Source organism: Lactuca serriola, chromosome 4 (assembly GCF_051521515.1).
Source record: "Lactuca serriola cultivar US96UC23 chromosome 4, Lser_US96UC23_V15, whole genome shotgun sequence".
NCBI lineage: Eukaryota > Viridiplantae > Streptophyta > Magnoliopsida > Asterales > Asteraceae > Lactuca > Lactuca serriola.
Window position 1 is genome coordinate 73134275 of NC_136411.1, and position 72089 is coordinate 73206363.

At 37.0% G+C, this 72089-nt stretch overlaps 4 protein-coding genes and 1 pseudogene across 6 annotated transcripts; 1 reads left to right on the forward strand and 4 right to left on the reverse strand.

Moving 5' to 3' along the window:
* Positions 1-10255: 10255 nt before the first annotated feature.
* LOC145101893 (zinc finger A20 and AN1 domain-containing stress-associated protein 5 pseudogene) lies at positions 10256-11176 on the reverse strand (annotated as a pseudogene).
* A 3154-nt stretch (positions 11177-14330) lies between these two features.
* Positions 14331-16682, reverse strand: LOC145101894 (zinc ion binding protein). The gene is made up of 5 exons (XM_079039197.1): positions 16554-16682; positions 16351-16426; positions 15668-15868; positions 14725-15603; positions 14331-14628 (listed from the first exon to the last, which is right to left on the reverse strand). The coding sequence occupies exons 3-5, from the start codon at positions 15832-15834 to the stop codon at positions 14526-14528; spliced, it is 1149 nt and encodes a 382-aa protein (XP_078895323.1). The 5' UTR covers positions 15835-15868; positions 16351-16426; positions 16554-16682; the 3' UTR covers positions 14331-14525.
* Positions 16683-17704: 1022 nt separating this feature from the next.
* LOC145098506 (uncharacterized) lies at positions 17705-18536 on the forward strand. Its single transcript, XM_079036141.1, has 2 exons — positions 17705-18097; positions 18207-18536. The coding sequence occupies exons 1-2, from the start codon at positions 17705-17707 to the stop codon at positions 18534-18536; spliced, it is 723 nt and encodes a 240-aa protein (XP_078892267.1).
* A 7974-nt stretch (positions 18537-26510) lies between these two features.
* RUG3 (Regulator of chromosome condensation (RCC1) family protein) lies at positions 26511-28964 on the reverse strand. The gene is made up of 6 exons (XM_079039199.1): positions 28374-28964; positions 27870-28009; positions 27570-27764; positions 27342-27470; positions 27092-27247; positions 26511-26999 (listed from the first exon to the last, which is right to left on the reverse strand). The coding sequence occupies exons 1-6, from the start codon at positions 28847-28849 to the stop codon at positions 26797-26799; spliced, it is 1299 nt and encodes a 432-aa protein (XP_078895325.1). The 5' UTR covers positions 28850-28964; the 3' UTR covers positions 26511-26796.
* Positions 28965-66999: 38035 nt separating this feature from the next.
* Positions 67000-69746, reverse strand: LOC145101896 (ADP/ATP translocase 1, mitochondrial-like). 3 transcript variants are annotated; one of them, XM_079039201.1, is made up of 4 exons: positions 69647-69746; positions 68738-69236; positions 68292-68663; positions 67000-67537 (listed from the first exon to the last, which is right to left on the reverse strand). In XM_079039201.1, exons 2-4 carry the CDS (start codon positions 69227-69229, stop codon positions 67241-67243), a joined length of 1161 nt encoding a protein of 386 aa, XP_078895327.1. In that variant the 5' UTR covers positions 69230-69236; positions 69647-69746; the 3' UTR covers positions 67000-67240. The 3 variants fall into 3 exon arrangements, with proteins under 3 accessions (XP_078895327.1, XP_078895326.1, XP_078895328.1); XM_079039200.1 differs by having other exon boundaries at positions 69579-69662; XM_079039202.1 differs by lacking the exon at positions 69647-69746 and adding an exon at positions 69579-69613 and having other exon boundaries at positions 68738-69231.
* Positions 69747-72089: the final 2343 nt, after the last annotated feature.

Here is a 72089-nt window from a genome sequence, read left to right on the forward strand (position 1 = left end):
ACCGAAAACATAATATCAGGTCTACTTGCAGTTAAGTACAATAAAGACCCAATCATGCTACGATACAGTGTCAGATCAACAGCAGGAGCATCTAACGAAGGAGTTAGTCTTGTTCCTACTGCCATAGGTACTCTGAGCTTTGTGCTATTAAGCATTCCAAACTTTTCAAGCAAGTTCTTCGTATATTTTTCTTGATTGATTAAGATTCCTTCCTTGTTCTGTCTTATATTTAAACCAAGAAAATTATTAATTTTTCCCATCATGCTCATTTCAAACTGACTTTTCATTAAATTTTCAAATTCAATTGACAATGCTGGATCAGTCGAACCAAAGATAATATCATCAACATAAATTTGAACAAGCATGAGATGACACCCAACTTTCTTGCGAAATAATGTGGGGTCAACTGATCCTTGTTTAAATTTAGATTGTTTCAAGAAATTTGTAAGTGTTGCGTACCAGGCCCTTGGTGCTTGTTTTAACCCATATACAGCTTTGTCAAGGACATACACATGATCAGGATGCTCATTGTTTACAAATCCTGGTGGTTGTTCAACATACACTGTTTCTTCGAGTTTTCCATTCAAGAATGCACATTTAACATCCAATTGATAAACATCAAAGTCTTTGTGAGCTGCATAGGCTAAAAATATGCGAACTGCTTCAAGTCTTGCAACAGGTGCAAATGTTTCTTCATAGTCAATGCCTTCTTGTTGCGAATAACCTTTAACCACTAGTCTTGCTTTATTTCGAATAATATTGCCATCTTTGTCGGTTTTGTTTTTAAAAATCCATTTTAATCCAACAATTGAAACATCAGAGGGTTTAGAAACTAATCTCCAAACCTTGTTTCGTTCAAATTCTTGGTTTTCATTCAATACCTCATTTTTCGCACGAATTTGAGCTCTAGTCAACACACCTTCTTGTGGATTACCAATTACCTGTTCTTTTGGATGATTTCGTGTCTATTTGTCGAGTGGTGGAAAATTTGGATCAAATTCTAATGGTGCATCTTCATACATATCTTCATTTTCAGATCCTGCAACAGAAAAGTTATCATTAACTTCATGAAATTCTTCATTTGTATCAAGATTAATTGTCTCTGTTTCATCATGCTCCCCCTCAACATGATCTGTATCTTGATACCCCCCCTCAAAATGATATTCTTGTTGATTCTGCGAATGCTCCCCCTCAACTTGATGTTCTTGTTCCCTACGAACATCTGGTGTGCTTTCACAAGTTATCGTTGATTCATCAGTATGTTTTGAGGATTCTGATGTTTGATTATTAGGAGCATTATTTTTTGCATCAATTGCCCTGTCAGAAATTCCAAAAATTAAGTCATAATCAAAATCATTTATTTCAGAATTATCAATTTGAGTATTTGAATCCACAAGTATTGGTTTATTATCGAATTTACTATCAATTTGTTTAAGATAGTAATCATCAAATGTTAAATTGAAAGTTTCTTCAATTTTTCTTGTTTGTTTATTTAGCACTCTGTATGCAACTGAATTCTGTGAATATCCTAAGAAGATGCCTTCATCAGCTTTAGCTTGAAACTTGGACAAATTATCTTTGAGATTCATGATAAAGCACCTGCAACCAAAAACATGAAAGAATTTTACATTAGGTTTCCGATTATTGATTATTTCATATGGAGTAACATTAAATCTTCGATGAATGTATGATCGATTCTGAGTAAAACATGTTGTGGACACAGCTTCTGCCCAAAGATATTGAGGTAGATTCGCATATGTTAACATGGTTCTGGCAGCTTCGCATAGAGATCGATTTCTTCTTTCAACTACACCATTTTGTTGTGGCGTATATGGTGATGAAAAATTATGCGAAATGCCTTTGCTTGTAAGAAAAATGTCAAGAGTTTGATTTTTAAACTCAGAACCATTATCACTTTTTATTTTTCGTACATTCTTCTTCAGACTAATTTCAATCTTTTTGATAAAATCAATCATCGTCTGAGCAACTTCAGATTTCAACCTGAGAAAAAATACTCACGTGAATCTAGAGAAATCATCTACAACAACTAAAATATACCGCTTTTTGTTTATTGTTGCAACAGTTGATGGTCCACATAGATCAATATGAAGAAGTTCCAATGGATCAACTATTTTTGAATCTATCACAATCGGATGACTCTTTCGATGTTGTTTTCCTTGTTCGCAAGCTGCACACAAAGAATCATTGTCAAATTTTAGTACTGGTAACCCTCGAACTAAATCTTCAGTTACAAGTTTATTTATATTTCGAAAGTTCAAATGTGACAATCTTCTATGCCAAAGCCAGCTGAGATCATTGGATGCTTTTGATAGTAAACACACAGCTGGTTTTCCCACAATCGGTTTGATGTCCAGTGTAAACATATCACCATGTCTTTTGGATTTGAGAAGTATTTCATTCGTCTTTGTATTTGAAATGATACTTCCTTCTTCATTAAATACCACTTGATTTCCAGTACCCATAACAAGTTGTGACACACTTATCAAATTATGTTGAAGTCCTTCAACATAGGCCACTCTGTTTACTGTGAAGTTTCCATTTGTGACTTTCCCATATCCTTTCACTTGACACTTGTGATTATTTCCAAATTTGACTACTCCAACATTTTCCAAGCTTCTGTAATCTCGCAAATTTTCCTTTCTTCCAGTCATATGACGAGAGCAACCACTATCAATGTACCATTTCATATCATATTGCTCGTCACATATCACCTGCATTTATTGGAAAAATTTAGGAACCCAAGACTTTTTGGGTCCATCATTAGTAGAATGAAACAAATTTTTGGAATTTAAAAACCATGTTTTCACTTTGTTTGTAACAGAATCCATTATATCAACATCATCAGTTCTAGATTTTGAAATATAGTCATTCAATAATTTTGGATTTCCATTAATTGTAATCTTATCCTTCACAACATTCGCATTTTTGATAACTGGTTTCCATTTTTGAACTGGAACTTGCGAATTATGAGATGACGCACTAGCAATTGAAGAATTATTTGTGAACTTATCAAATGCACTTTTGAGTTGTTCTTCTGAAAACTTCCCACTTTGATATTTCTTTCCTTTCCCTTCAAACCAATGATTGATTGTACTTACATCAGATTTTCCTTTTGTGTATGAAACTTTTGTTGGTTTTGATATTGAAGGATTTGGAAAATTTGGTTGTTTTGTTGAAAATTTCATTTTGGCTTGAGTTGAGTTCTTCAAACTTGATGAAGCATTCGTGAATTTGCCAACATTTTGAAACTTTTGATTATTTGCAAATTTTTGCGAATTCTCAAATTTTCGATTGTTGTCATATTTGCGAATATATGGAACCTTGTCAACATAGTTTATTTGTTTATGAAAACTTGATGATGTTTTTGAAATTTGTTCTTTTTCATCTCTTGATTTTTCATTAGACACAACTTGCCAGAATATTGATTTTCTTGCTTTTCTTTTTGAAACATTATTTTCTGTTGAATAGTTTCCAACCATCAATTTGAATTCATGAGAATTTAGTTTCACTTCAACCTTTGGGTTTTCAACTTTTTCAAAAATTTTGTTTGATTTTTCACCTTTAACCACCCATTTTTGTGTTGATTTTTGTTTTTGAAACACATAAGGATTTTGGGTTAAATTGTTTTCTTCTGTGTTTTGATTTGCGAAAAAACCTTCAGTCGTGGACTTTTGATTATCTTTTTCAATCATTTTATTAAACTCAGGATGAACTTTCTCAGCATTTCCAGTAGTGACAAAAACTTGATTTGGAAAAATGGTTTTATCAGTACATACAAAATTTGGAAATACCACAGTGTTAGTTTCCAAATAATGTGCGCCTTTATCATTTAAAATTTTGTCAAATTCTTTTGTATCTTCAAACACTTGATCAACCACAACCCTTTGAGGTGTTTCTGTTAAAACTTTGTTTTCTTCTTTATTTACATCTGTGTCATCAGATTTCCAGCTTTCAACTTCCACATTATCAAATTTACAATGTTGCGAAGTTGAAGGTTTATCAATTTTATCCTCTACTATTGAATCAACTATTATTTCTTTACCTTTGATCTTAGATGTGATATTAATGATTGACAATTGAGAACAATCAATCTCTTCTTCCTCTTCTATCTCACTGATTTCACTCACATTATCAGAATTTTCATCAATATCAACATAATTGAATTTTGAGGCAAGAGTTGAATTTTCAGTTTTCTTTATGATTTTCACTTGTTCACTCTTTGTCAAACTTTCATTGACAATGTTAACCAACTCATCAGCATTCAGAAATTCATCAATTTTGACAATACCATAAGTATATCTATCATCAGGTATTTTGTCAAATTGAGCAGTTGTGCTTTCGCAATCATAAGAAACAACATCAACTTTTTCACGTTCATACTCAAGAAAAGGTAAAAGTTTCATATGTTGTTCTTTGCTAATATCAGAAGAATGATGTAAAGCTGTTAATTTTGCATACAGTCGTTTTGCAGAATTACAATATATGTTTCTTTGTGCTAGTAATAACCTAACATCGTTAGTAAGATTATTCCTATCACAATCTATATTTTTGACTTGCATTTCCAATTTTTCAACTCTGCTCTTCTTTATTTCTAAATCTCTTCGTGTCTCACTAAGTTGCACATTTAATTTCTTAGCTTCATTACTAGCAGACACAATAACAGAATCAAAATAAGCCACAGTATCATCAAATGAAACAATTTCAGCATCATAAGCAGATAAAAGAATATTAAAAGATTCAAGAATTGCACGTACCTTGGTTGTCATGGGTGACTTGTCAGTGGATTTAGACACAAAACATCTCCCTGAAATGTTCTCTTCGCAATCCTCAAAACTTGCGAACATTGCTCCATGTGTGGGATGCCTCATTTCCTCATCATCAGATCCTGAAGACCAGATCTGATAAGTTCCACTTTCTTCTTCAGCAGCTTCTCCTTTAGCAACTAATGACACTCCTTTGGTCTTAGCACGTAATTCTTCAATCTTCTCGGAGTAGTATGCTTCATCTTTGACTTTTTCTTTCTTCTCTTCTTTCTTTCGCAACATGCAGTCAACTGCGAAATGATTCGCACCATTGCAATAATGACAATAAATTCCTGAATCACCTTTCAACTTTTTCTCTTCATTCGCATTTTTCTGTTTTTCATCAATTTTCTCCATTTTCTCCCTCTCTTCCCCTCCAGTCCTTGTGACAACATTTTTCGCATCATTCATCTTTCCTTTTGGATTAAAAGGCTTTTTGAAAAAAAAATTTAACTCTGTTGTTTGAATAGAATGCTACAGCTTCATCATCGGAGTTCATCAAAAATCCTTCTTCATCTGAACCATCTTTTTCATCAGTTTCTGATACCTTTGAAACAAGAGCCAAAGGACCACCAATAGCTAGTTTTGATTCTTCATACATTTCTGAGACCTCACATTCATGTGTTTTCAGTTGATTATAGAGATCATTCAATTTAGTTGTATCAAAACTTTGTTGATTCTTAATCATCATACTCACACTTCGCCATTCCTTGCGAAGACCCATAATGAAAGTTAAATTGAATTCCATGATAGATCTTGTGATACTATACCTATTGCATCGAAACATAAGCTCATTCAGACGATCATAGTAACTTTCGAGAGTTTCTGCATCCTTTTGTCTGAATTCCTTCAGTTCAACCAAACATTGCTTCACAGAATTGATCTTCGTCTTTTCGCTACCTTGATACTTTTCTTTTAAAGTATTCCAGATGTCTTTGGCCGTTTTACAACTACGAATGTAATTGTAAACTACAGGAGGTAGAGCACCTCTTAGTTCCCTCATGCACCTCTTTTCATTATTCTTCAGTCGTTTTCGTTGTTCTTCAACATCAGGAGATGCAGTGGATGATCCAAGTTGTTGAACATTAGCAGGAGCTTGTACTGTTCCATCGATACAATTCCAAAGTTCTTCATCAATTCCATTTAAGTAATCTTCCATTCTATCAGCCCACTGATCATAGTATTCTGGAATCAACATCGGAATTTTGGTTGAGGAACCAAGCAAGTGAGAGAAAGAAGTCATTGTATTCATGTTGAAGTTCGCCATTGATGAACACAGAAAATATCTGAAAACTTGAAAACTTGATGAATTTCAGAATTCGATCAAATGAATTGATCAAAAATCATTAATCGATTACTCGACTTAACAATTCAAATACAGAATCGATTCAAATCTGAAGATCAAAAGTGATTTTCAAAACAAAAAATGCGCGGAAAATTTTGAGTAAATTTTGCAACTCAAAAAGCAAATGATTCTTATACGAAAATCAGATCTAAGCAGTTTGAATCCTGCTCTGATACCAATTGAATTGTAACGTTTAGAATTGGACTTGGGCTCAAATAAGTCGGATAATGATTTTGAGTGAAACACCGATTTTCACAAAAGGATTATGGATAGTGGATTGGGCTATTGAAGTAAAGATGAACAGTAATCATTTTGGGCTCAAATCAAACGTGAATAGTAACAGATAAGAAATTTGGATCAATTTTGTTTGGACTTGAAGTTAACAATAAAAGGCTTACAAATTGTTTTGAGATTTGGGTTTTGATCTAAGAAAAAATATTGTTGGATCACCAATGGTGTTGAAACGAATTTGATCCAACGAGACAAATCGATCAAAAACGAAAAACGAAAAATACGAATCGAAATCATGGACGTTTTGGAATCCATTTGAGAATTTGTGATACCTTTTTGACGAATCGAGTTCCGTTTTCAACGAACGAATCAAATTTGGAAGATCTTGGTTCTTTTGTCGGAATGAGAAAATCTCCAAATCGAACATTGTACCACCCACCATGCGAGATGTACAACTCGTTCTTCGTGTTCTTCATCAAACCAAGAACATCTTCAAAAGAACCACCAACACATTTGTGTTTTGACTTCAAATTCAATGCAACCTTTTGAGATTGTTGCTTTGGAACCCAAATTTGCTTCACGGATTTTGGCTTCACAACATATGACGATTTTTGTGAGTAAACCCGCTTGTTCTTTCGATTCATCTTCTTCTTCTTTTTCTTTATCATCTTTTTACATCTTGAAGACTTGACTTCATGAACAAACCCACTTTCAACAACATGAACATTTTGAGTTTGAATCAAATCTTTTGGAGTTTGATACTTGTGATTTTCTTGGATCATCGGCTTCCGATAAGGAATCATTCCTTCAAATGAATCACAAGAACACAAAATATCATCGGTTTGAACTCCAATTGAGCAAAAAACTTTTTCATCTTGAGAATCAACTTGAACTCCTTTTTCTTGAACATCAAGAACATCACATTGAACTCCATTATCAAGAACTTCAACAAACTTAAGAGCACGCAGATCATTTGGGTTTTCAATTAGAGAAATGTATTTCTTATTGAACAAATCTCTTTCTTCTCCTTCTTTTTGATTTCTACTACGAACTAATATGGACAAGGCAATTTTATTCAACCATGTAATCTTACAAATTGGTTGAGATACCAAGCTTCCATGATCATCCTTCAAACCTCCATAAGAAACCATATTCCCCCATGAAATCAATTTGCTTAACACCAACCCATAAAATTGATCTTCATTGACTTTGTATTTCACATCTTTAACGATCACAATCCAAGAATCATATGGCAAACCCACCATGATCACAAAAACTTGAAAAATTCTAGAGAGAGAAAGTGATTTTGAATGGGTTTTCTAGAAAGATAAAGTGATACAAACAAGTATTCTAGAGAGAGAAAGTCGAATTATGGATCAAATCAAAGAAAAATTCGACTTCTAGAATACAAAAACACTCTCTAAACAAGAAGATCAATGAACAAAAAGAATCACCAAATCAAAATAGCCATCAAGGATTAATTCTTGATGAGATTCAAGAACACCCGCTCTGATACCAATTGAAGAGAACTGTTATCGAGAATTTAGAAAAGAAAAGATAGATTTGAACAATGAAAGATGATGAACACGAAAAGTAAATATTAATCAGATCTCATTTTCATTAAGACTGATTACAGAATAAGCTGAAGAGAGATTTCGTGTTTTGCTTTCTTATCTCTACTTCAAGCCTAAGTCCCTATTTATAGGGAACATACAAAAAATATACTAAGTCTATTCATTTACACTTCGCATACTACACTTCGCATACTACACTTCGCATACAAAATTGACTTAGTAAAATAACATACAAATGCGAAACATTACAATACACACTATTCGACTTTTACAACATACATCTACATGTTTTGGTTAGTAAAAGAACCAACATTTTTCAACATATTGAGGATTGGCACTTTCATCCATATAAAGCATCAGATGGTTTGGCCTTTATATTAATGTAATAACTATCGTTGTAGGAAAACTCAATCAACTGATATTGTGCAGTCACATCGGGCCCTTCCCTTTAGAATCGGTAGTACCTGAAACCTTAAACATAAATTGTAAGCACAAAACTTAGTGAGTTTCCCAAAATACCACAGACCATACATATCATTGGGCCTAGCCCGTACCTGAAAAATTCTCTCTCTGTCTCTCTCTCTCTCTCTCATTATGTATTGTATGATTAAGAAACTTACTCTTCTATAATTCACCAAAGTCTGGATGGCCATACTAGTGGTAAACCTCACCCCCACTAACTTTCCCCACTACACACATGGGAGATAAATCGTGGAAAACTAGTAATATTTTGGGTGTGCCAGTGTTTGAAATTTAGACATCCTGTATGGAATTCCACTCATAAACCAGTTGGCTCTCATTATGGGTGCTATACGTTTTTTGAACAACTGTATGTATTAAACTAAAAAAACTAGCAACAGGCTAGCAATAAAAAACAAATAGTTCATGAGGGGATTTAGCATTCACTAATTCCAATTCCTCATAGCTTTACAATTTCTATTAGAATACTAATTGAACGGAAAAAAAAAAGTTAAATCAAACAAAAACTATTTCTTGTACTTCATAGTTCCGAAAAGAAGCGCATTCCGATACGTCTAAAGCACCCAAATTAGGGTAAATCAAACGGACTCCGTAATGACCCTATGTAACTGAGCAGTCCTAAGGCCATCGATCTACTGCATTAAATTAGAAATAGAAGAAAAAACTAGAATCTTCTAATCATCCACCCAAGACGCCAATTTTAGTGTGGTGAGTGGTAACTCTAAGATACATTTAAGGAGGTTCGTCGAACACCCTCCTCACGACACATACACACACATACTAATAGATTTTTTATCGATGCTGCTACTTAGTTTAAACTCATCGTCCTCAAAGCCCTTTACGATGAATACCAAACTTCATGCAAGAATCCTCATTACAAGTTTAGAAACCATCTTGAGTAAATTCAACAATTCGATACACGACAACTGCACGTACAATACAAAACAATGTATTTCCTATATATGAGTTTTGAAAATTCATGTCTCGTGTTTATTTGCGTCGCCATGAATTTTAAATCCGTGTTTCATGTTTTACAAGGACCATACACAAATTATCTTTTAATCACATATAAGACACATAATTTTCTCATGACATGCATTCCATATATACACATGAACATTCATACGTACAAATTGTTATTAGAATTTTAAATCCCTCCATTTGATTCAAACTTAATATGCTTATTCTAAGTATGTGCTTCGTGTCTTACTGCATCGCCTGAAGGGCTTGGGCTTTTGTAGAACTAGATGTTGTGGGGTACAATTCTTTTAATGTCTTTCCATTCAACAACATGAAAACATAGGAGTAGAAAAACATGTGATGCGGTTTATTATTTCTTAAATATATTATAATGTTGTCGCTGAGCAAGTTTCAACTCTCAGCTTCTATTACGTCCCCAGCTAAGGTCATGTATATGAAAGAACCATCAGCCCATCAATGGATTAACAATGTTGGATGTATAATTATATGTTAAAAATCAATTTGAGAAAGAATTCATTTGCCGCAGATTGGATTTATAGATTCAGCTAGAAAAACTATCAACCCGATCAAAACCGCGTGTTTTATGCAAATTCCAAAATTGCATTCCATCCCTTGTTTACAAACTTCAGCAGCCACCTAATTTAATTATTTTCTAGAAACTACCAAATAACATATTATGCATTTTAAAATCAACAAATATCACATTTGATAAGGGTGGTCGGAGTGGAATCGGTTTGGCTTCCGGCAATGGCTGGGCCACCACTCACACATTCATTGTACCGGAAAAAGGTGTTTTTGGACGGGTTATTTGCGACGAATAATTCCAAACAAAAGTTTCAATCTTTTTTATTTTATTTTATTTTATTTCAACATCAACCACCAACAGACAATCTATAATTCAATCTCTAATCTCTAATAATTCAAATCCGTTCATCAATCTCCATCCTAATCACCACCGAAAGGAATTTTCTCAGATTAATTAATTTCCAAAAAACGACGATCGACTGTTCTTTTCGGAGCTTTACAATTTTTTCCAATCAGAAATTTTGATTTTACGAAAAACATTTTTTTTTTGTGTTTTTATTTGTGTTCGATTCATATTCTAACGATCTTTGCCGCTTTGACCACCGGATTATCCCTAGCGATCGCCTCACGGCCAGCGGTCTTGTAATCGTAGCTGCAATCGTGGCGGTCTGAGTACCGGTGCTCGGCGCAGAACAAATCTCCACACCGGCACCGGAAACCGGTCAAACCTACCCTCTTCCGGCATCCAGAGCATCGACTCACCTCCTTCTTCACCACCACCGTCTCTGTCTTCTCCGCCTCCTTTAACTCATCATTTAACACCACAACCGCCCGATCTACCACGAGATCAACCGATACAGCGCGTGGAGACGTTGACCTGAAGGAGCTAGATCTGCTACGAATACGATGCGACGTCGTAGAGCTAGCGGTCGTGGTGGAATTGAAGCACTTTTGACACATATTATTGGTCGCCGGGTTCCCAACGACGCCGCAGTTATTAACGCACATAGTCAGCGTCTCCGGCACCGCCTTGAATTCCGTCTCTTCTTTCTCCGTTCTCTGTGCCATTTCCTCTGATCAAAGATCAAATTCAGAACTGAAATCAAAAACACAACTCGACGATTGAAGAAAAGATCTTGAGAATTATGGGATTGATCAATAAGCTTTAAGCGTGAGAAAAATGAAAATTTCGGATTGAATGAATGAATGAATTTTGGGGCGTGCGAGGTTTTTTTAAGGGGAAGGAGGTCGGTCAAGCGCGTTATCATCATGCGTTGGTGACCTCTGTGTAATTACAAAAATGACATCGGAGTTGGGGGTATTCCTGTAATTTCAAAACAGCGTATATTAATATATTATCCTTTCGGACTTTCGGTAAACAAAAGTAGGAAAGCCAAATTGCCTTGTACTCTACGCAATCTTTATTGTACACCACATGGTATATATATATAATCCAAAAGTTTTGGTTAAAAAATCTCACGGCTGACGAAAAAGCAATGCTATGGACTTGAATATAATATGATTTTCACCAAGTAGATTAATAATATATATATATATATATATATATATATATATATATATATATATATATATATATGATTGTATTGAAGCACGTTAGAAAAATGTATTCACAAATTATATATATATTTCCTGTAATTTGAAGGTATTAGGCTTTCTGGTGTCAGACGAATATAGTTTTAATTGTTGATTTTTAATAACAAAATTGTTATGTTTGAAAAAAAAAAGCATAGAAATTGCTGTAAATAACCGATATTTTAAAAAATAAATACGAAATTACATGATTATTGTTAGTATTAATTATTATTTATTACATCTATTCCTTTTGATTTTAAAAAAGCGAAATAATTATTGAAAATACGTATTTAAGATTTAAGTTTTAACCACGTTTAACTCTCGTTTGTGGATTTGTGATATAACCAACATTTGAGACAAGATTTCCACAATCACTAAAAATTGCTTGTATATATGCATTATAAAGAAAGGATTGATGATAAGTTGATGAGACAAATGATAGTGTGCTTGAATATTTCAAAGTTTTATAAATATTTTAAGGCCATTTAATCTGTTTAGGATAATGTATTTTATATTTTGCTTCATCAACAAAAGATTCTTCAAAGTTTGGTTAAATTGTCTGTTAGTTTTCATAAAAAAATAAATTGTTAACTCATTTCGATATATTGTTCGGTATGTATGAATAGACATTTGAAATAGATTAAATTGATAAATATAAATAAATTAAAACTCAGTTCAGACGTGCTATTAATTAATTTGCTTTTATAATATTAGGTGTTAAGTTTTTATATATGTTAAATACGTAATTAGCAGGCAAACAACTATAATATATTGTGTTAAAGCCTTTTTGAGCTTTATTTGTATAAGGACAAAGGACAAATGATAAGTATTTCTTTATTTTGTTTCAAGAATAAGTCATGGACTCATGGATTGCATCAACTTTCTCTACTTGATGATTTTATTTCTGGATCAAGATTCAACACCAAGGGGGTGTTTGGGAAAAGAAAACTATTTAAGGTTAAAAGTCTTTTTTGGGAAAAGAAAACTTTTTAAGGTTAAAAATCTTTTTTGTAAAAGGAATTTTTGGCTAGTGATTTTTTTTAAAAAAAATCTTTAAAAAGTGTTTGTATTTACTTTTAGGATAAAAGTTAAATTTTCAGGTTAAAAAGTCTCAAAAATCACAAAAAGATAGGATTTTGTGATTTTTAAAACATCATATTTTCCTTCTATACAAAAAATCATTTTAGAAAATCTTTTTCAATACCCGAATATTTTTTGGATCTTTTTTAACTTTTTGGAAAAGTTAAAAACCAAAAGTTATTATAAAAACACCCTCCAAAACCAAATGTCACTACACTTGAACACGACTATGCGTGTTTGTTCATTTTCAAAATATAAACATCTTTGCAAAAAGAGGGATAAATCCCTTTAACAAATTACAACTCCCCCAGATACATCTCTTTGCACCTAACAATACCCCTCCCCTTTATGGCCACCCTTAATATTAGGGATGACATTAAGATATGTTAAAGGGAATTGTCTTAATGCATCACAATGTAGTCGGTCAAAACCTACTTTATCCATGGAGAGTATTTCAACAACGAATATTGTCCAACACTTCCTTTTAGCCAAGGTTGTAAAAATCGTTCGACGTTCGCTAATCGGTGGACTGGGGTCAAGGGATTAATCGGCTAGGCGGAGATTAATCGGGGGATTAATCGGGGACCATTAATTGCTAATTTGTTAAATTTTAAAAAATTAAATATGACTAATATCATATAAAAGTTCATAAATATCACTAATATCATAACAAAATAGGTTAATATGATAAATACAACACTAATCATACCTCAAATAGTTTCTAATAAGATATAACTTCTTCAAAGTGTTAAAATTTCATCGGGTTCTACTGTTTTAGTCATTTTGTATGCATGGATTAATCGCTAGACGCTTTCTAATCGGTCAAGTAGCGCCTAGAGATTAATCGGAGATTAATCGTGACCTTATCGAGATTTTTACAACACTGCTCTTAGCAAATGCCTTCGAATTTGATATTAGCATTTCATGTGAGATGCATCTATGAAAGATTGAAAGTGGACCAATTTTTCACAATTAATTAGGATTAATGTCACAAATATATCATACCGAATTGCCTTTCAAACCACTCAATATTTTAATTGTAATCAATACGAAAACAAAATTTTCTTTGGTTTTTAATTTCAGGAGCCATTTTGTAACCCATGTGGGATCCACACCTTATATTTATGTGATGCTGACATGATTTAGAAAGAGATTATTATCATTTCATTAAAATTCAAATCATTTTTTTATTTATTTGATTTTTATTTTAATAGTAAATTAACTTATTTATAATTCATTTAATTTAATTTGTTCATAAAGAGGATTAAAATCACATCCAGAAGTTGATTTTCTTTTTGCGGAAAATACTCAAAATAACTAAGGATTTGGGTCAACGAAGATAGTATGAAGAAGGTTTAGTCAAAGACGCAGGTTAGGGACAACAAAAAAAATATTTGTTAACTAATTATAGGTTTGATACAATAGAAATTAGGACCCGTTTGGTCGTGAAAAAAAATACCATGTTTTCTAGAAAAAAATTATAAGAAAACTGAATTTTAAAAACGTGTTTGGTTTATTATTTTTCATAAAATTTCCCAATTTGCTAAATTATAAGCAACTTGAAAACTGATAAACATTGTATTCCATACTTTTATTTTGAAAAATTCATGGAATCATAACAGTGAAAGATGTTTTGTACATTCGATGACATTATTATCATTATAACTTATAACTATATAGCTTTTTCAAAAATACAACTAATAAGAAATGAAAGTAAGATGCTACAACAAACTAATGAAAGTACATTACAGGTTGTACTACAATTTGAATCAAATGCACAAATTATATATGAACAAAATATCAAACTAAACATAAGTTTGGTACAAGAAAATAAGATCTTGTAAATAAAAAGTAAAAACCCTAATTTAGTTACTGAAAATATAACTCACTGAGTCATCTTGCAGTGAAAACAGGCTCAGAATTTGCAGTAGGCTGAGTTCTTCTAGTGTATTTGAGCAATAAACCATCTGAAGTAAGTCCAGGAACACTTAAATCCCTATAGCAAATGCAAAATAACATGTTAGCAACCCTGCTTTATTTTTCCAATCACCCATAAAAGTAACAAAATCACATAAAGAAACATAGATAAAACCTGATGTAAGGATGAAGATCTTTCCAATCCCATTTAGACCTTTCTTGAAAAAGCCTAGAAAAACGATTAGCAGGATCTGAAGGCAAAGAAGAAACACTAAAACCATAAACCCAACTCTGAATTCCAAGTTTTTCCACCAAAACTTCCCCTTCCAACATCTCAAAACTCACCACCATTCCTCCAGGGACTTTCCTTGCCCATTCCTCCATAAAACTTTCCATTTTCATCTTTCCAAATGACGATAATATCCCTCTAGCAAAATGCACACAAACCCGTTTCTCATCTAATCCCCAAACACTTTCCCCATTTGTCTTACTCCCATATACCTCCAAACAATGGTGTGCAATCACTCTTGAAAATCCATCTTTCACTAAAGATTCCACAACTTCATCTTCATTAAGAGCATTCAAAGACCAATCGTTTAACAATGAGTTGTTTATAAGCATGCTTAGGATTCGATCCATGTATTTCTGATCAATAATTCTCCAATACCCATTAATCTCTACAGCTGAAAGAACTCGAAGAGCGGATCTTAATTCTTCATCACTAGCTTGAACCCTATCAGTTAAGTCATCCCATTGGTATAAACCAGAATCATAGATCTCATTGACTTCATCAAATTTATATGTGTTTTCTGAAAGGAGGAGTTTAAGTTTGTCTATTCTTGGAGCAACTTCAACAAGCTCCATGGTTCCAGGTGCTACTTTAAGGACAGATGCTGCATTGCTTTCTGGATCTTCACCTTCTTCATTTACTGAAAATTGATCTGAAGGAGGGACAAGGAATACAGAATTTGATGTTCCAACAAATTTAATAGCATAAGTTTTTGACTGTGTGCAGAGAACTGCATCTTCATCTGATTGTCCACGTAAGCTTACTCTGAGTAGAAAATCAGAGTTAGTGGCATGTCAATGAAAGAGGAGATAAAGAATACCAAGAATACCTTTGGTTGATGACATCAGGGAGAAGCTTTTCATCAAGCTCAAGGAGAAGAAGGTCATTATGAGGACCAAAGAGAGGGTGATATGCAATTGGTATTGATGAGTTGGGGGGAATACTTAGAACTGCATCTGCTCCTTTTGTGAAGCGGGAATCTGTCTTTTCGGTCATCTTTGGGTTTTTGGTTTATCTTGTACTGAAAAACCTGAAAAACAGAAAATTTTGATGTATAAAAATTAGGTAGAACTAGACCTGATTAGTTATAATTTCATTTTCTTTAGTTACATATAGATTCTCAGTGAAAAGGTAAACATTGACTTTGAAGACCTAAAACCAGATGGAAAATTTTCCAAAATTAAAAATTGTGGTTTACTCCAAACTGCTTTGGAATCTTTTCATAAACACATCATATTTTGGCAGAAGAATTACAAAATGAATATCTTTCATGCGCGAGTAACAAAACCCGTATCAATTGTGTATTTGAAGATGTGCTAGGTTTGACGTTATGAAATCAAATGTAGCAATGTTACGAGAAAGGAGGTGGCCACTTTTGGATTATTAAATTACGCTGTGAGAGCATTCAAGGGCCTAATAACAAGCAGACAAACATCACAAAATTGTATATATACCTACACAATACAGCCAATTTCATTGCATAAAGAATAAAGGAAGGGGAAAATCGCTAACCTGAATAAACTTCTGAAGGCGATCTATTTCAATCAACGTAAATCTTTGTTGATTCCGATGAGCTAAAATCCTCTAACTGTAATAAGAGACAATAGATCGAAAACAGAAGAGATTAACGAGAGAATAAGAATAGTTAATCCAACAAAAAACTAGAAATGTGAACCATGATAAAAACGCGTAATCATCAGACAAAGATTATTCACCTGTTTTGGTCAAATCAGCTACGATGGTTGAACATATTCTAGGGTTTTAGGAAAGTAAAAGGGCGGGAAAGCTTAGCAGTGAAAGATGAGGAGGGATAGGAGTTGGGATCTCGCACTTTCTTAAAACATATATTTGGCTAGGTCCGAATCCAACGATAATGGATTTTAAAATAGGGAAATCTTAAAAAAAAAAAAAAAAAAAAAAAAAAAAAAAAAAAAAAAAATCCCAAATTTTTGGGAAAAGTTACATTTTTGTCCCAACACTTTTTTTTAACAAAAAAACTCAGGAAACCGGATAAATTGAACATTTCGGCCCTATTTTACCGGTGACCATTTAGCTAGTTAAATTGGCTTATGTGGCAAGGACATGTTTACGTGGGTTTAATCGCTCTCATTTACACACATACATACACAGTACAACTTACCTCTCTCATTTCACTTTCTCCCTCCCCTCAGTAAACTAGGGTTTTTTACCCCCGTGCAGTTGAAATCATGGATGACATCCATGATTTTGATACAATAGATGTGGAGCTGGATGCGTACTTCAAAAAGAAACAAGCTTCCCGATGCAAAGACGAATTTCTCAATATTCTATGTGAAGTAGACGATTACGAGGCAGTAGATGATGCTCAAACTGAAAATGATGCTCAAACTGGAATCACTAAAGAAGAATCAGATGAAGATTATCTGGAAGGTAGTAACGAGGAAGGTAGTGATGAGGAATTTGAGTATTCCACCCACAATCCAAAGGTGAAATGGAACAAAATGAGACCAATGCTTGGTGAAAGGTATGAATCCCCACATGAACTGAAATTGTGTTTGACCAACTATGTTGTTAGTAAGGGTTTTCAAATCCGTTTCAAAAAATGTGATAGTGTTAGACTAGTGGCAATATGTGGAAGTGATCCAGAGAAGTGTCCATTTGTGGTTAGGGCTTCTTGGATGACTACTGAAAGGTCTTTCCAAGTCAAAAAGATGATAGACATTCATAAATGTGTTATAGATCAAAGCTTATGGATCCTACCTGGTTAGCTAGGAAATTTGTGAAGGAGTTGATTATGAAACCTAATTTAAAATGCAAAGAGATGCCGGTAATTATACAAAGTAAATTTCATTGCAAAATTTCACGGTCAAAGTGTTATAGATCAAGGATGAGGGCACTGTCATTAATTCATGGGAATTTGAGTGACCACTACGCAAGAGTTTGGGATTATAGGCATGAGCTACTGAGGTCCAATCCAGACAGCATAGTTAGGATTATAGTTACTATAAACCCTGATAATACCACAACATTTCATAGATTCTACATTTGCTTTAAAGCAATAAGAGAAGGGTGGAAAAGGGCATGTCGTAGGGTAATAGGATTGGATGGTTCTTTTTTGAAGGGACAATGTAAGGGTGAATTGTTAACTGCAATAGGTAGGGATGCCAATAATCAGGTGTATCCTATAGCTTGGGCAGTTGTTGATGTAGAGAACAAGAACAACTGGAAATGGTTCCTGGATTTGGTTAATGATGATCTTGGATTGCAGGGTGGAAAGGGTGTGTGTGTGTAATCAGTGACCAACACAAGGTAAAGTAGCTATCTCTTTATTTTTCATTATTTACAATAGTGTATGGTGTTGCTAATTAACTTTTTTTTTCATGTTATAGGGTCTTGTTGAAGCTGGTAAGGATATTCTACCATATGTTGAGCACATGCAATGTGCAAGGCATATCTATGCCAATTTCAAAAAAGTTTATAGTGGAGTGCAATTCAGAAACATGTTTTGGGCAGCTGCAAAATCTACCACAGAAGGAGATTTCAAGTTTAATATGGAAAGGATTAGGGCAATAAGTTCTGCTGCTTATGATCATCTCATGGCAAGGGAACCAACTTCATGGTGCAGGGCTTATTTCTCTACTGGCTTGGCTTGTGAGGCTGTAGAGAATGGGATTGTTGAGTGTTTCAATGCAATCATTATTGATAGCCCCTTTTGTTGATAGCCCCTTTTGTTTACATCCATATAAACTATAGGCTTTGGGCCCCTTGATCATGTTTTTGGGCATTTACACAACTTGCCATACAACTTGTTTGGCTTTGGTTAATATTACTACATGTTCTATGATTAACAATGTTTATGTTCCCTTTGGTTATATTGATTCCTTGTTTTATAGATTCCAGTCATGCATACATTACTTGTGCTTACAATGTTTGCTTATATGGATACTAGTTATGCATGATTTCGGTCATGCATGATTCCAGTCCTCTTATGTTAAACTTGTTCTGGCTTTGGTTAATATTACTACATGTTCTATTTTATTTTCCCTTTCTTTTAATTGCCTCCATAATCCTCTTATGTTAAAATTGATGTAAGGGTAAAATTGTCATTTCAGACACCAAACCTTCAAAATCTTCCCATGAATGTGGCCATCCATTCTTGAAAGCCATACCTGTCAAGGTTGAAAGCCATATCTAGTTATGCATGATTCCGGTCATGCATGATTCCAGTCATCTTATGTTAAACTTGTTCTGTCTTTGGTTAATATTACTACATGTTCTATTTTATTTTCCCTTTCTTTTAATTGCCTCCATAATCCTCTTGTGTTAAAATTGATGTAAGGGTAAAATTGTCATTTTAGACACTAAACCTTTAAAATCTTCCCATGAATGTGGCCATCCATTCTTGAAAGCCATACCTGTCGAGGTTGAAAGCTATATCTAGTTATGCATGATTCCGGTCATGCATGATTCCAGTCATGCATGATTCCGGTCATGCATGATTGACTCCATTATGTATTGATCCATTTGTGTATTAAGTCCATTATTAACTTATTACAGTCATACTTTGATTCCATTCATTGATTATAATCAACACATTTAAAGTTCATACATAAACTAGATACTTCATTCATAATCATATGAGTAACAAGATACTACATTCATAGTAAACTAACAACCCTTAGTCATAACCAAAACAAACTGTAGCACCTGGTTCCTGGTACGTAAATCTTATTTGAGTATTTTCCATTTTTCAGCCTTGGACTCGGCGAGTCATAGGTCCGAATCGTCGAGTAGAGACTGGACTCGGGACACGTTTAAGTTGGTGACTCGGCGAGTCACCGCTGTTGGATGAAACCCTAAGTTTCAGGGGTTTGCACCCTATTTAATCTCTCATTTCCGCCCCAAGCCAGGCCCCATTCACCCTCAGAGCCCTATACCTCGTTCTAAGCCTTAATTCTTGTGGATTTGAAGTCTTTGGTGTTCTCTTGAAGCTTTGGAGTGAGAAGGAGAGGATATCAAGAATGAGAAGAGGAGGTCAAGCATCTTTGAGCTATCTCAGAGTGTTCACTAAGGTATGACTCGTTTTCCCCCATGTTTTCATGCTTATGGCCCCATTAAAGTCCTTCATGAACCATTTCCAAGCTTGTGTTTACTTGAGGACTCGTAATAAGCAGAGTAGCTCATAGATCTAAGTGGAATCGAGCTCCAGGAGCCTGGATCTACCACCTTTATGGACCCATGTTGCTTGTTCACCCTAGATTTACCCTTTTGAGGCATTTTGAGCCCTAAATCCCTCATTGGTGAGTATCTACACGTAAAGTTGGAAACTTTACATGTGATTCATGCTCTAGGAACCCAGATCTGTGAATGGCATGGACTGGAATCGAGCAAAACCGCGTATTTGGTGATTGCATGGCAACGACTCAGCGAGTCGTTCATCTGACTCGGCGAGTCTGCTCACGAGTATTCGAGTTGTCCCCTTTTTCGTAGTGTCGAGTGTGAGCAGTGAGTCACGGGGTGTGACTCAGTGAGTCGGAAGCTGAACTCATCCATGGAGGAGCTCGGCGAGTCAATGCCCTGACTCGGCGAGTTCAAGGCAATCTCCTTAGATCAAGAACAGACTCGGCGAGTTGTTCATACAACTCGACGAGTCGCAACATAAGTGTTATTCGGATGAAGATGAACTCGACGAGTTGTTCATACAACTCGGCGAGTAGGATGAAGGACTTGAATATCAGTTTAGAAGGAGAACTCGTCGAGTCATCGCCTAACTTGACGAGTAGAAACGAGATTCAGGACAATCGTTTGGGTAGGGACTTGGCGAGTTGGAGAGCCAACTCGGTGAGTCGGGTCAACTGAAAGTTGACTCTGACTTTGACTTAGGGCATGATCAGGGGTAAAATGGTCATTTTACCCAAAGGACAGTTAGCAGTGTTTGATTGAGTATGTTGTGGGAATTACAGCCGGAGGATTTCCGGAGCAACAGCAGCAGCAGTAGACAGTCAGTTCCCGATCAGATCAGCAGCTACTTTGAGGTGAGTTACCTTCCAGTAGCGGTGGGTCTAAGGCCACAATGCCGGCCCACCAGTAGGAGACGTATGATAGATGATTGTCTCTGTGATATCATCTAGGTTTGCTACTACCTGATATGTTATATGCTAGCATGATATGTTATATGTGATAGTAGTATAGTTCGGTTGTTAGGACCGGAGGGTAGTCAGACACCCCAAATACGTCTGACAGTATGTGATGTTATGTTTATATGCTAGCATGATCTGTTATATGAGTTAGAGGTAGTAGGAGGGGAGCAGTCCCCGAGTTCGGTTGTTAGGACCGAAGGGTAGTTCAGACACCCCAGATATGTCTGATAATATGTTATGTTATGATATGTGATAGTAGTAGCAGTAGGGGGTGAAATAGTCCCCGAGGATCGGTTGTCAGGACCGGCGGGTAGTCAGCACCCCAGAACAGCTTGACACGGGTACTCAGCACCCCAGAATGGTTTGACACGGGTAGTCGGCACCCCAGAATGGCTTGACACGGGTAGTCGGCACCCCAGAATGGCCGTACCGGGTAGTCAGGCACCCCAGAATGGCCTGGCAGTATGTATGATATGTGTTGTATGGTATGTGGTACGATGGGGGAACTCACTAAGCTTTGTGCTTACGTTTCTCAGTTGTTGTTTCAGGTACCTCTTCAGCCAAGGGGAAGGAGCAGGCGCGGTAGCGGCTCATCACACACACTCCTTGATTCCGCATTTATGAGTTTACCCTGGGATTGATACTTTGATATTTCGATTGGTTGTATGATTTGGCTTTTAGACATGGTTTACGTTGTGATGTGGTTTGATCAAACAATGTTTTCTAAAGTAATGTTTTAAAAACGAAATTTTTGGACGTGAAAATTGGGTCGTTACACAAACACAACCAAAATACATTAAAACAACTTTCTATCCCACCAATCCATCAACATAACCAACAAAAACACAAAAGAAACCACAAAGACATAAAGCAATGATTTCCATCTTCCTCCTTCCACTGCTTGTTGTGCAATTGGTTGTTCCACAACGTCTCCAAAAAAGTTCCCAACTGGTTGTTCTTGCCCAAACTCCCCAAATATTCGATGGTTCTCCAAATTGACATTGTTGTGTAATACTAATAACAGATTTGCATACCACTGGCTTGGTAGAGGAGGATCCACCTAACGAAAGTACTTGCAATCTTTGAGTCCATTCTGGTAATTTGGGCATCCTATAAACCTTCTTCCTGGGTTTAATGGAGTCCATGAAGTCCATCTTCCTACAGGATCACCACAGTAGCACCTCTTTCTGAGACGATTCATTGAAGATGAAGAAGACGAAGAAGACATTTGTCTTGGTCCTCCACTACTCCTGCCTCCACTGCTCCTGCTTCAATCGTTGTCTGCTAGGGCACGAATGAAGTTTTCCACTATATTTAGAGTTTAATACAAGGCCATTAAATGACTCACTAACCACCTTAGCAAGTCCTTGCCACATAAGCCAATTTAACCGGCTAAATGAAGGTCACCGGTAAAATATGGCCGAAATGTTCAATTTACCCGGTCTCCTGGGTTTTTTTGTTCAAAAAAAAAAATGTTGGGACAAAAGTGTAACTTTTCCCAAAAGTTTGAGACTTTTTTGAAGATTTCCCTTTAAAATAAAATGATTATTTTGTAAAATATTATCAAAAAGTGGGAAAAAGAATTTATATCAAGGTTGTTAAATATCAGGATTGTTTTTGGGTTTATATCAAGGTTATTAAATATCAGAATTTTATTTAGGATTGTTTTTGGGCTTATAAAATTGAAATCGGAATATTAAGACCCCATGAAATAAAACATATTTATAATTTATAATTTTAAATCATAAAAAATATTTCAGTTATTTCATTCAAAAGTTACAAAAACTTCAAACTATTAGTTATAAGTCACAACATAAAATCATAAACAGTAAATTGGTAAATGGTAAAAGAAATAAAATACTAAAAAATTTTCATTTGCTAAAATAAATAAATAAATAAATAAATAAAATCAAGGGAATGTAAGATCGGATTGGATCTCGATCCTACCTATGATTTTACTATCATATCCCAAATACGATTTAACTTATTTTTCATACTTAGGATCGTAGGTTCGTACGATCCTACAATTATGATCACGATTTTGACAACAATCATTCATTATGATGTGTTTGACAAAACTAGTTGGCACCAGGTAACATGTAGTCTGTAGCATTTTATTAAACGTTATGTGAGATAGCTTTTGGATTTAGAACATATTGTTTAAAACCAAACGTTATAAACTTGATGTGTCAAACGATGTTTGTTTTTTTTTTTTTTTTTTTTTTTTTCAAACTGAAGCATTTTCTTAACCGCTGGAAGCTAAAAGCTCTTAAACACTCACAAAGATGTCGGACACACCCAATATCATCTTTCACAAAATTAAACAAAATTGATTTATAAATAATTATAGGTCCCAAATGACATCTTTTTCTAGGAATAATGAGTTATAAGAGAAAAACTTTTGATTTTGTTTATATTTAATTAATTTTTTATATTGTTGAATAAAAACTTTTGATTTTATTTACATTTAATTATTTTTTTATATTATTTAATATTTATCAATGAATTTATTTTCTGTATTCAAAAATATCAATATGACATAAAAGTATTTTTTGAAAAATAAAAAATATGTTCACCGATAAATTATGTAAACAAAGAAAAAAGTGACGAATGCGAACAAAAGTCAAATATTGTTACCTCATTCATTATCCTTTTTTTTTCATTTTATTTTTATTAAAAAATCTATTAATTTGTAAAATATTTATTATTATAAAATTTTATTTTGTAAATCTATTTTTAAACAATTGCACAAACATTTAAGTGTTACACAAAAAACTTTAGAAAAATAAATATTTATAAATGTTATAACAAAAAATAACCTAAATTATTTTGATAAGTAATTTATAAATATTTATCTTTTTCTATCTTTAGAACTTTGTGTTATAAATATTTTTGTAAAAAACTATTTCGTGAGTCCATCCTCAATGTTCTTCAACCGATTAAAAGCAAGTCAGGCTATGTTTGGCGGACTAGCTGAAAAGCTAACTGATGGCTGAAAAGCTAGCTGTTAAATTAAAAGCTAGCTGATAGCTGAAAAGCTAGCTGATAAAAAATAACGTTTAGTAAAACTAGCTAAAAAGCTAGCTGAAATATATAAAATTACATAAAAGGACATGTAAAAATATGTGTTTTTATAATTAATTAAAGGGTGTATTGCAAAATTTTAAAAAAACTCTTAAAAAGCTAGTCTAAGTAGCTTTTCAAAAAGTTAGCTTATAAGCTACTTTTTGGCTTACCAAACACAACAACATAAAAAAGTTCAAAAAATAAACTAGCTTATCAGCTAGCTGTGACGCGCCAAACACAGCCTTAGCAATTAAATGTGAGTTTGAGTTTTATTGGAAATTGTAAAAAACAAAGATCGGTGTTTGCTGTTTTCACAATATATATATATATATATATATATATATATATATATATATATATATATATATATATATATATATATATATATATATATATTAATTTTTTTTTTGTATCACTCAAATATTTGATATTTCTATCCACTTAAAATTTTCATTTGTTAAGTGAAGATAATGTTTGAAGGATCATCAAAACAATTTTCATTTATTAGTGGTTGTTAGGTCAGATTTTAATACTTAATTATTGTTTTTATCAAGACAAGAAAGAGAAATATATTTTCAGAATAAAATATTATAAAGTTAAATATTTTAATAAAGTAATAAATTTTTTGATAAATTAAAATAAAATATTAAAAGGAGATAATGAATTATATGATAACAAAATTTTACTTTTTGTCCATATTTTGTCAAAAATATATATACATAAATTACCTCTAAACTTATTTTTGATGTTTGAAAAATACCCTTACGATCTATCGTAACAGTCATAGTGACATTTTTTGAATATATAAAAAAATAAATCACCAATAAATGATGTAAACGTGACCCAAAATCCTTTGTGACAGAGCTTTGCAAAATAAAAAAATAAAAATAAAATAAAATAAAAAAAAAGCTTCAAGCTCATTTTGAAAACTGAATTTTTTATTTTACGATGAAGTAATAAACATCGAAAATATTTGTGAAGAACCTTGCATATTTGGATGACTTTGATGATTAACCATTTAACCATTTAACCATTAAATAAATAGCTATATTATAGGCTTATTTTATTAATTTTTTTAGTAATTAGTTATTTTTTACCATATAGAATAACAAGCTTCTCAATTATTTGGTCTTAGATATCAAGATACATATAAACATAAAATATTCACTGCCACAAAATTATAAACTTTTATAAATTGGGATAATGACTTGATAGGGTAAGACATTTTTTGAAATATACATATTTAGTCCTTATTCTTTTTTTTTTGTAAAATAAACCTTTATACTTTATTAATATGTACACATTAGGTCATTTTCACCGGATTCTACAGGTTTTGCTTACGTGGAAAAGTTTATTTTACAAAAAAAAGAATAAGGACTAAATGTGTACATTTAAAAAAGTATCTTACCCTATCAAGTCATTTTCTATTTCTTTTATTTTGTTGAAATGAAATACATAGGTGGCATCCACATATCCACAACAAGATTTTTCCAACTTTTATTCATCATGAAAAAGAGGGAGAACCCCGATCTCCGGCGACTCCTTTGTGTGTTCCTACACATCACTGGTAAGGAGGAATGATGGTAAAAACAACAAGGTCGAAGGGTAAGGCAGGAGGAAGTAGAGACGGTAGTTGGCGGCGATGAGCTGCTCTGGTAGCCCCCTCGTCGATTCTTTCTTCTTTTTCTGGCAACATATCTCAAAGATGGAGGCAAAGAGAGACAGATCGGAGAAACACAATAGGTAAAGGGTGTTTGACTGTTGTTGTTCGACCGGAAGGAAGAGAGACGAGAAAGAGAAGGGTCGCCGCCCTTTTCTTGTTGCTGGAGGATCACCCACCTCCGGTGACAAGCTAATTAATTGCTATTTAGTGCCACTTGTACTTCCACATCAGCAAAACCTGTAGAATCCGGTGAAAAAAACCTAATGTGTACATATTAATAAAGTATAATGGTTTATTTTACAAAAAAAAAAAAAAAATAAGGACTAAATGTATACATTTCAAAAAGTATCTTACGTTATCAAGTCATTTTCCCTAAAAGAAAATTTGTATATGACCGGTATATCGGGTATAGCCGGTCACAAGGACTGCATTGTTACAAAAAATAAAGTATAAAAGTTTATTTTATAAGAAAAGAAAAATAAGGACTAAATATGTACATTTGAAAAAGTATCTTACCCTATCAAGTCATTATCCCTTATAAATTTAACCATCAAATTATTAACATAATTGGTAAAAAAATAGCAAGATTAATAAAAATGATAAACATAATTTTTTTTTATTTTTATTTTTTTTATTTATTTTTTTTTTTGCACTTTGCAACGAACCTTTTGATTTTTAATTACAGGTGAATGAAAGTATAATGAATTTCTAAATTGATAACATGACTAGAATACAAGTGGCTTTGTATTATGCTCAAATTAATAAACTAAAATAATAACAGAACATTAAAAGAGCTATAAATCAACAGTTAAGCAACATTCAAGTGAGAAACACAACCACAACTAAATATATCCGGTATAATTCTTGATTCTTGTTCTTTAGAGAATCAAATCTCGATCCAGGCTGAACCGAAGTTTATTTATACGGTTTTTTTTAACCTCATTTGTTACAGTCTCTGCAAAATCGAGCTAACTACAAAATGAGATTCAAGAGCACCATAAAGTGCTAAACTCAAACAAGTCTGCCATAAATAAACAAATAACATGCACATGTGAGGTGTCAAAAAAGGCAGTTACAAAATCCAAACACCATTCTTGAGTTGAGAGTAAATCATGAAGAATTAGTTGACCTTGAAACCAAACAAAGAGCATGTGATGCACCAATGGCTACAGAAACAACATTATGGGAACCCCCCAAACCATCATCCTCCATTAAAAATTTCACTTCAATTGGAAAAGCTTGTATTTCTGGCACACCAGGAACCCCTAATTGTCCATCCTTCCCATTCCCCCACATGTACAGCTTCCCTTTATCTGTTGTTGTATATATTAATTCTTAATATAGAATATAGAATGTCACCTTCACAATTCAAAGTATTTGAAGGGGTTGATATATTATCACTTACCAGTTACAGCAGCTGATGAAGAACCTCCACAAGCAATATGGACAACTTTCTCAGCAGCTAGAGACTCGATAATCAAAGGAACAGTTTGATTTTGTGTAGAAAAATGCCCCAATTGTCCATGTCCACCATACCCCCAAGAAAGCACTCGACCATCATCTTCCAAATAAAAACCAATAAATCATATCAGGGAAATATTATTAAAACCGTTTGTTGGAATATAAGGGTAAAACGGTCATTTATGGCCACATACCGGTTAAAGCAAGAGAGTGATATCCACCACTTGCTATTTGAACAACACGAACACCCTCAAGACCGGGAATCTGTTGAGGTTTCCAACCACCAATTCGGTTACCTCTACCAAGCTCATTGTTTGAATTTGCTGTGTAAAGAAAAACATAAATTAGGGTTTATGATTATATGAAAACGGATAGATAAAAAGAAAGCAGTACGTTTCGTATTTTTTATTTTTATTTTTTACCTCCCCAACTCCACAACTGGCCATCATCTGTAATCACGGTTGTAAAAAAACCACCACAAGCAACAGAAACAACGGGAACTTGTAGTGATTTTACTTTTGAAGGTATGCTAAGTCCACCAACTTCATTTTGACCACGAGTGGGACCTAGCCCAAGCCTCCCTTCCCCTTCATCTCTTCCCCATGTATATACCTCACCTATGTTCAACATGTATAAAATAAAGATAAAAATGATATTGAAAATCCCATTTTTTTCAAATAATAAATGATGTAATTAAATATGATTTGTAAATGGATCCACACCTGCTTCAGTGATTGCAGCAGTATGTGTACCACTGGTTGCAATTTGGGTAATTTGTCCCTCCCAAGTGCCTTGTACTCTTTTTGGAGAGAGTTCTCTGGTATAAACAGAATGACCAAGAGCACCAAAACCACCATAACCCCTGTAAACTTCATTATAAATGGCAAAGAGAACTTTAATGAAAATGCAATCAAAGATTACATATTGAAGGCAAGTTGTGGTGTGTGACATGAAATGCATCATTTTTGGTGTTATGCCTACATATACAGATAAATACACACACAAACACAGCGTCTTGAAGTGGGATCTCAATAGAAGCATTTCTGCTAGTTATCTTTGCTCGATATTTTCTAAAACTTCTGTCATCGATTAGTCGAAGTAATAGAATAGAACAGATGAATTCAATTCAATTAAACACTTATTCATTTAGTAGTTGATTTGAATCCTCTAAGCTTCTCAAGTTTAGCTGAGATCCAACAAATAAGGTCATGGAGGAAATAACTGACCATGAGAATACGTGACCAAGTGAATCGAGTGCGACGGAGTGAAGCCCACCGAGAGCAATACTCCGAACCGATTCCAAGTTAGAATTCACCGTCGGACGAAAAACAGTGTTTTCATGACCAAATCCGAGGCGTCCACCGTCGCCTTTTCCCCAAATCCACAATTTCCCGTCGATTAGCACAGCAGAATGAAATAGTCCACAGGCAATGCCAATTTCTAATTGGTCGTCGTTTCTCGTGTGACATGAAGTCGATGAAGAGATACGGTAAGAGAGAGGAGGGAGAATGAGTGATGAAAAGGGAGAAGGGTATAGTTGTGATTCTTCCTTGCCGTTGCCGAGTTGGCCTGAAGAGCCTCGCCCCCATGAGAGTAGCTGGAGGGTAACCGCATCGTCGGAGGTGGAGGCGGAGTTGTACAATATTGGTAGTTTGTTGGTGGTGGTGGTTGTTAGTGTACGTCGGAGTTGGCGGAGCGCCATTTACTTGTTTCGTTTGGGGTTTTTCCGACGTTTCCTTTTGGGGTTTATTTGCACAGATCGGCTGCACTCTGTATGTCGGTTGGAGACTTGCGGTGAAGCCAATAAACCACTGGTTTCTTTAAAAATGTGACAAATCGCATGTTTAATTCTATTTTCAAAATTAATTTGGGTGTTGTTTTAAACCTTCATCCTATTCACATGGATAATTATTTTACTCTTAATATATTTTTTTCATTTACTTTTATTTCTTTATTAGATTTAAAGTAAATCAAAAAGAAACTAAAACAAATATCTCCACCCATCTCATTCCATTTCTCCACAGATTACCCACCACCATTTAAGACCGCCAATTCATTCGGTACCACCACTTATCAACGCCAGCAACTCCTCCAACCAACCCATAATCTTTATCGTTTTCTCCACCTTGCACCTGCCATCTCCGATGACATCGTACATATGACGATGGAGGCCAATATGAAAATCTAGGCGGTGACAAGACTCTTCATATTCATTTTCGATGATGTCGTACAAGTAACGATAGAGGTCAAGATCGATCTAAACATCTATTGGAAATCGATATGAATATATATCGGAAATCGTCGATCTCGAAACCCTAGCCAATGGAGATCGATGGTGCAGCTTAACGACTTCGGACGTCGTTAGAAGTGCAAATCACTGGTGGTGATTTGAAACCCTAAGCGGTGGTTTGAAACCCTAAGCGGCAATGGTGATGGTGTATGTGAAAGCTAGATCTGACATGTGTTCTTGGTGGTAGAAGGTGGTCGACAGGACAAGAGTTGTGCTCAGTGGTTGACGATGGCTCACAATGAAGATAATGGTTGATAGGTGGAGGAGATTACAAGATGGTGATGATGGCAATGGTTAGTGGTTTATGGTGGTACAAAAGGTGTGTGTATGTGTGGAGGCTGTTGGTTTCTGACAAGGTGGTGGATATTCAAAGATGGTGGTGATGATGGTGATTGGTGACTCACGGTTAAATAGTTGGTGGTATAAGGGTTGTTGACATTAGAAGGGACGTTCGGTTGTTTATGAACAATCAAAATGGTGGTGAATGGTGTTGCAACAATGATGACAGACAATTCTCCAACAATGGTGGTTGTCGATGGTCCGACGATGGTGGAAAGACAATTAGTGGTTTTTTGTGAGGCTGAGGGTTTTGGTTGTTCATAACGAGAGAACTAATGAATAAGAGGTTGAACCATTTTTTTCTAAGTATAATTAATAACAATAAATAGATCAAAAACAATTGGAAAATAAATAAGCAAGGACATTATGGTCATTTTAGATATGGCATTGACTAAATTCGTAACAAAACCGTATATCAATGACGAAACGTGCAAAATTTAAACAAATAAAGACAGTCTGAATTAATTTTTAAAAATATAGACTGAACATAGGTTTTGACACATAAAAGAGGAACGATTATTGTAATTTACTAATTATAATTATTATTTCACTTTTTATTAAAAACTAAAGTTTTTTATTAAAAACTAAAGGTTACAACTTACGATCCATAACTTATACTTTAATTTTGCTTCCCAAATTTAGAGATACATAATCTATTTTACAAAATATACCAAAATAATAATTTATAATTTATTGAGTATTCACTAAAAACCATATGATTCCAAATATTTTCATGTTATCCATTTTTATATTTTATTAAAACATGATTATGATTATTCTTATGGTTTCAAGTGGGTAGATATATGAAGACCATGTTCCAATAAAATTAACGTTATGTCTAATTTGTAAAAGATTAGATCGAATTAAACGTGACTAGTGCTTCAATTTCTTTTTTGGATATTCATGGAACCAAATTCGATACAATCTAATTTCTATATATCTCAATAATTTCAATAGAAATCACTATGGTGAGGACGTTGATATTTTAGATACCTACAATGTATCAAGTTGTTGAAAACCTATAAAACATTAATCTATATCTATATAGACACTCCTGTTAAGAGGACAAATGAAAGGCATTCGGTAAGATTCTGCTAGAATTTCAGGGTAATAAAGACACTTGGATACTATGATAATTTGATTCCTCTTTCGAATCAAAGTATTTTGGTGATACTTCCTAATCTTTGATTGGATAAGACTCAGAAGAGATTCATGACAGAAAATGGAATGTATCAATTTCGTGAGTACCAAAAAGCTAACCAAAAATTGGTTAAATACCTCCTTTGTCTGAAAATTGTCAAATCTATCATAAAACATTTTTCCAACAATCAAAAACTGTTATAAATCCGGGTTATCTATAAGGATTAATGCAAAGCCAAAAACGGGTCAAATATTGAAAATTTGGATTTCCGATTCATTTTTAATACAACAATATAACCCAAATAAAAAATTCCCGCGTTGACCTGGCAGCTCGACCCCAGCCAAGGGCTCTGCCCCTTGGACCTCGCTCCCAGGGGAGTTGCCCCCGGACCGCCGTTCGTTTAAGGGTTTCGCCCCTAAATGACAATCTACTTTTAATCTTGAATAAACTTAAACAAGTGTGCACTCCGTACCCTTCCGTACTTGTTTATTATTCATCAAGATTAATTTTTGGTCAACAAGTCAACTTATTACACTTAAATACAATTAATGAAACAAATCACCAACAAACCTCCCCCATATAAGTGTAATCTTGATTAACTTAAAATAAAAACATAACAACAACAAACTGATGTATAAATGAAATATCGTGACGATTGAATTTCACATTAGTATATTACTTCGAATATTTGAACCCTTAAATGGGTAATAAACATATTTGGAATGAGTAATATACTAATGTGAAATTCACTTAGAATGGGTAATAAACGTATATTATCTTAATGTATTCACTTAGAAGAAAAAGGATTCAATAAACATATCCAGTCAAGTCCCAACTTCTTGAAGCAACTAAACTTCATGCATATATAGGTAGTTCTTCTGTTCTTGCACCTGCAAATGCAATTTTTCAAAGAACTATTAAGAAATTAAATTTTAGCATCCTTAACTTGCAGTACTGAACACATACCTTGGGATAATGATAATAATGTGTTCCAATCTTCAAATATCTAGCTTTCCACATTGAATTCAACATCTAATATTGCATTAGATGAGAATTAGGTATCTTAATATAAAAGATTTTAGGTGGACTTTAAACTGTGACAACCCGTTATTTTCTTCTTGAAAAATCAACCCTAGTCAATCAAAGTCAAACTTGGGTCAACTAAAATCAACTTAAATCTTATTCTATTTTAAATGGATTAAATTATTGATTTATAAATGTGTACACCTCGTATTCAAGGTATTATATGTTTAAGAGATGAAGGCTTGATGTCCGAAGTCCATTCTTTCTTTCCCTTCGGACATCGACCTCCCAACCGAGAACAAGTACACTTCGGGCCGCAAAAGGGTCACGGCCGTCAACTCTTCAGACCGTGAACCCTCGCAGCAGTACTCATGTTCTCGGCCACCACCGCCTTCGGACCGTAAATGAGGTTCACGACTGTGAACCCTTCGGACCAATGTTGAGGATTCCGGTAGCAGCAGTTCGTGTGTTCGGTTATCTTGGATTGAGGTGAGTTTCTTCCGCTGTATCCGTGGGTAGAAGGCACCAATGTTGGCTCATTAGTTTATGCTTGTAGTATGATGATTGTCTTCGTGATAATTGTCTATTATGCTTGTATTTGCTTGATGTCTCTATGACTTTTTTCTAATTATATTATGTGATAGTGTTAGGGGTGAAATAGACCGATACCGGTTGAAATATACCCAATACTGGTTGAAAGAGACCGAAAGGGTTGAACTATACCCAATACCGGTTGAAAGAGACCGAAGGGGGTGCAATATAACAAGTACTGGTTGAAAGAGACCGAAGGGGTTGAAAGCACCCATATATGCTTGAATGTAATGTATGTATGGTATGTGGTATTTTGGGGGAGCTCACTAAGCTTTGTGCTTACGGTTTTCACTTTATGTTTTAGGTACTTCCAGTCCAAAAGAGGAGGGCCCGACCTGATCGCGCCGTATCTGCCCATGTTTTTCACATTATGTGATTTTGGGATTTGTACTCTGATATTATTTCTCTATGATACACTTTTGGTTGTTTTGACATGGTTACTAGATGCTTTGAAACGAATTAAAAATGAAAATTTTACTTTCTCGTTTTTGGGATGTTACACAACACCTTCCATATGTCTTAGCTTCGGAAGCGTGTGATGATTCAACAATTGTTCCTGTGGATGTTATTCAGGTTGATGATCTACTGAACTATGTTGAGAGACCTGTGGAAATTTTGGATCAGAAGACGAAGGCCTTGCACAAAAGGTGGTGTCTTTGGTCAAGGTTCAGTGGCAGCATCAGGAGGGTTCCAAATGGACATGGGAACCCGAGTCAAAGATGCGAGAACATTACCCCGAGTAGTGATGGGTTTTAGCCATAAGAACTTTCCTATGTGCGCATGCAAAACCCTAATGCTTGGATCTAGGTTTCTCTAATTAAACATGCTTTGGATCCAAGACTTCTAATGACTAATTAGGTATAAGAACAATACAAAATCAGATCTAGAAGTTTACCTTTGAATCTCTTGTTTGATCTTGTTGTCTTGGAGCTCTAGAGTCACAACTGTCACTCCTCCAATGGCTTACAAACACCAACTAGCAAAGAGGATGATTTGAGAGAGAGGTTAGGAGGAAATTCGGCCAGGGGTACTCTACTTTAGATGAGATGCCGATTTCCCTTGGTCACGAGGTCTATTTATACTTGTAGACTCCTTAAGGGTTTCACCTTAAACCCTAGTTGGATAATCTTTCCTTAAAGCAATCCAAATCCTTTCCTTAGATAAGCATTAGACGATTTGAGGCTATCCCTAGCCCTAGAATCCGTCCACCCTTCATCCAATAAGGATTTACAGTCTAAAGTGTAACTATCAAACAATTGACAGTTTATACCCTCTTATTTAATTAATCTCTTTAAGTCACCAAATTAATACTAATTAATTTATGACTTATATTAATCAAATAACAATATTATTATTCCTTATATTATTCTCATAATATATTAATAATATTTATTCTCTCATAATAAATCATCCTGTCAAGTTGCTATGGTGAAGGCAACCCAAAAGGACCATGCACAATCGGGTCAAATACTTGTCTAATATAGTTGCAGCCTTAGACACTATTCCAACAATCTCCCACTTGGATAAGTCTAGTAACTATATGCACAAGTACAATCCGATTCGCAATCATAGCTCTCAAAGACGCTGTCAAACTCTGATCTAATCAATCTTGTCCTTTAGATAAGGGATCGTACAGTCCTCTGTTAGATATCATGCTGACAATTCTATGGAATGATTAGTCTAGCATTTTGGTTTCTCGATCTCCGATTTATTTGACATAGAACTTAATCGAACACATCAATTCAGTTCTGACCGGGCCCGACACATAAGTCAAATCAAATCATCGAGCGACCGAGATATCGCTTTTTCTTACTTAGGATAAAAGTTACATATAAACTTCGACTTATATGCGTTTACTTATTCATTAATCAACTATACACAACAATGCGTTTTATAACACCGAGTTACTGATGCATTTTCGCATTATCAATGTACAACCAATTAACAAATAACAAACCATATATCTAGGTTTTAAGACTATATGATATTATCGTCTTGCGATCACCCTTTTATATATCATATTCCATAAGGTGATTCATGCAAGCGCGGGTTTGTTCTAATGCTCAAAACTAGTTCATAAGCACTCATGAACGTCGTAGCAATCTTTTGCCATGTCTAATACCATTTAGACAATATACGCACCAATTCATGACAATCTTCATTCATATCTACTTCCAACATATGAACGATTGTGGAAAATTTGAATAATTCGATTATTCTTAATAAACTCAATTATTCTGGAAGTCAAAACATGCAAAATGAAACAATAGTTAAACAATTAACATAAGACAGTAACATTACTCATAAATAAAACTCCTTTATTTAATCATCAAATGTTAATTACATTTATCTATTACACGTTTCTAATACTATCTAATCTATGCTAATATCATCCTTTAGCCCAATATTCCTAGCATGCTGCAAGTGCTTAACCCTACTCAGTCCCTTCGTAAGCGGATCTGCTGGGTTATCTTCTGATGATATCCTCTTTACTACGAGTTGTCCTTCTTCTACATGATGTCTAATAAAGTGGTATTTTCTGTCGATGTGTCGTGATCTACCATGATCTCTCGGTTCCTTGGTCAAGGCAACCGCTCCTTCATTATCATAGAAAATCTCCATGGGCTCCTTTATGGAAGGTACAACTCCAAGATCACCGATGAAGTTCTTCAGCCATATTGCCTCCTTCGACGCTTCGCTCGCTGCAATGTACTCTGATTCGCACGTTGAATCAACTACAGTTTCCTGTTTGGAACTTTTCCAAGTCACTGCTCCTCCATTCAGGGTAAAGACCCAGCCCGACTGCGAACGGTAGTTGTCCCTGTTGGTCTGAAAGATGACGTCACTATAACCTCGCACCTTCAAGTCATCACTCCCTCCGAGGACTAAAAATCATTCCTTCGTCCTCCGAAGGTACTTAAGGATATTCTTCACCGCAATCCAATGGGCTCTGCCATGATTCCCTTGATATCTGCTAACCATGCTCAAAGCAAAGAGTACATCAGGGCGAGTACAAGTCATAGCGTACATGATTGAGCCAACTGCGGAAGCGTATGGAACTCGACTCATTTCAGCTATCTCAGCTTCGGTACTCGGACTTTGAGTCATACTCAACTTGGCATTACTTTGTATCGGTAATTCTCCCTTCTTCGAGTTTTCCATACTAAAACGTTTTAGTACCTTTTCTAAGTAAGTGTTCTGACTACGTCCTATTAGTCTCTTACTTCTTTCTCTCACTATCCTTATTCCCAAAATGTAAGAAGCTTCTCCGAGGTCCTTCATAGCGAAGCACTTCCTGAGCCAGGACTTAACTTCCTGCAGAGTCGGGATGTCGTTTCCTATGAGCAATATGTCATTGACATATAGAACGAGGAAGCTTACTATACTTCCACTGGCTTTGACATATACACACTATTCATCTTCACTTCGTACAAATCCAAACTCTTTGACTTTCTCATCGAAGCAAAGATTCCATCTGCGAGATGCTTGCTTAAGTCCATAAATGGACTTCTTAATCTTACACACTCTATTCGGATGCTTCGGATTCACAAACCCCTCTGGCTGAGCCATGTAAACATCCTCAGCCAACTTCCCATTAAGGAAAGCGGTCTTGACATCCATGTGCCAAATCTCATAATCATGAAATGCGGCAATAGCTAGCATCACTCTAATAGATTTTATCTTCGCAACTGGTGAGAAGGTCTCATCATAGTCAACTCCGGGAGTTTGAGTAAAGCCCTTCGCGACCAATCGCGCTTTATATATGTGTACGTTTCCATCCATGTTGGTCTTCTTCTTGAAGATCCATTTGCACCCAACGGTCGTGCGTCCGGGCACATAATCAACCAAATTCCAAACTTGGTTATCATACATGGATTGGATCTCGCTATCCATTGCCTCTTTCCATTTCACAGACTCCAGGCCTGCCATGGCTTCCTTATAGCTATTAGGTTCATCAAGATTTATTAGTGTACCATCACTAATATACGTGTCCCCTTCGGTAGTAATATGAAAACCATAAAACTGGGGTTGAAACCTAACTCTATCGGAACGTCTAAGAGGTAAGGACTCGTCAATTGGTTCAACCGGAGTTTCCTCCTTGGGTTGAGTGCCAGCGGTAGAGGTTCCTTCATCTATCGACTCTTGAATCTCTTCAAGTTCGATTTGCCTCCCACTGTCTCCTTGGCCTATGAGTTCTCGCTCTCGGAAAACCCCTATCCTTGCAACAAAGACAACATTGTCCTTCGGTCTATAGAAGAGATATCCAAAGGATTTATGCGGGTAGCCGATGAAAATACATCGCTCACTTCGAGGTTCGAGCTTGTCGTGAGTATCTCGTCTTACGAAAGCCTCGCAACCCCAAAACTTGATATGTGCCAACAAGGGAGCTTTCCCCGTCCACATCTCGTGAGGTGTTTTGGCAACCTTCTTAGTAGGGACTCGGTTAAGGATATGGGCGATAGTCTCTAAGGCATACCCCCAAAAGGAGATAGGTAGTGAAGCACGACTCATCATAGAGCAAACCATATCCAATAAGGTTTGATTACGCCTTTCTGCCACACCATTCAATTGTGGTGTCCTAGGTGGCGTCAATTGTGAAACTATTCCACACTCCTTGAGATAATCGTGGAATTCAAGACTTAGGTACTCTCCTCCTCGATCGGATCGAAGCATCTTGATTTTCCTGCCCAATTGATTCTCCACTTCATTCTTGAACTCTTTGAACTTTTCAAAAGTTTCTGACTTTTGCTTGATTAAATAGATATACCCATATCTACTGTAGTCATCGGTAAAAGTCACGTAGAAGTGGTTCCCATCATTCGTGGTTGATCTAAACGGTCCACATACATCGGTATGTATTAGGTCTAATAGACCCTCACCCCTTTCACACGTACTTGTGAAGGGTGACTTAGTCATCTTTCCAAGTAAACAAGACTCGCACGTGTCATCTTCCCTAAGGTCGAATGACTCTAAAACTCCATCCTTTTGGAGTTGGGCTATGCGTTTCTTGTTGACATGTCCAAGACGACAATGCCACAAGGATGCTCTATCCATACTATTGGAAGAATCTATGTTCAAAACATCATTTCCTAAGTTATCAACAATCATAATAGTTTCATAAATTCCATTACATGGTATAGCTTCAAAATAAAAAACACCATTTAGATAAGCCAAAATAAAACCATTCTCATTATTAAAAGAAAATCTAAAACCTTGTCTAAACAAACCATGAAATGAAATGATGTTTCTAGCCATTTCTGGCGAATAGCAACAATTGTTCAAATCTAAACTTAAACCATTTCTAAGCACTAAAGAATACACTCCAATCTTGGTCACAGGCGACGATCTTCTGTTCCCCATGATTAGATTTATTCTTCCATCCTCCACATCCCTATTTCTTTTTAGTCCCTGCACATTAGAACAAATGTAGTAACCACAACCGGTATCAAGAACCCAAGAAATAGCATGAGATGAATCGTTAGATTTGATTGTGTATATACCTGCGAAAGACGGCCTGATCTTTCCTTCCTTGATGGCTTGCAGGTACTCTGGGCAACTTCTCTTCCAATGTCCTATCTTGTGGCAGTGGTGGCACTCTGCCTCCTTCGGGTTAGGGTAGGGTTTAGCAGGGTCAACTTTGGTCCCGCTAGAAGAGGCACATCTCGGGCTTTAACCTTACGATAGTTCTTAGACGAAGCCTTCCTCTTCTTTCCCTTTCCTTGTCCAATAGCCAAGACAGGAGCAGCGGGCAGATTGGGAGTTGGTGCCACAGACTTGTCCTTGAAGTTGCTCTCAGCGACCCTCAAGAGACCTTGGAGTTTGCTTAGGGTGACCTCCTCTTTGTTCATGTGGTAGGTCATCCTAAATTGATTGTAGCTCGGAGGCAAAGAGTGAAGCACCATGTCGATCGCCAAGTCTTCCCCAAAGTCAACATTTAACTTGCGAAGGCGGTCGACATACCTTTGCATCTTTTGCAGGTGCACGGTAAGAGACTCTCCATGACCCATCTTAGCAGAAATCATGTTAGTGAAAATCTCATATCGCTCTTGTCTCGCGTTTTGGTGGTATCTCTCCAATAGGTCTTGATGCATCTCGTACGGATACATGTCCTCATAGGACTTTTGGAATTCGGAGTTCATGGTGGCTATCATGATGGAATGTACCTTCGTTGCAATGCGCTCATGAGTTTCAAAAGCGGTCATTTCAGCCGGAGTAGCGATTTCAGGGTTGATTTTCTCGAGCTTCTCATCGAGGACATACTCCTTATCCTCATAGCGAGCAATCGTGCGAATGTATCTTATCCATTCGCTAAAGTTCGTCCCATCGAAAGTGACCTTTTGACAAAGGCTCATCAATGTGAAAGAACTTGCAGCAGCGTTGTTTGCGTTCGACATCTACAAATAGAAAGGACAAAGATAGATTAGAATATGAATCCCTAATTATCACCCAATAAGAAAAATTAGGGCTAGGATCCAACAACAATATTTACATATTAGAAAAGGGATGCCGTAATCTAACATGCAAATAATATGAAGGTAAGTAAATGACGATTCACTAATTCTCCACCATAAAAACATAACTTTAAGTCCTAAATGTATTGAGAATTCCTCGGTTCGGATGAGATTCATTGGAACTATTCAATGGCATGTTTAAATCTCGATATGCCCCTCTTGTTTGTGACTGGGATACCGAGGATCATAAAGCGGGTGTGAGTTACCATGCGAATTCACATGGTGCCTTCATTGTAACGATCACCTATTCGATGTGCCGGTAAACCACACACGCTCCATCGAGCTATGATAAACAATGAATCACCCTTTGCCACCTTTTCTTAGAACCAATTAGTGTGCCGGTAAACCACACACGCTCCACTAACTTCTTAGCAAGGATGCAAAGTGTAATTTCATGGGATTGCATCAATTCACTTTTCCTAAAGTAACTAAGATTGGGAATTTTTTTTAAAATGTGTAGTTACTTTGTATTTCATATTATACTTTTAATGAGAGGATGAGGTTGCCCTATCCTACCCATTCGGCTAACGACCCTCCACCGATCAAACAAGCGGTGGGTGTGAGTGTACACCCATTAAACGTCATTTTATAGGCCGCAACCTTATACCCACCTTATAGATCGGCTTCGTGAATGAGGCCTACTAACGGTAAGACTAGCATTTTAGTTATACATATATATATATATATATATATATATATTAATCTTGTAATATTATATTAGTATAGGGTTGTATTTTAAACTTTTAAAAATCTAGGGTTTGAAATTTAAATTGTCTAAATTAAAACTTTTAATCACAAAACATAAATTTCAAAACTTGAGGACAAGTTTTAAACATTTAAAACATGGAGGATCAAATAACAAATAATTTTAATTAGCAATTAATTCCATAATTATCCATATTTGATTTATTCAAGATTTCTTGCAAGATAATTACCAATTTAATCAAAATAATTAATTAATTATCACATAAGGAAATTAAATATTTTATTAGTTGATAAATATCTTTAATTAGATCAAGATTATAGTCATATATATCAGAAAATCGGATTAAGGTTGATCTAATATGATAAAGGCAAGTTTCCATAAGATAAATATGAAAAAAATCCCGAATCTGGCCCTTCCTGACGCTCGAACTCGTCGAGTTCCCAACTGGACTCGTCGAGTCAGGCTAACTCGTCGAGTCCACCATGGGACTCATCGAGTTCATGACACAGAGACACAAAATTCGAAATTTGCAAACAAGATTCAAACAAACAAGCAACAATTTAATAGAAACCAATCTAGTCTCTGATACCACTGATGGGTTTTAGCCATAAGAACTTTCCTATGTGCGCATGCAAAACCCTAATGCTTGGATCTAGGTTTCTCTAATTAAACATGCTTTGGATCCAAGACTTCTAATGACTAATTAGGTATAAGAACAATACAAAATCAGATCTAGAAGTTTACCTTTGAATCTCTTGTTTGATCTTGTTGTCTTGGAGCTCTAGAGTCACAACTGTCACTCCTCTAATGGCTTACAAACACCAACTAGCAAAGAGGATGATTTGAGAGAGAGGTTAGGAGGAAATTCGGCCAGGGGTACTCTACTTTAGATGAGATGCCGATTTCCCTTGGTCACGAGGTCTATTTATACTTATAGACTCCTTAAGGGTTTCACCTTAAACCCTAGTTGGATAATCTTTCCTTAAAGCAATCCAAATCCTTTCCTTAGATCTTGTTTAGTTATGAAATGGTGTTCTTTTGGTCCAATAAGCTTGGTATTATAAGTATGGATTACTATAATCAATATAAGCTATCCTTTCAGACGTTTTGGAGCATCTAGAAGCATAAAAATGTATTCTTGGTTGTTATATTCATTCTATGCATGATTTACAAGGTCTTAATGGGTTAAGTAGTTAGGGTTTTGTGTTTGGGCACTTAATGGCCATGCAAGACCATAAAGTTGGAAACATTATTGTTAAGGACGTTATTTTAGGGTTGGATCTGGATTATGGACAAAAGAGCTTAAGGATTAAGTTTAAGAAAGGAATGAAGCCCCTCGCGAATGCTCGACGTAGCCTAGGAACGCTTAGCATTCGAGGTCAACCAACTCGTTTTCTGGTCAAGCTGTGTACGCTAAGCGTACTAGCTGAGTACGATGGGCATACTCAACATTGTTGACCAAGTTTGACCTTTTTACTTTTTGGACTTTGACCTATTTTTACCTAAGGTTATATTGGGTATTTTGAGTTGTGTTTGATATTGGTCACTATTTGATGAGTAGGAGACAGTTAAAGATGATATTCAGAGCAGAGACATATTCAGCTACTTGTTCGGACTGAGAGGTGAGTTGTTACTTACTGTACTTGTGGGTCGAAGGCACCAATGTCGGCCCACTAGATTATGTATCATGATATTTAGGATGTTGTTATGTTGTAGTGATCTGTTAGATCTGTATCCTGGTATATAGGATGTTGCTATTCGATAGTGATATGTAGATATGCCTGTTTGTCTGTTGACTGGTTATATGATTATATGTTGTTGGATATATGTTATTTGTTATGTATATGTCGATAGGGTATGGTGGGGTTGAGACCGTACTTGTTTGTGCTGTTAGTCAACAGACCGGTGCATTCTTACTGATAGGTTATGGGCCAGGGCATTCCAACCGCAAGGTTGTGGGCTAGGGGTAATCCAACTAGGAGGTTGTGAACCAGTTATCTATTGGGCAAGCCAACCTAAAGGTTGTGGGTCGGGGGTAATCCAACCGGTAGGTTGTGGACCCGATATTTGTTGGATTATATGTTTGTGTGGTGGTACTTTGGGGGAACTCCCTAAGATTTGGCTTACAATTTCAGTTTATTGTTTTAGGTACTTCAGATGACCGTGGCAAGGCGAACACGTGATCGTGCATATCCTTCGGTTTTATGTTATATGGATTTAGGGATACTCTGATTATTGAAATACACTTTTGAAACAATGGTTTTGTAAACGTTTATGGTTTTGGGTTGTCTTTTGTGACATCCCTAATTTCACGGCCAGAAAAGAACCATTTTGTTTATGCTTTATGAAAATCAGAGTACCTCTTTTAATAAAAATGTTGCGGAATTTGTTCCCAGAAAAACACGATAAATACGTCATTAAAGCATTTCCGAAGAAATGTATTTTATTCATTTTAAAATATTTGGGATGTCATCGTCAATACATAAACATAAGCATAAACAGAGCTTACATTCATTTACACTAGTGATCTATATCTCCTTAATCTCTCAGTGTAATGTAACTTTATATCGACACATGTGATACAAATAAACGAGTAGGTCAGGTTGGGAAACCTGGTGAGTACATAGGTTTTTCAACCCACAATAATATTATTATGTTTAATCATCAAACAATTAACCCAATTACCCATCCCCATTATCTTCTTTATTCTTAAGGATCTACCCTAGGAATCAACTATTTCTCGTTCATTCATTCCTAGGGATTATCCTAAGGAATAGGTACGAATTCCATCGTTGGCAATGACACATCTGTCAAGCACACCTGCTAGTTCTGTCACTTAGGCGCAGCTGCCAGAATTGTGACATTCTATGTGAGGCGCACCTACCAGTATTGTCCTTCGAGCATAGCTGCTAGGGTTATCTCGTTTATTGACAATATCGTTTTCGAGAGTCCACTCGCAATACATGTCAATGGGTTTTTAGAGTACACCGGTGAACACATCGTTCACAACAACTACAGGTTGCGTGCCTGCTAGTGTTCCAATGGACTGTCTAGAATAGTTCGTGGTTGTCATCCATACTCTGCTAGATGACGGGGCCAACATTTGGGAACAAGGCTTCTCACATCGTCCACCTCTCACCCTTACCTCATGGTGTATATCACCTATTAACTCATCATCCAAATCATATTTCATCTACCCATGTTTTACCTAACATATTACGTAGATATAAATACATATACAGTTTAAATCATATAAAACTTGTATAAAATCATTCATCCAGCATAGATAGCAAGTATACAAATAATATGCACACATAACATGTAGTTTATATAAAATACTTCATATCTATGTGTAAGATGAAAGGGACCATGCACTCATTTGAAAAGGTGGTGATTCCGAACTCAGACAGCGCTTCGCTTCTTAAAAACATAATTTCCTTCGACGAAAACTAGTATTATTACCACTAGAGTTTAGTCTATTATTTGCCGAGACTAATTAATAGTCTAGCTATTATCATTATTATATAAGCGTTAAACAATACTTATATAACCCATAATAATAGCCCAAGTACTTATTATAAGTTCCTAATGACGTTACTATAATTAGATAAAAGCTATATTAAAAATAACGTAGGCGTAGCTCATTTACAACGGGTTTTATAGAAAACCGGGCTTTGCTTGAAGCAGCATTCCCGAGCCGAAAAGCTCTTCTTCTCGGAGCCGTGGAGCACTCCGGGGCTTCCGTCTCGTGCTAGGGAGGTTCCCTAGGCTTTTTGGGGCTAAAGAGAGGTTCTAGAGAGAGAGTAAAGAGAAGAAAGAATGGGAAATGTGTGAAGAAAATGAAGGTGGGAGAGGTTCTATTTATATGGTGTAAAATGGCTGAACTTGGTGCCACATGTCACCATCTAGTGACAAGACTTGGGGAGAAAGCAATGACCAAGATTGTGCCACATCACCCATTTTCGCACAGCACACTTCCGACTTCTAAAATCCGTAACTTTCACATACGAGCTCCATTTTTGATGTTCGTTATATCCACGCGTAGGTAAAAATAAGATCTACAACTTTCATTTTGACTCCATCGGTTAATTCTCGACCGATCTTAAATTTAACAGTACGAGAAGATTATACTGTTTAATGTCCGCGTAAAATTCATAACTTCTACATACAGACTCTGTTTTCGTCTGTATTTTTACCGTTGAGTTCCTATTAATGAGATCTTCAATTCTCATTTAGGTCACGTAGGCCAAAAACCGCTCGATCTAAAATTCGAGTTTCGGGCTGTGCACTGCTAAGCCAAATCTTAGAAAATTCATAGCTTCCTCATACAAAGTTAGATTTGGGCGTTCTTTTTTTTGGTATGTTCTTGGTTTAATGTATACTAAAACTTTTGTTTATATTTCTAAGGCTAAAAAGTCCTCCATCATAAATTCACTATTTACGTCTCCCGGTGTCATGTCGATTTTGCTGTAAAACTTCGACGGACCATAACTTCTTCGTTATAACTCGGATTTCAACGTTCTTTATATGTACGGAACCCTTGAGACGTATTCTACAACTTGGTTAATATTATTTATTCTAAATAATCTTTTGTCAAAAATTCGTTTTCGACCCCTATTATCTCTAATTTGACTAGCCCGGATCTACGGGCGTTACAATTATCTCCCCTTAGGATGATTATGTCCTGAAATCATCAACGAAACAGGGCTAACATGATAACTCCATACATTATCTCTTCATCCTAAGTAATAACCGTAACTTTGATGTTTCTTTGAACAAATATCTAACTCTAAGACTTCCTGATTGCAGGCGGTGCTCGATCTTGCACTTGCTCCCTATCTCACATTAGACTCCAAATTATGACCTTCAAGTCACAATCTCGATCTTTACTGGAGACTGCTTCTTCTTCTTAAAAAAATTAAGATAAGTTATTTTATTACTAAAATGGACCGATGTGTCATTTTCTAATGACTTATCATCGTATGTTCCCACGCTTAGACTCGGGTCTCTTAGAGTCTTTCAGAACAGACTATACATTTCTTCATGTTCTAACCACATCTTAAAAGGTAGCATTTCTAGCTACAAGCAACTATCGCGATACCTATAACGATCACTTTGATTATCTTTTATTTCAATCTTTCGACTTAAGTCAGGTGCTACATCAAACTTGGTTCTCTGAACCACATAACATACTTATCGTATTCGGAATCAATTCAATATGACCACTAGGGTCGGAATAATAATAATCCTCTTAGTCATTACCGAAACTATGGTAACGACATATTTGAATAAAACGGTATCAATTGCTAGCTTCTTGGTAACCTTGTGACTTTCCCAGATCCAAGCGTGAGTCTTGTGCTTCTTGTAGTATAGGCCTCTACTATCTTTCACACCTACTCATACTCATCCCAAGTATTGTATCGCAGTTCTCCAAGTCATTATCACAAAAATAATTTTAACACATACAAATGTGTCCAAATAATCATATAATTTTCCCTAGACTCTACTAGGACTTCTTCCATGCGTATCTTCAATCATCAATTATGCTTCAAATCGGTTGGTGGTGGAAATGCCATACGATGGGACAACTACGGGAATTACACCAATCGTTCCATTATCCCGCCAATCGAAGGTGTACTTCAGACGCACCGTACTCCTCTAAACGTACTGCCTGACATATTCTAAAGGAAAGATACCACTCTTACGATATCTTCCGATAGGTGTCATTCACTATCATAAGACTTTTCATTTCCTTTATTTACTCAATTCTCTATGAGTCTTCACCATGACGTTATTTTCACCGAAGCAAGCATTCATTGCATCGAGACGAGAATATAGATAGAGAAGATTTAGACATGTAACCCTCCTTATTACATCGAAAGTTACATGCCGGTTCTAATACCGTAATCAAACGTTTAGAAATCTGAACACATAAAATTTCCAGATCCGGTCAGCAACAGACCATAGATCCGATCAAACGATAACATCATAAAACATCACAATCATTTAGAACATAAAGCAATTTAGGCATCTTCCCAAAATGAGCTAGTGCTCGTGTCTATTTAGGTGTACTTTCCTAAAATTTATTAGATACACTCCTCACCATCATTGCTTAGCATTCTAAGTTTAAGTCAAGAAATAAATCCATATTCTTAGTTCATTAAACTAATGCTCTGATACCAACTGTGACATCCCCAATTTCAAGGCCAGAAAAGACTGATTTTGTTTATGCTTTATGAAAATCAGAGTACCACTTGTAATAAAAATGTTGCGGAATTTGTTCCCAGAAAAACATGATAAATACGTTATTAAAGCATTTCCGAATAAACGTAGTTTATTCATTTTAAAACGTTTGGTATGTGATCGTCAATACATATGTAACGTCCCAAAATTCAAAACTAAAAAATTTCTTTTAATAAAACATTACTTTAAGCAAAATCATCATTTCAAAACATAAACAGAGTATTAGTTTCCAAAATACATGTTCGTTATCAGAGTAACATTCCCAGGTTGTCTAATCTATGGTGTGTGCCATGCGATCACCCCGATCTCTTCCCTCCGCTACCGGAAGTACCTGAAACCAAAACTGAAAACTGTAAGCACGAAGCTTAGTGAGTTCCCCACCCTACCACATACCATGCATAACCACATACTGCACATACTGGGCCACGCCCGCTATCCTGGGCCTCGCCCCTACCTCGGGCCTCGCTCGCTACAACGGCCCCGCCGCTCCAGGCCCCGCCTGGCTTCGAGCCCCGCTCGGATACAGATCTGTTTCACTTAGGCCTCGCCTGTCACAGGGTCTCGCCCACTAACATATAATAGCACATAAACATATCACATCACATCACATAAGCTAAACACATACTAACGGATCTTGTCCTAAGGCCTCGTCTATCTCTGGGCCCCGCCCTTGTCCTGCTACTGATGAGTCATGGAACCCCGTCCATACTCTTGCTGATAGTGAGGTATGGGCCCAACCCACCCTCACTCCTTCCCTAACTTGGGCCTCGCCCCTGCTCTGCTGCTACTGAGATGTGGAACACCATCCACACTCTGCTATTGGTGAGATACGGGACCTCGCCCACACTCACCTCCCTACCAGGCACATACAAGTATCATACAGACAACAAGTATAAACTATCACATAAACCATTCCTTGGGCACCCGCCCTCTATCATTGGACCTCGTCCCGAATATCATACTAGCATACTGTGCCTAGGGCTAACCCTCGGGTCTTTTACTCATAACTACATGGGCCGGCATTGTGGCCGTAGACCCATTCATACAAAGGGAAACTCACCTGCACTGGCTGTACTGGCTGATGAACCCACTAGCTGCTGCCTGGCAACTCTCTGAACTCCTGCTCCACTCGCTCCCCGAGCTTCAATGTCAAAGCAACACTGAGTCTAACTGACCCCCAAAAGACAACCAAGTCAACTCTGGTCAAAGTCAAAGTCCTAGTCAAAGTCAACCTTCCAGGTCAACCCTACTCGCCGAGTCACCCTATTGACTCGCCGAGTTCATATGCTCAGAGTCCTTCTATTCGCGACTCGACTCGCCGAGTCTACCGATTACCGAGTCCTGACCTGTCCAACTCACCGAGTCTCCATTCGACTCACTGATTCGAGTCTCAACTCGAAGGGTTTGGGTTTTCGCGACCTGACTTGCCGAGTCCAAGAACAGACTCACCGAGTCCAGGACAACCTTTAACAAACTCGCCGAGTTGTTCTTCCAACTCGTCAAGTTCCTGCCCAACTTCATCTGACTCGACGAGCTGTTCATCCCACTCGTCGAGTTCCTCCAAATCTTCATGCTACTCGCCGAGTCCACTCAAAGGACTCGCCGAGTCCATCCGGTCCTTCATACATGCAGAGGACTTTTGAGTCATGCAGGGACTCAAATCTGTTGATCTACCCTTCCCAAGCCTATTCCTCACGTAAAGTTGCAATCTTTACGTGTAGAGAAGGAGATCTAGGCAAAATACACCATAAACTAGGGTTTAAGGCAAGAAAGCTCCATAATCGACTCAATGGCTGATGCTTTACGGGATTTTAAACCAAAAAAATCATGGATCTGAGGTCGCAACCTCAGATTTGGACTTCAAGCTCGAGATTGATCTTAAACATGGCTTAAAATCCCCAAAACTCATAACCAAAGAAGATCTAAAGGAGAGAAACGACTTTAATACCTTCAATATCTCAGAAGGGTTCCCCAATCTTCGGATCCAAGGCCACTCCTTGATGCTTCAATGATTCCCACTTCTTCTTCGTCCTTTAATTCACTCAAAATGGCTAAAAGCTTGAATGAGCACAATGGAGGCTTAGGGTGCGGTGTTCTAGGTGTGAGAGACAGTAAAGGAACCCTAGGGGAGAGAATGAGACGATTAAATAGGCTCCAAGCCCCGAATTTAGGGTTTTCCTCGCACATACCAGACTCGTCGAGTCCACTTGGCCGACTCGCCGAGTTGGTCACTTACACCTCGACCCGGATCCCGCTCGGACTCGCCGAGTCCCTCCTTTGACTCGCCGAGTCGCCCCTTATAATTAAGGTTTTCTTTTCTTTCTTGGCCTTCAAAACTTTGGGTGTTACAACTCTCCCCCACTTAAACTAAACTTCATCCTAGAAGTTTGCTATGGCCCACCGCCTGCGATCTGCCTCTAATACCCCACCAATTATTTCAACACCAGCTGCCTACCTTCGCTGGTCTTCCACCCGGTCATTCTGACTAGCATCACTCCTTGCGTATAATCATTTCGGGTCAACCCTGACCCTGAACATTTTGGAACACAACTTACTCAACCGACATTCCTTCCGGTACTCACCGAGTACTGCACTGAACCCATAGGGGTTCTCCACTTCCTTCCTTGTGCGATTTCCTTGCCTCCTCAAGGCAATGCTCCATAACCAACTATTTCCTCTGCCACTGCGAAGACCCTATCTTCACCGATTCTATTACTCCCGCTACTTCCAGTACGGGTCATTATCGCCAGTATCCACTGGGCATTACTTCCTACTATAATCTGGTGTCGAGCACCTCACGATCAACTAACTGAATTCCACCATACGCTGCATACTCGCACTGCCACTGATTGGCAATTCTGCTATTCCTCATCTGACTTCCGGATGAACTGAGACCACCCTGGTCCCTACCAAGCTATCAATATCTGGATTACCGGCTTCCCCAATCGCTGACCCAACACAATGCTAGTCGCTCCCAGCGACTTTCGAAGGAAGTTCGACCACCTATACCTGCTCAATCTATCATGCCATTCAGGCGCTACAATACTGGAATCCTCGATCCTCTATCTTGACACTAAGGTCCTTACCAGGTCCCACCTGTGCTGCTAAAACTCACGGGCCTCGCCCACGGGTCCCACCCGCCTCTAACCTCCTAGTCCCACTAGTCTAACCACTCTCGCTCGGGCCTCGCCCACGGGTCTCACCCAACCATACTACTAAGCAACCCTGCTCTCAGGTCTCACCTACACTGCTAATCTCATACGGGCCTCGCCCACGGGTCTCACCCAACTATATCCTGGAGCAGCCTTTCCCAAGGTCTCACCTCTCTAGCGCTATACAGGCAACTCCCTATCATTCTCATCCACTACCCATTCCTGATCCCTATCTGATCACTAGGAGATAAGGGCCTCGCCCCGACTCCGCTAACGAAGCTACTAAAGAATGCTACGGCTTACCCGTAGTCTTACATCACCATGCATTGCTGACTGCTAGTACAAAGGCACCCATGTGCCATAAGCTCTCCAGATCCTCATTCCGACTCCCTCGAGTCCTTCGGGTGATCCACAACCTGAATTCCCAACTACGCACTAACCATTACCATTGCACGCACTAACTGATGGGGAGTTTCTCAAACTCCCAACCCCGAATCCTCAATCCATCAAACGCTGAGCTACTTCTTTTCCTTCTCGGAGGTCACATACTCATTCTGGGTCTGCGTGCTCCTACCTGGGCACACTCGGAGGATTCTCCCCCACTTCGATCCTGCTTACCCCTTGTTGCTCAATACTCAAAATAGATCCCGATCTTTGCTGCTATTCCATAATCAATCTGCTAGGGGACCCAAGCCTGCCATGGCTAGGGATCTAACCATTCCATCTCTAACACCATGCCACTCCGAACTAGCGAGACGTACCAATTCCCTTCCAAGCATGCTACAGTTACTGCATCCTTTGTAACCTCCTTCTATAGGGCACGTCCCCTAACTACCATACAAATGACCAAGATATGCAGATGGCATATAACATAATCACAAGCAAGCCACACCATAATACAATACTCATACCAAAAATTGATGCAGAACCATAACAATATAATCATGCAACATAAAAGAACTGAAAACGGAAGTCACATACCTGCAATGTCCAGCGCTGCTCGCGCCTCCAAGGTAATCATCTGAAAAGCCCTGCTCCCTGCTGCAGGCGCCTCTACCCGGCCCTGACGGCCATCCGTGATCCTTAAGGTTGCAGGGGCGGGTGCCATCACCCGTCCTGCCGAAAGCAAACTGGGACACTGGGCCTTCTTGTGGCCCCGCTGGTTGCAGTGAAAACATATCAAGTCGGATCCCTGCATGGTGGTAACAGTACAATCCCTGCTAAAATGACCAGTCCGACCGCACTTGAAGCAGCCAGACTCACCACCACTACCACTCCTACACGCACCCCCGTGCGTCCCGCCATACTTCCCGCACCGACTGCGGTCTTGATAATCCCTCGATCTCGAATCCGATCCCTTGGGCCTTTTGCCCGAACCCGCAGCTACCTGAACCTCATCCGGCTTCCTCTCCCGGATCTGCTCCAAATCAATTTCCCTTTCTCTAGCCCGAGAAATCATATATTCCAACGTTTTGCAGCTGGATCTGCTCACGAACTCCCTGATGTCATCCCTCAACATCTCATGGTATCGGGCCTTCTTCATCTCCTCATCCACGACATACTGCGGTACAAGAAGAGCCCTCTCCCTGAACTTGGCGGTGATCTCCGCCACAGACTCAGTGGTCTGCGTCAAATCCTGAAACTCCCGTGCCAACTGTTGCACCTCAATAATCGGCGAAAACTCCGCCCTGAACCTGGCCGAGAAATCGCTCCAAGTCATTGTGTCCAACGCGGCATCATCCCCCAAAGCATGACCAATCTGTCACACCCCAAAACCAAGAACGGCGGAAACGTTATGGGGCGGAGGACGTCATGTATAATATCAACAACAATGTAAAGTAGTAAACAAGCAACAACATCATCCATTGCATTAATAATATAATTATTATACAAATATGTTCTGTCAAATTTATAGACACCAAAATATACATATCAAAATAATAGATAAGTCTTGAACAAGCTCCATCTTCCTTTCTCCTTGCATCGGTACCTGTCTATGATGACCTGAGGATACAAGTAATTTTGAAAGCGAGTATCAGCTTTGAAGCTGGTGAGATCATAAGTATTTAGTGTCTTAATTTGTATGTAAGTATTTGTATGTAAGAATTTATAAGTCTATGTATTGTAAGTATTTGAAAGTGTATATGAACTGTAAGTGTTTGAAAAACCCTAAAATCCCTATGATTCCTTCTAGTATATGAAGGTGTCTTCTACCAAGACCTAACTGTTCTGAATGTAGTCTTCTACCAAGACCTAACTGTTTTGAATGTAGTCTTCTACCAAGACCTACTTTTCTGAATGTAGTCTTCTACCAAGACCTAACTGTTCTGAATGTAGCCTTAGTACTACCCTTTGGTACCAGGGTAACTAACGATGTTAACTGATGACATCCGTAGATGTACATTTACCTCTGTTGCTAACAGCTGGGTATAGGAATAGTCAGTCCCTTAAAGTATACATGTAATGGTATCAACCGTTGACATCTGTTGATGTGCTTTTACCTCTGTAGCTAACAGAGATTCTAGGAATGGTCAATCCCGCAACGTATCCTTTGGTACTAGGATATTAAATCCAATCTATCTCGTCGATTATGTGATTGTATCACAAGGTAAAGATATGAATGAGGATTTGATAACAGAGTCGATACATATAAAATGTAATAGGACTCCTCCTGTCATATCTATGTAAAAGTATTCATATAAGTGTGATCATGTAATTGTATAGTAGAGTCCTGTAATGTTCTACGTGTGCTAGCTGTAATGTATGTTCTCTCTATCTAGCAAGTATAGTAACTGTAATGTTCTACGTGTGCTAGTTGTAATGTGTGTTCTCTCTATCTAGCAAGTATAGTAATGTACTGTAATGTTCTACGTGTGCTAGCTGTAATGTGTGTTCTCTCTATCTAGCAAGTATAGTAATGTACTGTAATGTTCTAGAAAGTATTGACTCATGAATGAACTGACTCATTGTATGATATCGTGTTCTAGTAGTAGTTCTAGTATCTTCCTAAACTACCCGTATGGTAGTTTACTAGTAGTCTAACTGGTACGTATGGACATGGATGTATACCCTTGCTACCCAAGGGCATGGGATGAACTGGAAGGACCTTTTATGACTATATATGTACACATGATATATAATTAATATTTAAATGACTTTCGGACGGGTACCCGATGTCCCACCAGACCACATCTCAAGCGCGAAAAGGAAATAGGGTGGATAGCCTTCCTAAGTCTTTTAAACATTTCTTATATAACTATACATATAGAGGCATGCAAATTATAATATAAAAGCATAAATAAGTTTTGTAAGACATTTGAAACATAAATATTATTTTAAGAAAAGATTGACTTAATGTCAATCTATAAAACAATTTGAAGGCATAAGTTTGATAAAACAGTTTAAGTGTAAAGAAACATTTGTTTGAAACACAGTTGTAAATAAGTTTGAAAGGTACTGTACAGAGTAAGATGCAAAGTGCAATAAGAAGTTTAAAACATATAAAATGTTTATAAAAATCATTTGAAGGAAACTGTTTGATAAAACGGCTAATGAGTAGCTAAATCGTTTGAATGCTGTATATTAATCACATGTGATTGATATAATAACTAGCGTAATTCTACTTATTAATCGCATGTGATTGATATAATAACTAGCATGATTCTACTTGTATCCCCCCATATAACATTTAAACTAGTTTAAAACATTAGTTAAGGGATATGAACTCACCTGCAGTAAGTGACTGGAATTGAAAGGACTGTTATTGTACGAAAGGATCAGACAAGTGCTTGGTGTCAAGTGAAGACTTAGACACACACAATGATCCTAATTACATATGAAAACATATGTATATAAATAATTAGTTATTATAACACTAATTATACAAGTAATAACATTTAAGCGCGAGGAAAACACTTTTGGTCAAGTGCTAGGAGGCTAATGGGTTGCAACAAAGGAGTGCAAAGCCCCTAATGGGAGTTTAAGGTCTAATGACCATATTCATTGGAGTTTACGGCCCAGGGGAGTAAACTCCTGGCCGTAAACTCTCAACCAAGGCTTGAAATGGTGCTTAGAATTATTACAACTCTAGTGGGGAATTGTTTCGAGGCTATAACAAGTGTTTGGGTACCATATGAACTCCTTTGGGGAGTTTACAGCCCATAGACCATATTCCCTTGGAGTTTACGGCCGTAAACTCCCTTGGGAGGGTTCTTATGGTGTTTTCAAGTCTCAAACATTTCTAGGAACTAAACTAGGCTTTGGTACTTGTCTTTAGAAGAGTTTATGGCACATTTGGCACCATTTTTATGGAGTTTACGGCCCTAGAAACTTTTGGGCCATAAACTCCCTCACTCATGGGGTTCTAAGTGTTTTAACTAGTCCATAAATCATTTAGGTACATGCCCAAATTGTTTCTTGGCTCAAGGAAGGATTTAGGGTGTCCTTTGACCCCTTAATAGGAGTTTACGGCCCAAGAACCACTCTTGGCCGTAAACTCTTCAACACTTGTGCTTTTCTTATGTTTTCTAGGTTCTAAACACATTAGGGTATTTGTCTAAAATAGAGTCCAAGCCTTAGGTAGTGTTTCAAAGCAATTTGGCACCTAAAACATGGAGTTTACGGCCTAAGAAGCTCCTTGGCCGTAAACTACCTTCTAACCATGATTCCTAATTGTTTTGTGGTATAAAGCATGAATTGGAGGCTCCTAGTTCGAGTTCTAAAGCTTTGAGGGTCATTTGAACCCTTAAGGACCTTAAAATGGAGTTTACTCCCCAAGAACGTTCTTAGGTGGTAAACTCCCGGATCTCTTATATTTGACTTGCAATCTATGTTAATAGGCATAAAACAAGCATTAAAACACAACTAGAGAAGTGTACTCACGATTTGGGATAAAAACCCGAAGATCCGTGAGAGAGAAAACGACTTTTCTCTAGTTGGAATTGTGAATAATGAATGAATTTAGTTCAAAAATCTATTTATAGTCCTGAAATATTTTTGGCAGAACATATTTTTATTCTTGGAACGAACTCTAATGTCCTAGAGTCTTGGAATAACAGTGTTGCACAAAATCCTAGTGCATCCACTCTCCTAATATCTTCTAAAGTGTAAAATCCTGAAAACTGCCAATCTTATACTCGAAATCTGAGCTTACATTGTAACTGTTCTAACTTCTATTGGATTGAAATGGTTTGTTCAGAATGGAAATTTCGGGTTGTCACACAATCTCCTCCCACCAATCCCTCGCTCTGTCCTTCAGAAGACAGGAAGCGAGTCTGACCTTGTCCCTTTCAGGGCACCGGCTCGTACGGAATGCGTTGGCAACATCGGCCAACCATCTGCTGCTAGCGATGGGGTCCCTAGCCCCATGATAATCTGGTGCCCCGCAAGCCCTGAACTCCCGAAATGTCAAGGTACGCGCTCCTATTAAAGCCATCATCGCAGTACGGAAGGCTCCCAGCCTCTCATCCAAAATCTCTAATATACCCTCCTTGACTGTGCCAAAGATCACAAGAGTTTGATTCAAAATACTGCGCGTAACCTCGACGGATATCAACTCCCTCATTTGCTCCTCGAGCTGCTCGGCCCCTGAACCCGAGCCTGATCCCTCTCCGGCGCCTGATCCGCCCGCTGGTCTCTCTCACAACGTCACCATGCTGAAAGTATACCACAACCACTATCAAAATACTCATCACTGATGCGAGACCAAACACACCCTACCAGGTTCCCGGTCTTGTCTCGGCCCTTCCCGAATCGAGTACGGATCCTCTGCTTTCAGTAGTACGGGCCCATACTACCTTCCACATCTATCCGTACTTTCCTCAGGAATTGCTTCGACTCCACCAGGTCCCTTAACCACTACTGCTGCTCCCAGCACTATCTCCTCCTAGGCTTGCCCTAGGAAAACCTCTGACTCAACTCAAACCAGTCCTCAGTGCTGAGGGTTTCCTTGTGATGCCAATTAGTCATCACCTGGATACCATCACATGTGACGAGGCTCAGATAATCCTTCAAGTAAAAGACTCGTCCCTACAACGGTTGGACTCAGACAAGAGCTACGCAATAGGACCAAATCCAGCACTCTGAGATTATCCAACCCTGATCACATGTGACGTGCCGTATCCACCTATGGCTAACTCCCATTACTCAGTATCCCACAATGCACAAAGCAAGCATCATTCAGACAAGGGAAAATCTAACCACAACATACTCAAGCAATCATACACACATAGAAAAAATCTGAACTAGCATGCAACACAAACTCATAACTCAGGCATAACCTAAACAGGCTATCCTACTACTGTCTAATCAGCACTATCATGCAGCTCAAAGCACATATAATAGGCACATAAGGCATCATCCCTAGATCCTTAGTCCTAAACTAGCATGCTGTTCTATCAATTGATAATCATAACATAAACTTGTATGGGTATTTTGGGGTACTTACTTGAGCTCGGTTGATTGCATGCACCACACCCTTTTTTTTTCTTTTCAAAGTTCTTTTCTTTTTGAATTATTTTTGCTTTTCTAAAACTGTTTTCTTTCCCAAAACTCTCTTTTTACAAAACTATCTTTTCATTTTGAAAACTTCTATACCAATTCCTTAGTTTGAGTTCAGACACACCCGAGAGCATGTCCGAATCCCTCAAACCAAGGCTCTGATACCAACTTGTAACGTCCCAAAATTCAAAACTAAAAAATTTATTTTAATAAAACATTACTTTAAGCAAATTCATCATTTCAAAACATAAACAGAGTATTAGTTTCCAAAATACATGTTCGTTATCAGAGTAACATTCCCAGGCTGTCTAAAATATGGTGTGTGCCATGCGATCACCCCGAGCTCTTCCCTTCGCTACCGGAAGTACTTGAAACCAAAACTGAAAACCGTAAGCACCACTACTAGAAAATAGCCCTTTAATGACGCGCAAGCAATGACACGCGCTGATAGAGGACGCGCATTTGTGCGTGCCCTAAAAAATAATGTTAGTTTTGCAAAATTGGAAGGATAGAAGACACGCATTTGTGCGTGCCCTAAAATTAATGTCCAACAAAAAAATTACAAACACGGAGGGCGCTTATGTTAAATGTGTGTGTCATCTAGAAATGTCGCTTTATAATTTTTTAGTTAGACGCGCGTTTTTAAGTGGGGAAAATGAAATCTCTAAAATTCTAAAAATTTTAAGTGCCCGCTTCTTCCATTCTCTCCCTCTATTCTCTCTGCAAACCCTAAAAAAATTACAAACACTCTATCCTCTTGATCTTCTTCCATTCTCTCCCTCTTTTCTCTCTGCAAACCCTAAAATTAATGAAAAACCTTGTCTCTTTTGAAGGAAGACCTGTGTACTTTCCCTTTGGTGGGCCATCACCATCTTCCTTCTATCTTAGGGTTTTATTTTATTTTTACTCTCTCTCTATATACCACCTATTGCTCGACAACCACCCACCACCCTTCGTCTTCTCTCTGGTTCACCACCGCCTCCAATAAAGCTCCATTATACCACCGAAACAACATATCACAAGATCACCACCCCTCTTTAGCACCACCATTGTTGGTTACTAACACCACCATTTGTATAAAAACCCTAGAACCACCAGGCCACCCTTTTCCGCCATCCATGTCCTTCCTTTCTGTCTATCTCTAACAGACCATTGCAACATCACATTCACCTCTCCTGGCATGCGACTGCGACTCCCAAAAGATTCAGTGTTATGCTCGATGCTTCTCAACAAAATCGATCCAGGTGTCGTCGCTCCTATCTCATAGAGATTTAGGGCTTTCTTGGTTCAAGGTATCGAATCTCAGACATCGACGAATTAGGGTATTTTCATACAAGGTGTATCTGTGTACTTTGATTCCTCCAATGACGAAGCCACTATGTTGGTTTCAAAAATGCAAAACATGGTAATATTTGTTTCTTTTTTAGTTTATCTGAGTTCGAAAATGAAAAGACTATATTCTTTTATTGATATTTTTTTAAAACAGGGGTAATGTGAACAAGAGAATTGGCACTATGATTGGGTTTCATCAAAAAGCTATGCGTGCTCCAGTTTCAAAAGATGCTAAATTTGTTGAATTTAGGGTTAAAGAAATGTCTTTAAAACTTCAAAACTGATTGTTGGATGTGGTCTTGATATGGATCCATGTCTGGTTCGGTAAATCAGGTTCCTCCTGCAACAACTCATATAGGGCAAGTTCAACTAACTAGTCACCAAAAGGTTGTAGAGATTGTTGCTCTATGAGAAATTGGTCATCTTATCATCCTCAAACATCAATAAACAAACACACAAGGACCACTGTCCAATCCTCTTTCAACTTGTGTTTTTCCTTCTTATGATATATTCTTGATTGTGAGGAAGTATACAGTCACTTAGGAACCATTGGTGTTACCAAAAAGGAAGTTCCCCTGTTCTGCTGTTACACCTATTTGGAAACTATTTTAAATATGCTTTTATATACTCATGCATTACTAGAAGCTGTTTTATTCACTATTTTTTTATCATCTGAAGATTTGATTCAATTTGTTGAAGAAACTGTGAGGCTTGAACATGCTTACAAAAAAGCTAATTTATCTAGTTGGAGATTCCTTTGGTGGATCTTTAGCTCTTGCTGTTGTTGCTCATAATCCTATAATTAATTTAGTAATTACACTTGTAAATCCAGGTCAACATTTTTATTTTTTTTAATACACTTTATGTATTTATTCAATCACCCATCTTTCTTCTGTTTGCTTCAGCATCGTCTTTCGAGAAATCACAACTACCAACTCAGGCGCTCATATAGCAAATGGAGGTCCTGCTTCTGATTTTGATGAAAGATGGATCACTTTTACTGCAATGGAGGTTTGCTAGTTAGTTTCATACTTAAAATATCTTATTCTATTATTTATACAATTTATCATTTTAATTTTTTTTCTTTTTTATTATTATTGTAAGAAGACTGTAGAGTCACATAACTCACCTGCACAAAATGCAGTGATTCTTGTTTTCAATAGGGCTGTTGAGTCTGGGTTTCAAAAGCGTCAACTGGGAACCAGGTTTCTGCTAGACTTAGTGATTGTGTTCCTTTTTTTTATTTATTTTTCTTTTTTATGTTAAATTTCTGGATGGATAAATGATATATGTCTCTAGAAAGTGATGAATGAACATATACACTGGTTATTTATTGAGTAAATGACTATTTTACCCTTCTAATTAGAAGTGATGCTGAATAGAGGTTCATAAGCATTATTTATTATTATTCTTATAATCAGGTTCAGAAGCATTATTTGCTTATCTTGGACATTTTACCATTTTACCCTTCTACCTAGAAGTGATGCTGAAATGATGTTTTCATTATTTCCTAATTTTTCTGCACCAGCAACAACCCATTGCTTGCGTGCTATGAACTTTGCTGATCTGAATGCAAATGTTTTGTGTATGCATCAAATATAAAATTTAAATTCCAGTCAAATAAAAGGGTACAATAACAGACTATAATAACAAACCTGGTAATTCAGTAACCTCAAATGATTTTACCATACTCCAGTTAAGAACATGAGAGTTGTGTTGGTAATTGATTGAATTTCTTTCATAAGAATATAACAGTTGATCTTACCTACAAATGTAAATGAAAACGTGGATTGATACTTACTCCAGATCTTGCTATATATCTAACCATTAATGCTCTTTACAATATTTCCTTGTTGTCTTTTAACCGTAAGGTATTCAATAGTATTTGCTTTATAATTAAAAGGAACACTGCAAGAAATGAACATGTTCTAGTTTTCTTATGTAAGCTTTGTTCTTTAGCTCCATTCAAGATAGTTATCTACTTGCCAATCAATGAAATGATAAAAGTTGTAACATCTTACAACATTTATGATGTTTATTTCCTTCTCTACTATAAGTTAACTGAAATATACCCATTTGGTAACAATCTTAAATGTTTCTCACAGGCAAATCCATTTAAACAAAATGATCCGTATAAGAGGATTTGTGACCCGAAGATCTGGAGTTTTTCCTCAATTACAGCAAGTGAAGTATGATTGTAACAAATTTGGAACAGTTTTAGGGCCTTTTATCCTAAATTCTTATTCAAAAGTGATAGTTGTTCTTGCCCAAAATGCCAATCAAAGCGTCCATTCACTATCAACATTGAGCAGGTAACATGAAAAATAACATGAAAAATAATCTATATACACTTCTCCATTGTAGTCAGCATCCTTCAACAAACCCACAACATAACTTCCAATGCCACATCGAACGACCTAGTCAACTAACCCATTTCAATTCATCTCTTTCCCAAAACTCGCATCTTTAAATCAAACCCAAGCAACCCATTTTAGAAAAAAGTCGACTTCTTATTACTTTTATGATTTACTTTTATGCACAATACTTGCAGCCAAATATGCAGTCCAAATTACAAAAGGAGGGTTTAGAATCCAAACAATTTTGGGAAATTTTAGGTGGAAAATCTAAATACCCAAGTCAGAAAATTGCTAGAGATGATGAAAGTGATCCCCATTTTTCACATGCACATTTTCAAAAGGTTTTAACAAACACCAAATTTTATGTTGGATTCAATTCTTTTGGTTACTTGCCAACAACCCAACACAAATACTAATTTTTTTATTATTTTTTTTTTCTGAAACTTTGCTGGTTTAGGAGATCTCAAGGTCAACTTTCTCTTTCATATGAATTTCTTTTATTACCCATTTTAACCAAATTTAATAAATTAATTATATCATTGATGCAGGTCACTGAGATATACAACTTCAGCCAGGATGATTTGATGACTGAAGATATATTTATCCTTGATTGTCATTCCAACATCTTTTTTTCCTATAAAAAAAACTTTGGCATGTAATACTAATATAGTAGATTGCTTGATTTCAGGATTCTTTGGGAGGAAATTCAAAGTTTTTTTTTTTTTTTTTTTTTTTTTTTTTTTTTTTTTTTTTTTACTTCAGTACACATTTTTACTTCAGCTCACATTTTGACTAAAGTGATAATTATTGTTTTCTGCTCTACAATCTAGACAAAAGGCCCTGGCAGATCTTCAGCAAGTGCAAAGCACACATGTATGTCATTTTTTGTATATTTTATACGTCTTCTAGTTTTTTTATTAAATATGTAACAAATACATCTAAAATTTGTTTTTGTAGCTTGAGAAGCTGAGTGACAAGCAATGCCAGCCTGAATCACAACTAAAGTTCATCACAGAGGCCTGACTACAGGTGCGTATTTTTTATTAATTGGTGACATGTTCAGGATGATAACATATTTGTTGCGCTTAATTTATGGATTGATAACATTAAAAAAATCACATCTCACAGTATTTTCAAATATACATTTCTCCTTTTGTCTTACAATTGTTATATTGAATGTTCAGGATGATTTAGATAACATAAAGAGGAGCATGGGCTAGGGCTACATATTGCTGATATAGTGATGGAAGAAAATGCACATGGTGATGATGTAAATCAAAGTAATGAAAAAGATGAAGACGCTTTAGAGGCTGGAAATGAACTTGTAAGTATCTAATCTACTGGTTTCTTGATCCTTGTAACTTTTTATTCAAACTTTTTACTGATTCTTTTGGAGTTGATTGTAGGTAGGAGTTGTCTTTGATGAGAATTTATTGGAACTTCTGGAGTTAGCAATGTCATCAAACACATCTGAAACTGTGAAAAGAGCCAAAGAACTGATGGAATTGGGAGTTTACCCTATGGTCCTCATGTCTCAAATGGCTACACTTATTATGGACATTATTTCTGGAACATATCAAGTAATTGAAGCTAGTGCTGACTCATTGTTTGATGGTAGAAGCTGTAAGTTCTTCTCAATTTTTTTTTCTTTATTATTTTATTTTGATTACTATAAACTGAAACTATGGATAGGTAAATGAAACTAGTTGCTAATTCTTGCGTTTAAACTTTTAATATTGTGTTTTTTTCTTTGTTTAAAATTTGTTAAGAGATTTTTTTTAATAGATTGTAGCCTTGGAATCCATACGAGACACTGGAGCAATTGCAAGTTCTTAGGCTGCTGAAAACAATCCAGGTGTCACCAAGTTATTAGCAATGTATTATTTTTGTTTAACATTTGAATGATTCTTTGTATGGCATTATAATTTGTGCAATTTATTTTATTTTTTGAGTATGAAATTTTATTTTATATTATGCAATGGATTGTATTTTTTGTATTTGGTATTTTATTTCTATTATGAGAAATTAAATGCAAATTTAAATTAAAAATTAATAAATATATAAATTTATTTTTTTTAAACATTTAAATTTACGATACGCAAAAATATGTGTCATCTTCATTTATGACATGACCTTTCTTGACAGGGGTTTTCTTGATACGCATTGCGTATCATTAACACGCGCGTCGTAAGGTTACGACACGCGAATGCGTGTCGTCTTCCTTTATGACAGGGCCTTCCTTGATACGCATTGCGTGTCGTAAACAAGCGTCGTAATTGAGCGTCGTAAATGCGCGTCGTCTCTCTTTATGACAGGGCCTTCCTTGACGCGCATTTGTGCGTCGTCTGAGCCTTTTACGACGCGCAATGAGCGTCGTAAAAGGCTGTTTTTCTAGTAGTGCACGAAGCTTAGTGAGTTTCCCACCCTACCACATACCATGCATAAACACATACTGCACATACTGGGCCACACCCGCTATCCTGGGCCTCGCCCCCTAACTCGGGCCTCGCCCGCTACAAAGGCCCCGTCGCTCCAGGCCCTGCCTGGCTTCGAGCCCCGCTCGGATACAAATCTGTTTCACTTAGGCCTCGCCTGTCACAGGGCCTCGCCCACTAACATATAATAGCACATAAACATATCACATCACATCACATAAGCTAAACACATACTAACGGATCTTGTCCTAAGGCCTCGCCTAGCTCGGGGCCCCGCCCTTGTCCTGCTATTGATGAGTCATGGAACCCCGTCCATAATCCTGTTGATAGTGAGGTACGGGCCCAGCCCACCCTCACTCCTTCCCTAACTTGGGCCTCGCCCCTGCTCTGCTGCTACTGAGATGTGGAACACCATCCACACTCTGCTATTGGTGAGATACGGGACCTCGCCGACACTCACCTCCCTACCAGGCACATACAAGTATCATATAGACAACAAGTATAAACTATCACATAAACCATTCCTTGGGCACCCGCCCTCTATCATTGGACCTCGTCCCGAATATCATATTAGCATACTGTGCCTAGGGCTAACCCCCGGGTCTTCTACTCATAACTACATGGGCCGGCATTGTGGCCGTAGACCCATTCATACAAAGGGAAACTCACCTGCACTGGTTGAACTGGCTGATGAACCCACTAGCTGCTGCCCGACAACTCTCTGAATTCCTGCTCCACTCGCTCCCCGAGCTTCAATGTCAAAGCAACACTGAGTCTAACTGACCCCCGAAAGACAACCAAGTCAACTCTGGTCAAAGTCAAAGTCCTGGTCAAAGTCAACCTTCCAGGTCAACCCTACTCGCCGAGTCACCCTATTGACTCGCCGAGTTCATATGCTCAGAGTCCTTCTATTCGCGACTCGACTCGCCGAGTCAGTCCATGACTCGCCGAGTCTACCGATTACCGAGTCCTGACCTGTCCAACTCACCGAGTCTCCATTCGACTCACTGATTCGAGTCTCAACTCGAAGGGTTTGGGGTTTCGCGACCTGACTCGCCGAGTCCAAGAACAGACTCGCCGAGTCCAGGACAACCTTCAACAGACTCGCCGAGTTGCACGGGTCGATGTGTTCGACGGGGACGTCGAACCCTATAATGGGGGGGGGGGTGAAAGTGGGTTAGATATGATCCCACATCAGCTGGGAAGGAGAACTAAGCATTCCTTATAAAGGGTGTGGATACCTTCCCTATCACAACGCGTTTTAAAGCCGTGAGGGCAGCAGATCCCATAAGAACTCTGTAGTTAAGCGTGCTCGGGCGGGAGTAGTACCAGGATGGGTGACCCCCTGGGAAGTCCTCGTGCCGAGTGGCCCAAAGCGGACAATATTGTGATACGTGCCAGAGGGGGGTGTTACAACATAAACATAAGCATAAACAGATCTTACATTCATTTACACTAGTGATCTATATCTCCTTAATCTCTCAGTGTAATGTAACTTTATATCGACACCTGTGATACAAATAAACTGAGTGGGTTAGATTGGGAAACCTGGTGAGTACATATGATTTTCAACCCACAATAATATTATTATGTTTAATCATCAAACAATTAACCCAATTACTGATCCCCATTATCTTATTTATTCTTAAGGATCTACTCTAAGAATCAACTATTTCTCGTTCATTCATTCCTAGGGATTATCCTAAGGAATAGGTACGAATTCCATCGTTGTCAATGACACATCTGTCAAGCACAGCTGCTAGTTCTGTCACTTAGGCGCAACTGCCAGAATTGTGACATTCTATGTGAGGCGCAGCTACCAGTATTGTCCTTCGAGCACAGCTGCTAGGGTTATCTCGTTTATTGACAGTATCGTTTTCGAGAGTCCACTCGCAATACATGTCAATGGGTTTTTAGAGTACACCGGTGAACACATCGTTCACAATAACTACAAGTTGCGATCCTGCTAGTGTTCCACTGGACTGTCTAGAATAGTTCGTGGTTGTCATCCATACTCTGCTAGATGACGGGGCCAACATTTGGGAACAAGGCTTCTCACATCGTCCACCTCTCACCCTTACCTCATGGTCTATATCACCTATTAACTCATCATCCAAATCATATTTCATCTACCCATGTTTTACCCAACATATTACGTAGATATAAATACATATACAGTTTAAATCATATAAAACTTGTATAAAATCGTTCATCCAGCATAGATAGCAAGTATACAGATAATATGCACACATAATACGTAGTTTATATAAAATACTTCATATCTATGTGTAAGATGAAAGGGACCATGCACTCACTTGAAAAGGTGGTGATTCCGAACTCAAACAGCGCTTCGCTTCTTAAAAAAATAATTTCCTTCGACGAAACCTAGTATTATTACCACTAGAGTTTAGTCTATTATTCGCCGAGACTAATTAATAGTCTAGCTATTATCATTATTATATAAGCGTTAAACAATACTTATATAACCCATAATAATAGTCCAAGTACTTATTATAAGTTCCTAATGACGTTACTATAATTAGATAAAAGCTATATTAAAAATAACGTAGGCGTAGCTCATTTACAGCGGGTTTTACAGAAAACCGGGCTTTGCTTGAAGCAGCGTTCCCGAGCCGAAAAGCTCTTCTTCTCGGAGCCGTCGAGCACTCCGGGGCTTTCGTCTCGTGCTAGGGAGGTTCCCTAGGCTTTTCGGGGGGTTTCGGGGCTAGAGAGAGGTTCTAGAGAGAGAGAGAGAGAGTAAAGAGAAGAAAGAATGGGAAATGTGTGAAGAAAATGAGGGTGGGAGAGGTTCTATTTATAGGGTGCAAAATGGCTGAACTTGGTGCCACATGTCACCATCTAGGGACAAAACTTAGGGAGAAAGAAATGGCCAAGATTGTGCCACATCACCCATTTTCGCACAGCCACTTCCGACTTCTAAAATCCGTAACTTTCACATACAAGATCCACTTTTGACATTCTTTATATCCACGCGTAGGTAAAAATAAGATCTACAACTTTCGTTTTGACTCCGTCGTCTAATTCTCGACCGGTCTTAAATTTAACAGTACGAGAAGATTATACTGTTTAATGTCCGCGTAAAATTCATAACTTCTACATACGGACTCTGTTTTCGTCTGTATTTTTACCGTTGAGTTCCTATTAATGAGATCTTCAATTCTCATTTAGGTCATGTAGGCCAAAAACCGCTCGATCTAAAATTCGAGTTTCGGGCTGTGCACTGCTAAGCCAAATCTTAGAAAATTCATAGCTTCCTCATACAAAGTTAGATTTGGGCGTTCTTTTTTTTGGTATGTTCTTGGTTTAATGTATACTAAAACTTTTGTTTATATTTCTAAGGCTAAAAAGTCCTCCATCATAAATTCACTATTTACGTCTCCCGGTGTCGTGTCGGTTTTGCCGTAAAACTTCGACGGACCATAACTTCTTCGTTATAACTCGGATTTCAACGTTCTTTATATGTACGGAACCCTTGAGACGTATTCTACAACTTGGTTAATATTATTTATTCTAAATAATATTTTGTCAAAAAGTCGTTTTCGACCCCTATTATCTCTAAATTGACTAGCTTGGACCTACGGGCGTTACATCTTTGAAAAGTTAAAATTTAAGAAGATTTTTTGGATTTTACATTGATTTTATTGTATCCCACTGCCTTTAAAATACATGATCAGCTCCCTTCCTTTTAATACATTAGTGAACTAATGATGCTTCCAAGTGAGACAATTGTCACCATTTAAATGTGTCGGACACAAAGAAAGGTATATGCATGCATGTCCACGTCATGTCAAAAAGAATTCTCAACAAAAGATTTAGTTATTAATAGTACTTTTGAAGTTATTAAAATCGTTTAATATACTAATTTGTGTAAATATAGTATTTTGAAAGTTTATGAAGTATATATAATGTGATAGTTTTAGATATTATGATGAAAATTTGTGATATTCTTTATGTTTAAGAATTACATTTATTAACTTTTTCCTTATTTATAAGGAATACGTTATTTATGGAAGCATATTAAAGTGATGTTATATTTATAAATATGAAATATAAATGAATGATCATAGGTATACATGTACATTATGTGGTTACATGGAAATTGAAGTTTAGCTCACATATATGTCATTTTGGCAAACACCGGCCACCGAGCTTGGCATGCCGAGTTCGACAAGCCAACTCAAGAATTGCTTGTAGGGGAGAGATAGTCTCTCTTTTTCTTGTTCACTCGACACCCCACTCCTCCTCTTTCCCCAACTTTATAATCCTTTGAGGTGGAGGGTTGTTTGACTGAGTTGGATCTTGGTGAGTTTAACACCACTCCTTTTAACCTTAAAATGACTCATTTGATGATCTATTCTCACCATTCGAATATATAGGTTGGCCCTACTTACATCCGATATCATGGCATGGGAATACGTGTCATGGTATGAAATGTTATAATGATGCATTTTGGACCAATCATATGATTATGGATCAATCGTATGTAATACCATTGTAGGTCATTTGGCACCGTTAACATGAAATGTTTATGATAGTGTTTTCGGTAGTGACCATATTTATAATATGTTGATAACTTTAATGTGTGTCTTGATTTTATTCAACATGTTTTATGACAAATTTATATAGATTTTAATAAAACAAACGCATAGACTCGTTAAACATAAGCTTACATTTGCATGATATTTATTCCATGTTTTAAGAAGGATGCTTTTGATGGTTAGTGGTGTGTGATTAAAGTTTATGTTCTCTGTTATGCAAAAGGCTTTAATTATTTGACCTATTGTATTTTTTTTTTTGGAAAGATTAACCGAAAAATATATTATTCTATTTTTAAAGTTTTACATTTAATCGAAAGCTTAAACTTTTAACCTTCAACTGAAAGACACATTTGCATCAATTCTTGATATACAGGTATTTGATATTTTTCTATTGTTAACTACGCAATTGAAGATAGCAACGATTCAATAAGATATGTATTTTATCCTCTTGTTTCATGTATTAGTAGACTAGTAGTAGCAGTGTATCAACTAGTGTCATAATAATGTCAATATTCCATGACTTGATTATAATTATATTTTCCGCTATAGTATTATATGTTTGTATAAGCACCTAGATGTTTTAAATTAAGTATTTGAAATATGTACATAAAACTTTTTGTGGTTTCTAACTTCAAAGAGACAAGGTAAAACCCTAATTTAGAGCTACATCAAATCATGATTTCAACCGTGTAAGCAATTTTGGGGACACAATGACACCACAGCTGTGCAATAACCACACCATAAAATCAGGTAGTACAAGATATATGTATCAAAATAGAAAATCAGAATCGGCGGTCAAATACTGAAAGCCACCCATTATTATTAAGACTATTATAATAAAAAAAAGGAAAAAAAATCATTAAAAAATCGTAAGCTTTTCGTCACCATATATAGAGGAAAAAAAGCTATCTTCATTTAAGCACCACCTGATCCGTACTTCTTTCCAAGGACGAGCAGCTGCAATTTGTCATAACCAGAGAGCACACCAGCACCTGCGATGGCTCGGAGAATGTTGGCACCAGCACCCTTAAATAGAGACTTTGCGCCCTCGTTTTTCATGATCTGAGTCAATGCATCCATGGAACCCTTGTACTTGACTGCTTCACCAGATGTCATCATCATTCTTCTACGTACTGTGTCAATTGGATACGATGCAAGTCCAGCACCGTTTGTGATCACCCAACCCAGTGCAAAGCTAGCAAAGAAACTATCCTGAAAATGGAATTTTTTTTTATTACAATATTGTATTTTTAATTATTTTCAAAAATTACACAACCATAACTTTGAGTTTCAATCTTTTTCTTAAGAACCTTATATTTTAATAATAGCGAGTTGTAAAAAGTGTTTTATATTTGAATGGTATTAGCTATTTTTGATAGATTTTTTATAATAAAAAATGTTTTGATAAGAAGAAATAAAATTTAGATATTATAACAAAGTATATATCCTACAAAAATACCAATAAAAACATGACCCACAATTGCAGATATTGCTATAATTTGATAAAAAAAAATTAAGTATAATGTTATAATAATATGGTAATAAACAAAAGTATGTAACACCATTGTTTCAAGGGTGCTACACTTTAAGAAATGGTCAAGGGCTCTGGTCAATGTGGGTTGGGCACTGAGCTCTCATGCTAGCCATAACATGTACATGATCCATATCTTACATGTCCAGGGTGATGTGGGCCCACTTATGGGTTACTTGTAAAATAACTCTTTTATAGAAAGTTATCAATGCTTATTAAAACAGATACGATAAAACTATGTTGTCCAGAAAAGACTAGCGGCGCAGCTTGTTGCCCGTTTGTCTTCAATCGATATGTATTGAACTAAAATCGTGAAATAGGTAAAGGAAGCTGATGTTTCCATTGAAAGTGAAAAAGGGTTGATTATTAAAAAAAAATTAAAAAAAAAACTATGTTGTTATTTCTTGCATTTAACCCAAAAGAAACCCTAGTTACCTGCAATTTTCCTGTGAGAATGACGGGCTTCAAAGAATCATACAACCCAAAGTACAAACCACGATAGACGATAATTCCAACACACGAAATAGTAAACCCTCGATAAAGGCCACCAATACCATCGGTTGCTAATGTCTTCTTGTAGACATCAACCAAACCATTAAACTGCCTCCCTCCACCCTTCTTTGCAGCCTTAGAATCATTTGCCAAACGGGTTCTCGCATAATCAAGCGAATAAACAAAAAAGAGAGAAGAAGCACCAGCTGCACCTCCCGATGCCAAGTTACCCGCGAACCATTTCCAGTAACCATCTCTATCTTTTCTGAAGTTGAAAAGCCTCTTAAAGTAATCTTTGAATGCAAAGTTCAATGCCTGGATTTTTCAAAACAATATTATCTATGTACGGATTAGTAATCAACCATAAAAAAACTTTGTTAATTGTTAACCTGAGTTGGGAAATAACGAATGACATTAGCTGTGTTTCCTCTCCACAATGAAGCAAAACCTTCATCCTTGATTGTTCGACCAAAACAATCACCAATGCCTTTATATGGTTCAGATAACCTACCGGCCTTAATCATCTCATCTTGATTCTGAATCAAAAGCTTGACACGTTCGATTGGAGCTGCAGCAGTTTTTGATACGGCTGCAGAAACTCCACCCATGAGGAAATCAATGGCGAATCCTGTAAAACCTTTTTCTGCTGGGGCTTGAACGCAAATAGAAGATGATTTTGGGACAACAGGGAATTGAGTTCGCGGGTGCATGGGGTGCTGAAAGGCGGCGTTTGTGTAGGTTTGGTTATGGAAATGCCTACGAAACATGTGTGGTTGCTGTAAACCATTCTCGCAAGCATGGAACTGTGACATGCTTGATCCTAGAAGACTCCCAGCTGCTAGCTTCTGGGAAACACTTGGGTGATGTGCTTGATCAATCATGTCTACCCTAAAAAAGATTAATAGATCTCTTTAGATATCGGATTGAATAGTTATTAAAATGATTAATATACGTAACAAATAACCATTGTTAAGAATTATTAAACTATGAATACCATATCATACAGGCATATATAAATGGATGAATTAGAGTCAGACTTTGATTATTGAAAGAAATACGATTATTCTTTATAAATCAGTGACGAGTAAAAGAATGAAATGGATCAAATTGGTGAAATCAAGAAAGAATAACAACTATCGCAATCATTTACAGTAAAAATGAGTTTTTAAAAACTAATGAATTAAATTCAGACTTAATTGCAGGTAGAAAACGAAGGGCATGGTGATTTACCTAGTGATTATGATAACAAGTTTAGAGAGGATTCGAGAGAAAAGGTAAGAAAGAGTGAAGCGAAATACCCTTTTTAGAGATAGAGAGGAGGATCCGCGTTATGATGCGATTCCAGAAAGAGAGAGAAAGGCCTAGAAAATTTCAAGGAGGGTGAGAGGGTTAACGAAGATGGTAAATTATGGCTGATCGCTAAACCCGGGGGATTGAGGGATATTGACCCTCATGGGGCGACTCTTTCATTTTTTGCTAGAAAAGAATTTTTAAGATGATTTCACACTTTTATTTATAAAAGTAACAAATTTCTTCTACCTTTTTGCCATTATGGATTACTTCTCTTACATTTTTTTTAACCTTTTGGTCCATAGAACATCCGGGATACAAAATGCATTGAATTTTATAGTTCTTTTTAATTTTATGTTTAACACCTTCAACTCATTAAACACATATTCAATCATAATCATCATTTTATGTTCTCTATTAAACCTCTATTGAATAGTTGAATGACCATGCAACTTCATTCTATATCACCCTAATGGTGGACCTAGCTAGCAACCCAGGATAGCCTATGCCACCCCTCAACATTTTCCAGGTAGGGTAAAATTTCTCCATAATTTTTTTATCCATGGGTGCAACATTTGAAAAAAGAGTGCAACCCCTAGAATCGATCGTCCCTTCTATTGGTGCTCTCCACCTTGGAACCACCTCTTGTAATGCCTCACTTGTGACGCCACTATCTCCTTGAGTCCCTGTGATTCCTCATCTCCGATGCTCCTCACCTCATATACAAAAAAATGTGAAATTTGAATATGAAATCAACGCATTTCCCTTGACCTCGGTATGTGAAATCGACACCCACCTCCAGTACGTGAACTTCAAGTCTTGTTGTATTGTAGTTCAATTTCGTGTTTCTTTTCCCAAATTGGAAGTATATACTTATGAAATGTCTCGCTTAAATGATTTAATTTTTAAAAAATATTAGGTATAAGTTCAGTCAATAATTTTCTTCAGAAATGGTACTTAATTGCGGTATGTGAGGATTTAATCCTTTTGTTTTATCTAGAGGGGTAAATTGATCAATATGGGTTATATGGTTCAAATATATGTTTATTTGTTTATAATAAGAGCACATATGATTCAAAAGAATTAAACTAGTCATTTATTACTCTTGTGCCTAAGGTGTCTGACACGTAGAATCTTTCGGATTGTTGACCTATAAACCTCATCGGGTGCATTACTAAGATTATTTCCAAATTTCTCTCGGAAAGACTCAAAAGAGTCATAGGCACGGTTGTTAGTGACAAACAATCGACTTACATATGCAATAGAAACATTCTTGATTGTCCGTAAGTGGTTAACAAGGCGATCATATGGGCAAAGAAGTGGAAGAGAAAGTTGTTCATCTATAAGGTTGACTTTGATATGGCCTTTGATAGTCTCAACTGGTCTTTTTTGGATAACATGATGTGCCTTATGGGGTTTGGAGAAAAATGGAGATCTTGGATTTTTGGGTGCATATCCTCCGCTAGGGTTTTTGTTCTTGTCAACGGAAACCCTACCAAGCAATTTTCCATTCAAAGGGGAGTCCGACAAGGTGACCCTATTTCGTCGTTCTTGTTCATTATCGCGATAGAAGGTCTTTCAGTTTCTATTAACGAGGCTATTGACAAAAACATTTTCAAGGGGGTTACCCTTCCTAATATCGGTCTGACTTTGTTAGTGCTTCAACATGCAGCCGATGATATGTTTCTTGGGGAGTGATCCAAAGAAAATTATCTTAATCTCATCCGTATCTTGAGCTGCTTCCACCCTGTGTCAGGTCTTAGAGTCAACCTTGCCAAGAGCAAGGCCATAGGCATTGACGTTCTTGATTCGAAGATCAACACTATAGCCAACTGGCTTAACTGTGGGGCCGACTGTGACATCCCCAAAATCACGGCCAGAAAAGACCGGTTTGTTTATGCTTTGTTTAAAAATCAGAGTTACATTTTAAATGAAAGTGTTGCGGAATTTGTCCCAAAACAAATATATGATAAAGATTTATCAAAAGCATTTCCATAGAAATGTATTTCATTAAAAGACTTGGGATGTCATGTTCGTACAGATCAAAAGCATAAACAGTACAATATAAGCCTTACTACATTATTTCATATCTACAGGCCTATATCCGTAATCCCTCGTCCAAAACATCACACCTATGCTCATGCGCCACTACCTGTAATACATAAAACTGAGTGGGTCAGGCTTGGGAGCCTGGTGAGCACATAGGGTTTTCAACCCACAATAAATAAGTTTATTAATTTCATCGATCAACAATAACCCGATTACCCGTTCCCGTTATCCTCACTTTACGTCCCTAAACACCTATCATAAGGGACCTAGCCTAAGGATCATCATCGGGACGGACACTACTGCTAAGGGGATTCCTCAGCAATAAATGTCCTAAAGGCAACCATGTGGGGGATGGAGTACACCGGTGAACACGTCGTTCACAACCACCTACAGGTTGCGAGC

Bases quoted from the DNA above. Each gene is read 5' to 3' on its own strand.
- LOC145101894 (XM_079039197.1), bottom strand. From the start codon at position 15,834: ATGACCGAAAAGACAGATTCCCGCTTCACAAAAGGAGCAGATGCAGTT. The intron at 15,604-15,667 runs GTATTCTTGGTA...TTTTCTACTCAG, and splicing joins CCTGATGTCATCAACCAAAG to AGTAAGCTTACGTGGACAAT. The intron at 14,629-14,724 runs GTTTTATCTATG...CATTTGCTATAG, and splicing joins GATCTTCATCCTTACATCAG to GGATTTAAGTGTTCCTGGAC.
- LOC145098506 (XM_079036141.1), top strand. From the start codon at position 17,705: ATGAGGGCACTGTCATTAATTCATGGGAATTTGAGTGACCACTACGCA. The intron at 18,098-18,206 runs GTGTGTGTGTAA...TTCATGTTATAG, and splicing joins GATTGCAGGGTGGAAAGGGT to GGTCTTGTTGAAGCTGGTAA.
- RUG3 (XM_079039199.1), bottom strand. From the start codon at position 28,849: ATGGCGCTCCGCCAACTCCGACGTACACTAACAACCACCACCACCAAC. The intron at 27,765-27,869 runs GTGTGGATCCAT...TGTTGAACATAG, and splicing joins TGCTGCAATCACTGAAGCAG to GTGAGGTATATACATGGGGA. The intron at 27,000-27,091 runs GTAAGTGATAAT...ATACAACAACAG, and splicing joins TTCATCAGCTGCTGTAACTG to ATAAAGGGAAGCTGTACATG.
- LOC145101896 (XM_079039201.1), bottom strand. From the start codon at position 69,229: ATGATTGATCAAGCACATCACCCAAGTGTTTCCCAGAAGCTAGCAGCT. The intron at 68,664-68,737 runs GTTAACAATTAA...TGAAAAATCCAG, and splicing joins TTCGTTATTTCCCAACTCAG to GCATTGAACTTTGCATTCAA. The intron at 67,538-68,291 runs GTAACTAGGGTT...TTCCATTTTCAG, and splicing joins TTCTCACAGGAAAATTGCAG to GATAGTTTCTTTGCTAGCTT.